The sequence below is a fragment of the Mesoplodon bidens genome, assembly GCF_964165515.1.
Source record: "Mesoplodon bidens genome assembly, chromosome: 2".
Classification (NCBI taxonomy): domain Eukaryota; kingdom Metazoa; phylum Chordata; class Mammalia; order Artiodactyla; family Ziphiidae; genus Mesoplodon; species Mesoplodon bidens.
The window spans coordinates 74,788,109-74,860,197 of NC_138177.1; the positions used below are offsets into that span (position 1 = coordinate 74,788,109).

General features: G+C 42.1%; 2 protein-coding genes and 1 pseudogene across 3 annotated transcripts; all 3 read right to left on the minus strand.

Moving 5' to 3' along the window:
* Positions 1–19,416: 19,416 nt before the first annotated feature.
* Positions 19,417–19,973, minus strand: LOC308612021 (N-alpha-acetyltransferase 50-like; annotated as a pseudogene). Its single transcript has one exon. The product of its transcript is annotated as an N-alpha-acetyltransferase 50-like (transcript).
* Positions 19,974–35,420: 15,447 nt separating this feature from the next.
* PRR9 (proline rich 9) lies at positions 35,421–35,771 on the minus strand (the record flags this gene model as incomplete). The annotated part of the gene is given in 2 exon segments (XM_081225416.1): positions 35,421–35,561; positions 35,565–35,771. Coding segments are annotated over 2 exon segments (348 nt in total).
* A 22,820-nt stretch (positions 35,772–58,591) lies between these two features.
* Positions 58,592–70,468, minus strand: LELP1 (late cornified envelope like proline rich 1; the record flags this gene model as incomplete). The annotated part of the gene is made up of 4 exons (XM_081258258.1): positions 58,592–58,941; positions 61,327–61,427; positions 69,282–69,451; positions 70,387–70,468. The coding sequence occupies 4 exons, from the start codon at positions 70,466–70,468 to the stop codon at positions 58,596–58,598; spliced, it is 699 nt and encodes a 232-aa protein (XP_081114384.1). The 3' UTR covers positions 58,592–58,595.
* Between the last annotated feature and the right edge of the window lie 1,621 nt (positions 70,469–72,089).

The window sequence follows — 72,089 nt, forward strand, 5'->3', positions numbered from 1 at the left end:
ACTACATGACAGACACTGGGCTATGTATGAGAGGTTCAATGATGAGTAAGTTTCAGTTCTACTCTCAAGGAGTTCTTAGTCCAGCAAGGGAGACAGACATTAACACATAATGTAAAACATAATGTGCCCAAGGTCACACACTCAAAAGTAACTGAGCCAGGATTATAGGCAGGTCTGTCTGACTCCAAAGCCCAAGCTTTTCAGGCTCTACCATCCTGTGTGATACAATTCTGTATCAACATCAGCATCAGCTAATATTTTCTGAGAGCTGTCCAGTTGTCACATATTACTCTAAACAGGGACAAAACACACATACACAGATCCCCTTCCAGGCCAAGATCTCCAAGGAACCCACATAATAAGGACCCTTAGAAGCTGGAATTCAAGTTGACTTATTAAGCTTCCATGATAGAATGGGGGACTATTGTGGCTCCCTTCAGCAGGGGATGTCCAGGCTTTGGGACCCCAAGTCATCCTTGCTTTGGGTTGGTTGGAAAAGAGATTCTTAACCAAGTCAGATATTACCCATTCCATGAAGCCTCTTCTAACGCTATGTGCCCCCTTTCTGAACCCCTGAAATATTCTGAGCTTATTATTATTATTTTAAAAATCACTTTCCATATTGTGTTTACATTATGCGTTAATATCTGTCTCCCTTGCTAGACTAAGAACTCCTTGAGGGTAGAACTGAAACTTACTGATCATTGAACCTTTGGTACTTACCCCAGTGTCTGTCACGTAATGGTGCCCTGTAAAGGTGGGTTAAACAAAATAAGGGGAAACATCATAACCAAGGTGATTGTACCTAATAGGGAGCAGATAATCAGACTTTTGAGAGAATAAGAGGAAGAATAAAAAGAAAGAGTAATAATTTTAGGAGCTGCTTGGAATCTGTGGCCCTAGGAGGATGTTATTATTCATTGGAAGATGAGTTTGTCCTGGTGAGTAGGTCATCCAGCTCTGGTTGGGAGCCCTGAATGGCACCACTACCATCAGTATCATTATCATCACCACTTAGGACTTGGCTACAGACAAGAGATATTGATGCCACACTTCATCCCAAGCCTTGCTCAGAAGTGTCAGATCTTGGAAACCCAATTAAATCCAGAGGAAGGCACCAGAAAGAGGCGAGAGCAGGGTGACATGAATTGCTATTCGTTATGCCTAAACCCCCAATGAATCAAATGTGAGACAATTAAGTTGCTTCAGATGGAATTAACCTGGTTCAAGTCCAACTTCTTTGTTGTCTTTGCTGGAATGAGTCTCAGCAATGTCAGTGAGTTCCAGAGATGCCATGGCTGTTGTGGTTGTTCTGTTTGGACAGGCTGTTACAGGCACAGTGATTTGTTTTTCTTTAAAATATATTGTTTCTGATTTCCAAGCCTGATTGGTCACCTTGCTATCTGTGGCAGAACAGGCCGAGTGTCCCTCTGCAGGGCTCAGTGTCTGTGGGGGTGTTGGACAGGTGTGGCTAGTGGGGCCTGGCCACCACCTCTGGAACGTGGCCTCGCACTCCTTCTTGTTGACTTCTCCACATGGGAAATGACAACTAGCAGGACTAGGCTCTCACAGGTCTGGCCAAGGTTTGCCCAGGGTGGGCTAAGAGAGACTCTAAGGGCCTACCTTGGCAGACTTACCTTATTTTCATCCCATTCTTCTTTCTCTCAGAAGCACCCAGGAAATTGCCATAATGGACAAACACAAAATGGAATAGACATGGGAAGCTGAGATCCAGAACAAACTGCTGTGGCTGGGGAGGGGTGAGGAAAGTCCTAGAGACTACCCTGCCTGGGAAGTATCATCCTATTTGCTCCTCTCATTCTGGCTCATGTACCCTTCCCTCTGCTTATGCTGCCCAAAGGCAGCAGCAGAAATGGGGGAGGGACTTTGGTCTTAGTAGACAGGTAATCAGCCCTACATCTAGAGTTGCTTTTTGTAATGTGCCTAGTTTCAGTTCAACACCCCTATTTTCATGATCTCCAGCCCCACTGCCACCATGTCTACATTGCCATTCCTTTCAATACTACATCAAATGCCAAATACTATATGTTATCATCTGCTACAACAGCATCATCATTACCCCACTACTACCACTGCAACCTCTGCTCATTCTCACCATCACCACTACCACCTCCACCAGCTCCATCACTTCTATCATCTTCACCACTACCACGAACACCACCACAATTATAAGCACGACCACTGCCATCTTCACTAATTCTCACCATCACTACCACCTCTGCCACCTCTATCACTTTCATCATCCCCACTGTCACCACCTCCACTGCCACGATCACATCTACCACCTTTAGCACTACTACCACTGTCAACACCACCAGCACCTCCACCACCAACATTATCACCACTACTGCTACCACAATTCATTCTCTTCTTACCACCACTGCCACCACCATCACTACTGCTTCTCATTCTCACCAGCACCACGACTAGCATGGAGAAGAAAAGACTTAGGGCTTGCTGAAGAGCCATCTTCAAAGGATTAAAAGGCTACAGAAGAATAAAGTTCTTAGTAGGGGCAAAGAAGCTAGAGTTGGAGACATGGACAGAATTAAAGGAATTATAGTGACATTTAGGTAAATGTAAGCAATGTTTTTCATGGACCTAGGGGAGACAAGAGGGGTGAGAAGTTTGATGATAAAATCTGGAATTTGATGAGTAATTTGGAGCATGTGAGTTTACTTACCTAAGGTGACAACCAGTCACTTACTGCTATTTGGATCCCTGCTATAGAATCCCTTAAGAGTGGCAATCTAAGGTATATATCTTCAATTGTTTTAGTATTTGGGAGGTCATTTAATCCTTAAGCATCTGGTTTCTTCTGGCTATTTTTATAAGTTTCTGATTATTCCACAATACTGGAATACATTATCTTTAAAAAATTTAAGACATTTTAGATCAGGGTGATATTCTTCCTGGTCATCCTTCCCAATCCTTGTTCCTAAATCCATGTTGCCTTTGCACAGGCAACCAGTGTTATAATTTGGTATGGTTTTTTTTGTAGATAATTTTCTTGCCATCATGTACATATTTAGAAACAATATAATAGTATATGTACATTTTACATGAATACCATGTGTCTTATGTGTCTTTCCGCCCCTTACTTTTTTATTTTCCACTCAACAATAGATTAGTGCAATTGTTAAGAGGATGAACTCTGGAGCCAGACTGCCTGGCTTCAGTTCACAGCTTTGTCACTTGCTATTTGCATGATCTAAATTATTAAACTCCCCTAGTCTCCAGTTTCCCTCTTTGTTAATTAGGACTATAGCATACCTATGCCCATACAGTTCTTGTGAGGATTAAATGAGTTAATTTATGTAAGCACTTAGAACAGTGCCTCAACCATACTGTTGACAGGTATAAAGTCATATTATTGCTTGCCGGTATTCCTTAGTAATTTATAGGTTGGATCTGCCACAGTCTATTTAACCATTCCTAAATGGATGGACATAGAGATTACTCCAATTTTCATGATTGCAAACATGGCTTCCATGCATGTTTTCATATGTGCCTACTTATACACATGAATGATAGTTTCTCAAAGATAGAGAAGAAGTCAAATTCCTGCATTTATCATTTTATTTTATTTTATTTTTAACATCTTTATTGGAGTTTAATTGCTTTACAATGGTGTGTTAGTTTCTGCTTTATAGCAAAGTGAATCAGCTATACATATGCATATATCCCCATATCTCCTCCTGTTGTGTGCATTTGTCATTTTAAAGGCTTTATTAGAAGAAACATGATTATAATGAGTAGATAGCTGCCTCCTGTTCCTCCCACCTGTTGCTTTTAGTTCTCCTCCCTTTGGCAGCCTGAATCACACTGCAGCTCTGAAGTGATAGACCCCAGTGGTTAGGACTAATAACCTTAGGCTCAGATTAACTTTGGGGGTGGGGTGGGGTCACATTTTAGGGAGGCATACTAAATATATACGTATAATAACTCTTTTAATCATTATGATGCAGGTACCCTGACTATCCCCATTTTACCCCTGAGGAAATGGAGGCAAAAAGAAGCAATGCCATTACTCTGGGTTGCACAACTATAAGTGGTAGATCCTTTATACAGGTATGAATGTTGAGTACTTAGTCCATGTAAACGTCTTAGTATTCTGCTCAGCACATAGAAAATATTCAGTAAATGTTAGCATTATTCTAGGGTTGATTGGTGTATTATTAGGGCTCCAGAATTATTATTTACTGTTACCCTTACTGTCCTCAGATTGTGATGGAGCTCCTCTCTGGGGCATTTCTTTCATTTGTCTTAACAAAATGATAGGAAGTTGTGGTTTCAAGTCTTGGCTGACCAATCTCTCTGATTCTACTCTATAACCACAGACTACATACTTACCCTTGGAGGACACCTGCTGAAATTAACACCCTCTGTTCTGTGTTTGCCCACAAAGAAGATAAATGCAAATATAGTTAAATGCAAATGTGGGTACATATAAAATCTCATTGCTGGTGGATAGGGAGTTGACTTATGCTGGATGCCCAGGAAAGAGATGAATGAGGGGAACACTGTACCTGGGACCTGAGGAGAGATCAGTTGGTTTGAGATGTCAGAGTGGAGGTGGACTAGAAAAGGACTTTCCTTCTGACCCAGAAAATTGTGTTGGACCAAGAAGGAAATGGCATTCACTCTCTCATTGAACATTTACTCTGGGGTAGAATACAGAGATACAGAGATGTAGAAGACACAGCCCCTCCAGGAGCTCGCATGGAAGCACGGAAGACAGATGCGTAGATGAATGATTGCAGTACAGGGTGATACACAAGGACACCCTCTAGAGGCTGCACTAGAGGCGCATAGAGTGGTGGGGTGTTCCTAGAACTCGGATTCTTCAGAATATGTCAGAGGGACAAAAGGGTGGAGGAGGAATTCAAGGCAGAGGGAAGGGCATGTGCGAAGGTGTGGGTGTAAGACAGCAGGGCACGTGTAAGTCATCCTGGGTTTGGAAGGACGGCGCGATGGTGCATGTGTGGAGTGGAGGGTGAGACACCGCTGGGTTGCATCATGGAGGGGGCTGAAAGCCATGTCGAGGAGAATTGACTTTTATCTTAATTTTATTAGCGAAGTTATTTCTTCAAATATTGGCATCCAGAGGAAAAGCTGAGTTGCCTGGAGGTGGGAGCGGGCTTGCTGGAGAGAAAGCACAGTGGGAACAGTTCCAGGCAGGGGCTGGCAGTGGCCCCAGAAAACGTTAGAAGGTGGACCTTGCCATGATGACCGCGTTTGACTGGCTCCCTTGTCACGTGGAACAAACAAATAAGTCGTTGAAAACCTTTGCCCTGACCAGTTGTCACAGAGTTCTTTCATTTAATCTTTTTAAAAAAAATAATTTTATTTATTTACTTATTGGGCTGTGTTGGGTCTTCATTACTGTGCGCGGGCTTTCTCCAGTTGCAGCGAGCAGGGGTTACTCTTCATTGTGGTGCGCGGGCTTCTCATTGCAGTGGCTTCTCTTGTTGCGGAACATGGGCCCTAGAATGTGTGGGCTTCAGTAGTTGTGGCTCGTGGGCTCTAGAGCGCAGGCTCAGTAGTTGTGGTGCACAGGCTTAGTTGCTCTGCGGCATGTGGGATCGTCCCAGACCAGGGCTTAGAACCCATGTCCCCTGCACTGGCAGGTGGATTCTTAACCACTGCACCATCAGAGAAGCCCTTATTTAATCTTTAAATTAGCTAGTGATTTTGGCCTTGTTGTTACGACCATGGGGGAGCTGAGTAAATGAAGACTCAGCAAGGCTGAGGAAGTTGCTTCAAATCACACAAGTGTGTGAGTGCTAGAGTGTTCATTTGGAGCCCTGCACCATCCAGGGCTCCCTGGCTGTCCTCAGAGGCCAGGAGAAGTGAGCGCAGAGTCTGTTATATTGCGTTCTCCGATGGAGCATCACTTTATGTAGCTGTGGAGGGCGGTTACGCCTGGGGACAACTAGTTCTGTGGTAAAACCGCCCCATGGGGCCCCATTTGGTGTCTGAGGTGATGACCAGATGTCCTGCTAAGGAGGAGGGGTGTGGGGAGACCCAGAAATCCTGCATAGCCTCTAGGCGGTTCCCCTTCTCCCCAGGGCCGAGGCAGCAGGTGAGACCTCCAGAGTTTGCAGGGGGAAGAGGGGCCTGTGGCTTTCATCACAAGGGAAAGGCTAGATCGGCATAACTCCATCACCCCTTCTGCAAAAACTTCTCCCAGGACATGCTGACTCTGCCAAAAAAGCTCAGCAGGTCAGTTTGGCAACCTGGTCCCTCAGGTGCTGCCTTTCTTCTGCAAAGTTTCCGCAACAAGAAAAAGGGATTTCTTAACTGCCTAGCTGTAATAATGAATGGGTGGAGGGGGCACTGATGAACTGGGGTACAGCCTCACCACCCCTTGCAAGGTTTCCTGCACATCAGGAAACCTTGGGTCTCGGGAACTTGGCAGGCTGCTCCACCTCTGAATTGAGGAAAGGGGGATGCCTTCCACACTTAATTTCTTTGGTTCTTCAGATACTTTCATTTTCCTCATAAAATGTGTCAGCCATCTCAACAAGGGTTTTACAAGCAGGACCTGATTTTATCTCCACAATAACCCAGAGGAGTGGGTACTGATGTCTCCTCCATCTAACAGATAAGAATGTGATGCACATTGCCATTAATATCCTTTTGATGCTGTATCCATTGCCATTCAGTGGACACAGACAGGTGCTGTTCTGGATGCTGGGGAGACAGCAGAGAACATGGCCACAAGGACTTGATTACAGTGGCACGAGGCAGGCTGCTCCCAGGATGGAAACAGATAGTGGACATGAATGTGTTTGATAGACCAAAAAGTGCCACAAGCCTCTAGGAGACATCCTGACAGGAATAAAGGCTCAGCACACTGTGAAAGCTAGATAACACTGTGGGTCGGAAAGCTTAGGAGACCTGTCACTTGTGACTGCCCCACCACACCACTTCAGCTGGGCTGCTCGTGGTCTTGGCCTGCAAGGTTCTAGGGGTCAGGCAGAGCACTGTACTTGTTGCCCAACTTTCACAAGCTATGAGGGGACACCCCCCCCCATTCCAGCTCCTTCCACCGTGCCTGCCTGGGGCCAGGAGGATGCTCAGCAGACAAAGGCCAGGTGCTTGTCCTGGCGTGGGGCCGGGGACTGCTCCCGTCCACTCGGTCCTGAATCCCTGTTCCCTGGACTTGTGCTTGAAGGTCTGAGAAGCACAAGCACATGGAAGAAGCTGGAGAGGCTTCATGAATTAACTCTGAATTCATTAATTTGTGTTTGTGACCTGTCATCTCCTGGTCCTTCAAAGGCCTCAGCCAAGGATCATTTATTGTATTGTATTTTGTTCATTTGTTTCTTAATATACTGTTCTCCAACCCAGGGCAAGGGGTCTTGTGAAATAGAAATCAGAATGAAGGAAGGAAGACACATCAAAGATGGGACTCAAAAGAAACAGTTTTTCTTTATCATTTTAAAGCAAGGAACAAGTATACAACTTGCTATTATTGCTATTACAAAAGCAATGCATGCTTACTCATCTACAGCCTACATTACATTGTCATTACTTTAGAGTATATAACTGCATATTGTTTATTTTAAAGCCTACTTCTTTTCACCTAACAATAATATGTCATTATTTTTCCACAGTGTGTTTTAATGACTAAAAAATAAATATCCTATTGTATAGATAGATGTGAATTTATTTAATCAGTTCTCTACTGCTGATAATTTACATTATTGCCTTTCCCCCTTTTTAAAATAAAATTGTTTCAATAAACATCCTTGTACATATAAGTGTGGAAACATTGCCAGTTGTTTTCTTAGGGTGAATTCCTAGAAGCAGGATCCCTGGGTTACAGCACATCCATCACAGGTGAGGATACAGGCTCGGGAGTCAGACCACTTAGGATTGAGTCTCAGCTCTGCCACTTGCTAGCTGAATGGCCTTAGAGGATCTCACAAGACAGAGTTTCCTTCCTGGTGAATGTGGATAAAAACAGTACCTCCTTTATTGAGTTGCTAGGAGATGCATGTGGTGCAATACATGGTAAGCCCTTAGATCATGACCTGGCCCACAGTGAGCACAGAACTCTTGGCTATTATTACTTTTATTATTGCTGTTATCATTGCCAACTTGTCCTCCTGAAAGTGTCCCAAGTTTAACTCCCACGAGCATTGTATGAAAGTGTTCATATCCACACACCTTTGTCAACACTGGGTGTTATCATTCCTTTCATTGTCTCATTGTTTGTCAGCCTGGTAGGGAAACTTGTTGCTTTAATATTACTTCTTTGTTTACCGGTGTTGAGAATTTTTTTTTGATGGCTTTATTGGCATTAATTTATTCATGAGTGAATTTCCTGTTCATGATTTTATTCCTGTTTTGGGTGATTTACTCATCTTTTTCTTATGGATTTCTTTAATATATTAAGGATATTAATGTTTGGCTGGTCATGTATGTTGTAAATGTATTTCTTCCCAGTTTTTCTTGTGTTATTTAATTTCATTTCTATTTGTGGACACAAAAGTTGTATTTTTCCTTATTGTCCTTGCCTCTACTTTCACACTGAAAAGCTCACCATGAAATATATTACTTATATTTTCCCAATTTTCAAATTTTTAATGATTTTTTACTTTTAACATTTAAAAAATTATTTATTTATTTAACTTCTGAATTCAAATGAAATTAATTTGGAATTTTAATAATTAACTTCACCACTTTTTGTTTAACTATTTATCAATTAATTATTATAGACTAAATTATGTATTCTTTACTGTCTTCTCTGTTTTATTAATCTGTACGTCTTTTCCTATGCTTGAATTTTAATTCTTTATAGCTTTATAAAATAGTTTAATATCTGTTGATACAAATCTACTTTCACTAATTTTTTTTTTTTTTTTTTTTTTTTTTTTTTTGCGGTATGTGGGCCTCTCACTGTTGTGGCCTCTCCCTTTGCGAAGCACAGGCTCCGGACGCGCAGGCTCAGCAGCCATGGCTCACGGGCCCAGCCGCTCCGCGGCATGTGGGATCTTCCCAGACCGGGGCACGAACCCGTGTCCCCTGCATCGGCAGGCGGACTCTCAACCACTGCGCCACCAGGGAAGCCCTACTTTCACTAATTTTTGAGAAATATTTTCTTGCCTATTATCTGATTATTTCTATAAAAAACTCTGGAATATTTTTGTCATTTCTAAGAATATTAGTTTTGATTAGAATTGCATTCATTTTATAAATTTACTTGGAGAGAATTGATATTTTTACTGCTTTTGTACTTTCTTACCTAGAAACATAGAAGTTACTTCTGATTAAACAACATGTTTTAAAACAAACTTTTAATTTTAGAATAGTTTTAGAGTTACAGGAGGTGTAAGACAGGCTACAAGGGTATATTGTACAACACAGGGAATATAGTCAGTATTTTGTAATAACTGTAAATGGAGTGTAACTTTTAAAAATTGTATAAAGAAATGGGTAGGAGGAAGATGGTGGAAGAGTAAGATGCGGAGATCACCTTGCTCGCCACAGATACATGAGAAATACATTTACACGTGGAACTGCTCTTACAGAACACCCACTGAATGCTGGCAGAAGACCTCAGACCTCCCCAAAGGCAAGAAACTCCCCACGTACCTGGGTAGGGCAAAAGAAAAAAGAAAAAACAGAGACAAAAGAATAGGGACTGGACCTGCACCAGTGGGAGGGAGCTGTGAAGGAAGAAAGGTTTCCACTAGGAAGCCCCTTCGTGGGCGGAGACTGCTGGGGGTGCAGGGGGAAGCTTTGGAGCCACGGAGGAGAATGCAGCAACAGGGATGCGGAGGGAAAAGCGGAGAGATTCCTTCACAGAGGATCGGTGCCCACTGGCACTCACCAGCCTGAGAGGCTTGTCTGCTCACTCGTCGGGGAGGGCGAGTTTATCTTCTGGAAATCTGGAGTAGCAATTCTCATATCAGATAAAATAGACTTTAAAATAAAGACTATTAGAAGAGACAAAGAAGGACACTACATAATGATCAAGGGATCGATCCAAGAAGAAGATATAACAATTGTAAATATTTATGCATCCAACATAGGAGCACCACAATATATAAGGCAAATACTAACAGCCATAAAAGGGGAAATTGACAGTAACACATTCATAGTAGGGGACTTTAACACCCCACTTTCACCAATGGACAGATCATCCAAAATGAAAATAAATAAGGAAACACAAGCTTTAAATGATACATTAAACGAGATGGACTTATTTGATATTTATAGGACATTCCATCACAAAACAAGAGAAAACACATTTTTCTCAAGTGCTCATGGAATATTCTCCAGGATGGATCATATCTTGGGTCACAAATCAAGCCTTGGTAAATTTAAGAAAATTGAAATTGTATCAAGTATCTTTTCCGACCACAATGTTATCAGACTAGGTATCAATTACAGGAGAAGATCTGTAAAAAACACAAACACATGGAGGCTAAACAATACACTACTTAATAACAAAGTGATCACTGAAGAAATCAAAGAGGAAATAAAAAAATACCTAGAAACAAATGACAATGGAGACACGATGACCCAAAACCTATGGGATGCAGCAAAAGCAGTTCTAAGAAGGAAGTTTATAGCAATACAATCCTACCTTAAGGAACAGGAAACATCTCAAATAAACAACACAACCTTGCACTTAAAGCAATTGGCAAAAGAATAACAAAAAACCCCCAAAGTTAGCAGAAGGAAAGAAATCATAAAGATCACGTCAGAACTACATGAAAAAGAAGTGAAGGAAACGATTGCAAAGATCAATAAAACGAAAAGCTGGTTCTTTGAGAAGATAAACAAAATTGATAAAACATTAGTCAGACTCATCAAGAAAAAAAGGGAGAAGACTCAAATCAATAGAATTAGAAATGAAAAAGGAGAAGTAACATCTGACACTGCAGAAATACAAAGGATCATGAGAGATTACTACAAGCAACTGTATGCCAATAAAATGGACAACCTGGAAGAAACGGACAAATTCTTAAAAATGCACAACCTGCTGAGACTGAACCAGAAAGAAATAGAAAATATGAAGAGACTAATTACAAGCACTGAAATTGAAACTGTGATTAAAAATCTTCCAACAAACAAAAACCCAGGACCAGATGGCTTCACAGGTGAATTCTATAAAACAGTTAGAGAAGAGCTAACACCTATCTTTCTGAAAGTCTTCCAAAATATAGAAGAGGGAGGAACACTCCCAAACTCATTCTACGAAGCCACCATCACCCTGATACCAAAACCAGACAAAGATGTCACAAAGAAAGAAAACTACAGGCCAATATCACAGATGAACATAGATGTAAAAATCCTCAACAAAATACTAGCAAACAGAATCCAAGAGCACATTAAAAGGATCATACACCATGATCAAGTGGGGTTTATTCCAGGAATGCAAGGATTCTTCAATATATGCAAATCAATCAACGTGATACACCATATTAACAAATTGAAGGAGAGAAACCATATGATCATCTCAATAGATGCAGAGAAAGCTTTTGACAAAATCCAACAACAGTTTATGATAAAAACCCTGCAGAAAGTAGGCATAGAGGGAACATTCCTCAACATAATAAAGTCCATATATGACAAACCCACAGCCAACATCATCCTCATTGGTGAAAGACTGAACACATTTCCACTAAGATCAGGAACAAGACAAGATTGCCCACTCTCACCACTCTTATTCAACATACTTTTGGAAGTTTTAGCCACAGCAATCAGAGAACAAAAAGAAATAAAAGGAATCCAAATCGGAAATGAAGAAGTAAAGCTGTCACTGTTTACAGATGACATGATGCTATAGATAGAGAATCCTGAAGATGCTACCAGAAAACTACTACAGCTAATCAATGAATTTGGTAAAGTAGCAGGATACAAAATTAATGCACAGAAATCTCTGTCATTCCTGTACACTAATGATGAAAAATCTGAAAGTGAAATTAAGAAAACACTCCCATTTACCATTGCAACAATAAGAATAAAATATCTAGGAATAAACCTACCTAAGGAGACAAACGACCTGTATGGAGAAAATTATAAGACACTGATAAAAGAAATTAAAGATACAAATAGATGGAGAGATAGACCATGTTCTTGGATTGGAAGAATCAACATTGTGAAAATGACTGTACTATCCAAAGCAATCTACAGATTCAATGGAATCCCTATCAAACTACCACTGGCATTTTTCACAGAACTAGAACAAAAAATTTCACAATTTGTATGGAAACACAAAATACCCCAAATAGCCAAAGCAATCTTGAGAACGAAAAACGGAGCTGGAGGAATCAGGTTCCCTGACTTCAGACTATACTACAGAGCTGCAGTAATCAAGACAGCATGGTAATGGCACAAAAACAGAAATAAAGATCAATGGAATAGGATAGAAAGCCCAGAGATAAACCCACACACATATGGTCAACTTATCTTTGATAAAGGAGGCAAGAATATACAGTGGAGAAAAGACAGCCTCTTCCATAAGTGGTGCTGGGAAAACTGGACACGTACATGTCAAAGTATGAGATTAGAACACTCCCTAGCACTATACCCAAAATTTAACTCAAAATGAATTAAAGACCTAAATATAAGGCCAGACACTATCAAACTTTTAGAGGAAAACATAGGCAGAACGCTCTAAGACATAAATCACAGCAAGATCCTTTTTGACCCACCTCCTAGAGAAGTGGAAATAAAGCAAAAATAAACAAATGGGACCTAATGAAACTTAAAAGCTGTTGCACAGCAAAGGAAACCATAAACAAGGCCAAAAGACAACCCTCAGAATGGGAGAAAATATTTGCAAATGAAGCAACTGACAAAGGATTAATCTCCAAAATTTACAAGCAGCTCATGCAGCTCAAGAGCAAAAAAGCAAAAAACCCAATCCAAAAATGGGCACAAGACCTAAATAGACATTTCTCCGAAGAAGATATACAGATTGCCAACAAACACATGAAAGAATGCTCAACATCATTAATCATTAGAGAAATGCAAATCAAAACTACAATGAGATATCATCTTATACCGGTCAGAATGGCCACCATGAAAAATTCTACAAACAATAAATGCTGGATAGGGTGTGGAGAAAGGGAACCCTCTTGCACTGTTGGTGGGATACAATTGATACAGCCACTATGCAGAACAGTATGGAGAGTCCTTAAAAAACTACAAATAGAACTACCATATGATCCAGCAATCCCACTCCTGGGCATATACCCTGAGAAAACCATAATTCAAAAAGAGTTATGTAGCAGAATATTCATTGCAGCTCTATTTACAATAGCCAGGACATGGAAGCAACCTAAGTGTCCATCAACAGATGAATGGATAAAGAAGATGTGGCACATATATACAATGGAATACAATGGAATATTACTCAGGCATAAAAAGAAACGAAATTGAGTTATTTGTAGTGAGGTGGATGGACCTAGAGTCTGTCATACAGAGTCAAGTAAGTCAGAAAGAGAAAAACAAATACCATATGGTAAGAGATATATATGGAATCTAAGGAAAAATAAAAGGTCATGAAGAACCTACGAGTAAGATGGGAATAAAGACACAGACCTACTAGAGCATGGACTTGAGGATATGGGGAGGGGGAAGGGTAAGCTGTGACAAAGTGAGAGAGTGGCATGGACATATATACACTACCAAATGTAAAATAGATAGCTAGTGGCAAGCAGCTGCATAGCAGAGGGAGGTCTGCTCGGTGGTTTTTGACCACCTAGAGGGGTGGGATAGGGAGGATGGGAGGGAGGGAGAAGCAAGAGGGAAGAGATATGGGAACATATGTATATGTATAACTGTTTCACTTTGTTATAAAGCAGAAACTAACACACCATTGTAAAGCAATTATACTCCAATAAAGATGTAAAAAAAATATTTATTTGGCTGCATTGGATCCTCGTTGAGGCTCACCGGATCTTCTTTGCAGCATGTGGGCTCTCTAGTTGTGTCTTGTGTGCTCGGACTTAGTTGCTCTGAGACATGTGGGATCTTAGTTCCCTGAGCAGGGATCGAACCTGGCTCTCCTACATTGGAAGGAGGATTCTTAACCACTGGACCACAAGGGAAGTCCTGCCAAGCATTCTTTATACCAGGGATGTACCACTAATCTATAGTGTGGAGCTGGAGATTGGACCCCTCTCTCTTGGGACCTTGTGCTCTTGGGACCTGGGTGCTCTGGCTGGATTTCCCCACCGTTTTGTATATGTATGGCTGAATTCCCACTCCAGGGCCCCTCTGACTCCTGCTAAGAGCCGTAGGATGTCCAGGGTAGAAGGGTCCTGAAAGGGCATCTGGTACAATCCCTTCCTTTCAGAGATAAGGGGGCTGAACAGGCTTTATATCCCTAACTCTTGTAGCAACTTACCCCAGAGTTGGAACCCAGAGGGCAGGCAGAAGAGACAGATGATTTGATTTTAGATGAAGCTGAAATAGAGTGATCCTTTTATATTATTTGAGACTGTGGGTGGAATAGTCAATGAGACCCACCAACTTTGGGCTTTAGCAACATGTGGGGCTGTGGGCACCAAGGTGGCTTTGTCACCTGGAGATTCTAGTAGGAGCAGTGATAATTATCAGCTGATCCTCCTTCTTGCTGCCTCACATCCAGCCCATCCTCACAGCCTGTCAACACACCTTGCACAACTGTCCTCTTCTTTCAACTTCACTTGGGGCAACTCATTCTGTGAGTCAGTTCCACTGAGCGGTGTCATCACTCAAGCAGATGTGGTCTCAGGAGTGTCACCTGGGGGCTGGAGAGCTGAGGGCCAGGGTGGAGAGCGGAAGCATGGTGGCCCTGATGAAGGCTTTGCCAGGGGTGTGTGAACACAGGCAGCTCACATTCCGGGCAGCTTGGCACCATCCCTGGTTCCTGACCACTGCTCCACCTCTGACACAAAAATTCTTACAATTAAAATTGGGTCAGATTTAAAATGTGGGTGATGGTGTTAATGATAGATATATTAAACTGCAGTGATATAAGGACTGGGGGTGTCAGAATCAATGTTGCAACCCCAGTCTGGGCTAGACCTCAGTTGAGTATTGAATATATGGATGGAAAAACATTTGCCATATTTTGAACAGGGCTCTTTAAATGTGATAAAGAAGTTATTCAGTTTTTTTTTGTTTTGTTTTTTAGTTTTTTATACCATATTTTCTTAAAGACCAAAGTTTAGAAAGGGGGAAGATGAAGGTGCATGAGATGGGTCTTCTCAAACTTTGTAGGAACATTAGCATGTGAGTGTCTTCTGAGGCCAGGGTCTTTTCCTTGTCCCTCAAATTGGGGGTGGCCTGAAGGCCAGGACCATGTCTCTCCAATCGCTCTGGAGGGTCCAGAGGGTAGGGCTGGGGTCTCCCCGAGGTTTGCTGTGTCCTATCTTCAAACTGCAGGTCCCTGACAGTCAGGGCTCAGTCATCAGAGGGGATATTTCTCTAACACTAGATGAAATCTATGGCCACTCAGGCCTCAGGTGAAGGACCCTGTTATGGACACAAGTGGCAGAGGTACATTATCAAATGGCAGAACTGTCACTTTTCTTTTGCCCCTGTGGCCAACAGGGTCTGTGCTTCAGGCAGAAGGCAAACGGCCAGGGACAGACATGGTCCCAGCACCCAGAGTCATCTGCACTGGCTCAGGGAGTGGGGAGTCTCTCCGTGTGTGTGTGTGTGTGTATGTGTGTGTATTTTGTATGCATGTATGTGTATGCATGTATGTGTGCGCGCATTTATGTTGTGTGGTGTGGAGGGTGTGTGTGTGTGTGGGGGGGTGCAGGGTGTAAACCTCCTGTGTTTGTGAGGTTCTAGAGGGTAAAGAGGGGGAGGTGCTCCCTCTTCCAGGAGGACACAGTGGTGGCAGAGAGGCGGGTTTGGGCTAGGTGGACTCTATGGTGCAGCCCCACGTGGTACCTGACCATGGCCTGAAGCATGGATGCCATTTGGACCTGCTTCAGCCTCTGTGGTGTTAAAGACCCAGGCGGGGCTGCCTCTGTAACTGGGGTGCAGCGTTCATGCGAGTGCCAAGTCCACCCCTGGAAGCCCTATAAATGGGAATCCAGGCTTAAGTGTTGGTTTGTTCCTTGTTTAGGGAAGAAGCTGACCAGCCCTGCTTCTGCCCACTAGCCTGCTCACACCTGACACCTGCAGCCAGACATCCTTCACTGAGGCCTCTGATGTCCCAGGGGAGCTCTGGTCTGGGGTTTTCTCTGAATTGCAAATCAATCCAATTGAATCCAGAGGCCCTATATTTAGTACCACTGTGAGGGGCTCCATGTTGACCTTTGGGATGCAGGGGAGAAAATAACAGGCCCTGCTCTCTGGAGGCACAGTCTGATGGGGGAGACAACCATACCAAGAAATACATTGCATCCAATGGGATTACCTCCAAGGGATGGCATGTGTGTGAATAGGTGAACTGGGGACACAAAGGGGGTGAGTAGAGCTCAGGCTGTCAGGAGAAGCAGCCCTGTCAGGACAGCCCCACAGAGGATGTGACATTTGGGCTAAGACGTGAAGGCGTTTGCCTGGAAGACAAGCAGAGAAAAGACCAACCCAGCAAAGGGAAGATCATACGCACAGTCTAGTATATTATGAGAACTTCCAGTAGTTTGGAACAGTTAGGGCTGTCAGTCACTGCTTATTGGATGAGTCTTTTTGTTTTTTTGTTTTTACCAGAACATCATGTAAGTTTATTTCAGATGTAATGGCAATGTTAAAATCAAGTTTAAATCTTAACTCACCAAGTAAACTCAGCTATTTAAGTATTTTTAAAGTTATTCCCTCCAAAAAACTGAGGGAGCTTTTCTTTTCCACTCCATATATCATGGTTTCCCAATAGTTCTATTTTTGGAGGACTTTCAATTGATCAGTAAACTGCTTTGGGGATATTTCAGAACTTCTTTCCCCAAGTGAAAAGTAATCTGGACAAATTATATATTGCATAGATTTCTCTGCAGATTCTTTTCTTTAGAACCTAAATGCAATTACCATACAATATAATTTTTACCTATTTACCCCACAGAAAAAAACTATCTGCCCTGAAAAATATGATGGATATATCCTGTGATCTTCCAGTTAATAGAATTGTTTTACCTCAACAACAATTTTTATGAAAATAACCAACTGAACATGGGACATTATTTCGGTCTTTACTGACTCATAGGCACATGATCTGGTGCCCAGCTTCTACCTCTTCTACATCCTCCTCCTCCATAAGTGGATGAAATTATTTCATTTAAGTTTGATGTAGGACAATTCACTCTTTACAAACACTTACAATTTAGGTTAAAGTCAGTGACTAGTGTGGAAAAAGAAACACTAAAATAATAGGGAGCCTACACACTCAATTCAAAATTTAATATATTTTCCTCCATAAATAATATATACTTAATTGTCATGAGGCAGCTATTTGGTTTTCATTAACCACATCCAGGGATACATTCATAGGACTGATTAGATAGTCCAGGTGAAATGGTTATAGAAATACAGGGAGTGTCATCTCACAAAACTCATTTATATATCAAAATCTATTTTGATATGTGAAGTTTACAAAAAGGCTGAATTTTCAAACTAATTATGCTTTCTGTAACTCAAGAACTCTTCTCTTGGCAAGAGCAAGCTGAAGCTTATCCATGAAGGTAAATGTGCTTAATGCTAAACTTTTCTTCTAAGCTTAGATTTGGACTGCTTAAGAAACTGATACCCAAGAAACCAGCATGGTCTTTCTACATTTTTACTATCTTAAGATTATAACCCTATAAACTCATTTATCAACTATCTTCCTTTACTATATTATTCTTGACACTCAACTAAGACTGCTGAAGTCTATTGTACCTTGTATTTTTACATTCTCAAATAAGAATTTAAGATTATAAAATGTGCATAAACATTGTGTAAAATAATTTTATCATTCAACATATTTGAAAAGATGAAACTTTTATGCCAGAGTTTACATAAGAGGATAAATATTATGAATCAACCTTTCTTTTAAAGTCAAATGGCAGAAAATTCAAGCCCTGTACATTGTTTTAAAGTCTAATGAAAACATTTCTTGGGCCACTGGTATTGGCAATGTAGAATATTTTAAATATTGGAGACGGGATTATGGAGGAAAACATGAAAATTTCAGATGTCTTCTATCTTACAAAAAGTTATCGACCCATCAAAGCCACTCCCTATGTGATCTGGCGTAAACTGGTCCTGTCAGTAGAGGAGGTCACAGTGACATTTATGTTATTAACACTTCTAGACTTCCACTTTTTCCAAGAATAGAAGCAATATGTTTAATAATTCCCCCACCCCCAAATCCTTAAACTCAATATCACAGGCACAGAATGTAAGCAAATCTGGGATGTTCTCCAACAGATAAGCAATAGCACAGCTATGTCATTCTCAAAAATACTGTTTAGGTATTCTTTCCTCTAAAATCAAATGCTCAGTGGCCACACTTCTAACAGTCTGCATTAGCTGACATTAAATGCATTTGTTGTGCCACAAGTCCATCTAAGCTTCCTTTTAGGTATTTTTTAATATGTCCAAGAGACAACACCTGCTTCAGGTTTATTTAGGGGCATTGACCTATAAGGACATCAACTCCATTTTTAAGGTTTGACTAACTATTGTGGATTTACCAAAGAAAAAGGACAGGAGAAAAAAAAGAAAATCACAAAAAACCTCTTTAGGTCAGTTAAAGGCCATATCTCTAGCTGGGATATTTAAAAAATATAATCTCACCAGCCCACGCTCTAGAAGTTAATGCCACTTCTAACAATCAACAGCAGGAAAAATAAACCTGCTAACAACCAGCCCACTCATTAGCGAAAAGCAGGTAACTCAAATGCTGAGAACAAAGTATAATACTACCTACTCAGATTGTCCCACCCAACGTCAGCCACCATTGAGGAAGGAAGAAAGAACTGCTTAACAGAACAAAATAAGCTTAGTATTTCTTACAAGGATAACAATGGTCCAACTCCTGAGATAATACTCAAAGGACAAAAGGTGGAGTGAAGGCAATGTACAGGGATTAGTATCCACAAAATTTTGTAGGCCCTGCCCTTCAATGTGGAAGCAGGACATTAAAAAAAAATTGAAATTGACACTCAAGTTTTTGGGACCATATATCTTAACTGTGAAACTAAACAGATCTATACCTTCTCCTTCCTACAATCAAACCACCTCACAAAAATAAGAAAACTAAAACAATCCAAACATGATTAATAAGTCCTTAAAAGTTTAAAACTTTTAGAGGAAAGGGAAGGAAGTTTTGAAGGAGGAAACACAAGAACAAGGAAGGGGGAAAGCTTTAAAAGAAAGGAGGAGGGGGGAAATCAATGGGCCTCTCTTTTATTTGGTGACAAGCAAGTGCAAGAAAGTTCATCTGTAATTTGTTCAGTTGTCTGTCTTTTGCACATCCGTGTTCTGGCCAGAAAGGACTTTGAGGTTTTTCTGCAGCACGTGAGCATCAGTGGGCTCTATCCTCTTACAGTAGTTCTTCTTTGTCTCAATAATCTCAAAGCCAAACTTTCTGTAGAAGTCAATTGCAGACTCATTGCTGATCTGGACATGTAGATAGATGTTGTCAAAGTGCTATCTTTTTAACAGATGTTTAAGACATGATTTAACATTTTAGTTCCTATTCCTAGCCTTCGGCATGGTGCCAGACATCCTAGTGTCACGACGTAAAGTCTCTTCTGATTCTGTGAATGATCCACCCTACAGCATACTGCACCTACTGCAATACCATTGAAATAGGCAAGTTTTGCTGGCTCGCCAACCTCCAGCACATTCTTATAGAACTTGTCATTGGAGCTGACTGGAAAGATGACCTGGTTTAATCTCTTCATCTGTTTAATATCATGTGGTGTCACATCTCCCAGCTCGATCCGGCTCCCTTTCATCTTCCCCGCCTGCTGAGGCCGTTGTTTGTTACCACCGATATCAACGCCGTTGTCTTTGCCGCCCTGAGCTCTTCGTGCCCTCAGCTCGGGCCGCTCCACCCGGCAAGCCGGCTTCCTCGCCTAGGGCAGGGAGCTGAGAGGGTGACGGGGCCTGCGAGAGCCTAGCGCGTCCCTGCGCCTCCAGAGGGGGCGGGGGTGCTTCCCGTCGCCGCGTTGCTGCCGCCGCTTCTCCACACGTGCAGATGGGGCATTCGCCTCCAGCCCGCCGCCGCAGCAGCCGCCAGCCAGATCCGCCGCCACGCTGTGCTGGATGAGTCTTTCATCCGTTCTCTGTCCTCAACTCCCACACTCCCTGCCCCTACCCCCAGCCCAGGACTTTGGACCTCAACTTGCGCTTAAGAAAATAGAAGCTTTCAGCTGAGAGCTTCCTTGTCTCCCCTCCACCAAAGCAACCAGCCTGCCTGCCTTTGCGCCTGGCTTCCTCATCCTCCCTCCTCTCACAGCTGAGCAGGTGCCCCTCCTCCTCCTAAAGAACTGTCCCTCCACGCGGGTCCTTCCATTCACACACGCTTATTAATACACGCTGTGGACCAGCCACTGCTCTGATCGTGGGGATAGAATCGTGAAGAAGATGGAGAAATTCATGCACTCTTGGAGCTCATATTCTAGTGGGAAAAGTCAGATAATAAACATGCAAAAATTAATATTATTTCAGACAAGAGCTAAGAAGAAAATGAACTCAATACATAGAAAAGAGAATGATGATGATCATGGTGATGATGATGATGAGGGTGCATGTGTGTATGTGCTTGGGAGGCCATGAATGACCTTTCTGAAGAATTAGCATGTGAGCTGAGACTTAAAACAGTGCAGCTGCCAGGCCTGTTTTTTAAGTCCTCCAGTCCTCAGTTTCTCCTTCTTTTTCTATCTTCAATCTTCCCCTCTCCACCGGATCATTTCTTAGTGTCCTTTATCCTAAGAAAAAAGAAACATCAAAAGTTTCTTTGGCTCCTTGTTTCCCTCCAGCTATCACCCCATTTCTCTGTTCATGTTCACAGCCAAACATCTTGAAAAACAGTCCACTAAGACCATCCCTGACTCCGAACCACCCTTTGTTCCTCAGTCCCCTCCCCTATTCTATTCTGGCTTCTGTGCCATCACCCAGACTACTCTTCTCAAGGCACCAGCGACCTCTGTGTTTCCTGACCTATTAATGTTGTTTGACCCAACTGATTCGCCTTGCTTTCTTGGGCTCCTCTCTCCTCCAGTCTCTCCAGACCTCGCCTTCCTTCCCTGGATGCTCCTGATCAGCTGGCTGACCAGCTCCTCTCCTCCACTGCCAACCTTGAGACCTTGCAGTGTCCCCTGCTCTGTGGGGCCGCTTCTCTTCCCCTTGGGTGATCGCAGCTATTACCACAACTTTATTCCCACATTACCTTCTATGTGATGATGACTCTCAAATGTGTATTTCTGGCCGAAACATCTCTGAGCTCCAGGCTTAAATATCCAAATACCTATTAGTTTTTATCTCTCTGTAAGGCTCCACCATCCACCAAGCCTGAAACATGGGATTGTTTCTCCATTTTTTTTCTCTCCTTTACTCCATACATAGAATCCACCTGTTAAAATTTCCTACCAAGCACTTTTCAGACACATCCTCTTCTGTCTCCACTGCTGCCATCTATCATCTTTACCCGTAATAACAGTAACAGGGCCTTTCATACTTGCTCTGCCATCCATCCTTTATCAACTTTGCAGATGGTGTCATCTTTTTTTTTTTAAACATCTTTATTGGAGTATAACTGTTTACATTGTTGTGTTAGTTGCTGCTGTATAACAAAATGAATCAGCTATACTTATACATATATCCCCATATTTCCTCCCTCTTGTGTCTCCTTCCCACCCTTCCTATCCCACCCCTCTAGGTGGTCACAAAGCATGAAGCTGATCTCCCTGTGCTATGCGGCTGCTTCCTACTAGCTATCTATTTTACGTTTGGTAGTATATGTAAGGCCATGTCACTCTCTCACTTCATCCCAGCTTACCCTCCCCACTCCCTGTGTCTTCAAGTCCATTCTCTACGTCTGCGTCTTTATTCCTGTCCTGCTCCTAGGCTGTTCAGAACCATTAAAAAAAAGATTAGATTCCATATATATGTGTTAGCCTATGGTATTTGTTTTTCTCCTTCTGACTTACTTCACTCTGTATGACAGACTCTAGGTCCATACACCTCACTACAAATAACTCAATTTCATTTCTTTTTATGGCTGAGTAATATTCCATTGTATATATGTGCGACATCTTCTTTATCCATTCATCTGTCGATGGACACTTAGGATGCTTCCATCTCCTGGTTATTGTAAATAGAGCTGCTGTGAACATTGTGGTACATGACTCTTTTTGAATTATGGTTTTCTCAAGGTATATGTCCAGAAGTGGGATTGCTGGGTCGTATGGTAGTTCTATTTTTAGTTTTTTAAGGAACCTCCATACCATTCTCCAAAGTGGCTGTATCAATTTACATTCCCACCAACAATGCAAGAGGGTTCCCTTTCCCCCACACCCTCTCCAGTATTTATTGCTTCTAGATTTCTTGTTGATGGCCATTCTGACTGGTGTGAGGTGATACCTCATTGTAGTTTTGATTTGCATTTCTCTAATGATTAGTGATGTTGAGCATCCTTTCAAGTGTTTCTTGGCAATCTGTATATCTTCTTTGGAGAAATGTCTATTTAGGTCTTCTGCCCATATTTGGATTGGGTTGTTTGTTTTTTTGATATTGAGCTGCATGAGGTGCTTGTGTATTTTGGATATTAATCCTATGTCCGTCACTTCCTTTGCAAATATTTTCTCCCATTCTGAAGACTGTCTTTTCACCTTGTTCATGGTTTCCTTTGCTGTGCAAAAGCTTTGAAGTTTCATTAGGTCCCATTTGTTTATTTTTGTTTTTATTTCCATTTGTCTAGGAGGTGGGCCAAAAAGGATCTTGCTGTGATTTATGTCATAGAGTGTTCTGCCTATGTTCTCCACTAAGAGTTTTATAGTGTCTGGCCTTACATTTAGGTCTTAATTCATTTTGAACTTATTATTGTGTATGGTGTTATGGAGTGTTTTAATTTCATTCTTTTACATGTAGCTGTCCAGTTTGTGCAGCATCACTTATTGAAGAGGATGTCTTTTCTCCACTGTATATTCTTGCTTCCTTTATCAAAGTTAAGGTGACCATATGTGCGTGGGTTTATCTCTGGGCTTTCTATCCTGTTCTATTGATCTATATTTCTGTTTTTGTGCCAGTACCATACTGTCTTGATTAGTGTAGCTTTGTAGTATAGTCTGAAGGGAGCCTGATTCCTTCGGTTCTGTTTTTCTTTCTCAAGATTGCTTTAGCTATTCGAGGTCTTTTGTGTTTCCATACAAATTGTGAAATTTTTTGCTCTACTTCTGTGAAAAATGCCATTGGTTGTTTGATAGGGATTGCATTGAATCAGTAGATTGCTTTGGGTAGTGTAGTTACTTTCACCATCTTGATTCTTCCAATCTAAGAACATGGTATATCTCTCCATCTGTTTGTATCATCATTAATTTCTTTCATCAGTGTTTTATAGTTTTCTGCATACAGGTCTTTTGTCTCCTTAGGTAGGTTTATTCCTAGGTATTTTATTCTTTTGTTGCAGTGGTAAATGGGAGTGTTGCCTTAATTTCTCTTTCAGATTTTTCATCATTAGTGTATAGGAATGCAAGAGATTTCTGTGCATTAATTTTGTATCCTGATACTTTACCAAATTCATTGATTAGCTCTAGTAGTTTCCTGGTAGCATCTTTAGGATTCTCTATGTATATTATCATGTCATCTGCAAACAGTGAGAGTTTTACTTATTCTTTTCTGAACTGGATTCCTTTTATTTCTTTCTCTTCTCTGATTGTTATGGCTAAAACTTCCAAAACTATGTGAATAAGAGTGGTGAGAGTGGGCAATCTTGTCTTACTCTTGATCTTAGTGGAAATGGCTTCAGTTTTGCACCATTGAGGACGATGTTGGCTGTGGGTTTGTCATATATGGCATTTATTATGTTGAAGTAAGTACCCTCTATGCCTACTTTCTGCAGGGTTTTTATCATAAATGGGTGTTGAATTTTGTCAAAAGTTTTTCTGCATCTATTGAGATGATCATGTGGTTTTCTCCTTCAGTTTGTTAATATGGTTTCTCACATTGAATGATTTGCGTGTATTGAGGAATACTTGTATTCCTGGATTAAATGCTACTTGGTCATGGTGTATGATCCTTTTAATGTGCTGTTGGTTTCTGTTTGCTAGTATTTTGTTGAGGATTTTTGCATCTATGTTCATCAGTGATATTGGCCTGTAGTTGTATTTTTTTGTGACATCTTTGTCTGATTTTGGAATCAGGGTGATGGTGGCCTCATAGAATGAGTTTGGGAGTGTTCCTCCCTCTGCTATATTTTGGAAGAGTTAGAGAAGGATAGGTGTTAGCTCTTCTCTCAATGTTTGATAGAATTCGCCTGTGAATCCACCTGGTCCTGGGCTTCTCTTTGTTGGAAGATTTTAAATCACAGTTTCAATTTCAGTGCTTGTGTTTGGTCTGTTTATATTTTCTTTTCTTAATTTAATTAAATTAATTAATAATTTATTTTTATTAGTTTCTGCTTTATAACAAAGTGAATCAGTTATACATATACATCTGTTCCCATATCCCTTCCCTCTTGCGTCTCCTTCCCTCCCACTCTCCCTATCCCACCCCTCCAGGTGGTCACAAAGCACCAAGATGATCTCCCTGTGCTATGCGGCTGCTTCCCATTAGCTATCTACCTTACGTTTGGTAGAGTATATATGTCCATGCCTCTCTCTCGCTTTGTCACAGCTTCCTCTTCCCCCTTCCCATATCCTCAAGTCCATTCTCAAGTAGGTCTGTGTCTTTATTCCCGTTTTACCCCTAGGTTCTTCATGACATTTAAAAAAAAAATTCCATATATATGTGTTAGCATACGGTATTTGTCTTTCTCTTTCTGACTAATTTCACTCTGTATGACAGACTCTAAGTCTAGCCACCTCATTACAAAGAGCTCAATTTCGTTTCTTTTTATGGCTGAGTAATATTCCATTGTATATATGTGCCACATCTTCTTTATCCATTCATCCGATGATGGACACTTAGGTTGTTTCCATCTCTGGGCTATTGTGAATAGAGCTGCAATGAACATTTTGGTACATGTCTCTTTTTGAATTATGGTTTTCTCAGGGTATATGCCTAGTAGTGGGATTGCTGGGTCATATGGTAGTTCTATTTGTAGTTTTTTAAGGAACCTCCATAGTGGTTGTACCAATTCACATTCCCACCAGCAGTGCAAGAGTGTTCCTTTACCTCCACAGCCTCTCCAGCATTTATTGTTTCTAGATTTTTTGATGAGGGCCATTCTGACTGGTGTGAGATGATATCTCATTGCAGTTTTGATTTGCATTTCTCTAATGATTAATGATGTTGAGCATTCTTTCATGTGTTTTTTGGCAATCTGTATATCTTCTTTGGATAAATGTCCATTTAGGTCTTCTGCCCATTTTTGGATTTTTTTTTTTGTTTGTTTTTGCTTTTGAGCTGCATGAGCTGCTTATAAATTTTGGAGATTAATCCTTTGTCAGTTGCTTCATTTGCAAATATTTTCTCCCATTCTGAGGGTTGTCTTTTGGTCTTGTTTATGGTTTCCTTTGCTGTGCAAAAGCTTTGAAGTTTCATTAGGTCCCATTTGTTTATTTTTGTTTTTATTTCCATTTCTCTAGGAGTTGGGTCCAAAAGGATCTTGCTGTGATTTATGTCATAGAGTGTTCTGCCTATGTATTCCTCTAAGAGTTTGATAGTGTCTGGCCTTACATTTAGGTCTTTAATCCATTTTGAGCTTATTTTTGTGTATGGTGTTAGGGAGTGATCTAATCTCATACTTTTACATGTACCTGTCCAGTTTTCCCAGCACGACTTATTGAAGAGGCTGTCCTTTCTCCACTGTACATTCCTGCCTCCTTTATCAAAGATAAGGTGACCATATGTGCGTGGGTTTATCTCTGGGCTTTCTATCCTGTTCCATTGATCTATCTTTCTGTTTTTGTGCCAGTACCACTGTGTCTTGATTATTGTAGCTTTGTAGTATAGTCTGAAGTCAGGGAGCCTGATTCCTCCAGCTCCATTTTTCGTTCTCAAGATTGCTTTGGCTATTCGGTGTGTTTTGTTTTTCCAAATAAATTTTGAAATTTTTTGTTCTAGCTCTGTGAAAAATGCCAGTGGTTGTTTGATAGGGACTGCATTGAATCTGTAGATTGCTTTGGGTAGTAGAGTCATTTTCACAATATTGATTCTTCCAATCCAGGAACATGGTATATCTCTCCATCTATTAGTATCATCTTTAATTTCTTTCATTAGTGTCTTATACTTTTTTGCATACAGGTCTTTTGTCTCCTTCGGTAGGTTTATTCCTAGATATTTTATTCTTTTTGTTCCAATGGTAAATGGGAGTGTTTTCTTGATTTCACTTTCAGATTTTTCATCATTAGTGTACAGGAATGCCAAAGATTTCTGTGCATTAATTTTGTATCCTGCTACTTTACCAAATTTATTGATTAGCTCTAGTAGTTTTCTGGTAGCATCTTTAGGATTCTCTGTGTATTGTATCATGTCATCTGCAAACAGTGACAGCTTTACTTCTTCATTTCCAATTTGGATTCCTTTTATTTCCTTTTCTTCTCTGATTGCTGCAGCTAAAACTTCCAAACTATGTTGAATAAGAGTGGTGAGAACGGGCAACATTGTCTTTTTCCTGATCTTTGTGGAAATAGTTTCAGCTTTTCACCATTGAGGATGATGTTGGCTGTGGGTTTGTCACATGTGGCCTTTATTATGTTGAGGAAAGTTCCCTCTATGCCTACTTTCTGCAGGGTTTTTATCATAAATGGGTGTTGAATTTTGTCGAAAGCTTTCTCTGCATGTATTGATATGATCATATGGGTTTTCTCCTTCAGTTTTGTAATATGGTGTATCATGTTGATTGATTTGCATATATTGAAGAATCCTTGCATTCCTGGAATAAACCCCACTTGATCATGGTGTATGATCCTTTTAATGTGCTGTTGGTTTCTGTTTGCTAGTATTTTGTTGAGGATTTTTGCATCTATGTTCATCAGTGATATTGGCCTGTAGTTTTCTTTCTTTGTGACATCTTTGTCTGGTTTTGGTATCAAGGTGATGGTGGCCTCGTAGAATGAGTTTGGGAGTGTTCCTCCCTCTGTTATATTTTGGAAGAGTTTGAGAAGGGTACATGTTAGCTCTTCTCTAAATGTTTGATAGAATTCGCCTGTGAAGCCATCTGGTCCTGGGCTTTTGTTTGGTGGAAGATTTTTAATCAGAGTCTCAATATCAGTTTTTGCACATTATGTAAATTATATAAATGGAACCATACAGCATGCCTTATTTTGAGCCATATGAAATTGTCAGTATTCAAGAGTTTTAGATCTTCATAAAGGCAATTTCATGTGGTTCACCTTAATACTCTCTGTGTGTGTTGTGTGTGTGTTTCCTTTCTCCCTCACTTAATTTTTACTTGTGAGAATCATCTATGTTGATGTGTGTAGCTGTACATCATTCGTACACATCACTGTACGTTATCACATTATGTGACTGTACCACAATTAGTTTATTCATTGATTGGCATTTGTGTAGTTTCTGATATTTGGCTATTACGAATAATTCTAGAATGAACATTCTAATATCTGGCTTTTTGTGACCATGTGCTGGATATATGCCTAAGAGAGGAGTTCCTCTGTCATTGGCTCTCCTGATATTCAGGTTCAGTAATTGCTGCCAAAGTGTTTTCCAAAGTGGCTGCACCAATTTGCACTCCCACAACCTCTCCAACACTACACATTCTGTCTTTTTAATTTTAGCTCTTCCAGTGGGTGTGTTGTTGAGGTTTTTATTTGTACTTCTCTGATGAATAATGAGGTGAACATGCCCTTTTCATGTGCTCATTGGTCATGGGCAAATATTTTGTATTAAAAGGTAGTGCACAGTAAAGAGTTTCAAGACTTGGGAAGAGTGGGATATTTTCTCTAATAGCCTGGACTACTTTTTTCTCAGACTGCTGTGCGGGAGGAAGTCCCTGTCTTCTGGTGCTGAGACCAGGGGAAAGGAAGTGAGCAGAAATGGAGAGGGGATATGAAGACTTCCCTTTCTCCTTTCTGTAGGGTTGGCCCTGGGTGTGAGAAACTTGTTCTGCATCCAGCACTCAGTTTTCTGCCCTGATGTGGTGTGTTCCTGGTCCTGGGGTCCTGGGGCAGATGTCTTTTCAGTGACTGGTTGGCAAAGGCTATTTTCACTACATTCAGAGCAACCTGTTAGGAATTTAAGTGCAAGACTAAGTGAGACTGAAAAGACTAATAAAATATCGAGTCCAAACTTCCTATAACCTTCTTGGGTAGTCATTGGCCATTTCTTGCATACTTTCAGTGACGGTGAACTCACTACTGCATGTGAAGTCCTTTTCATTGCTGGGCCATTTAATTCCTGATATGAACAGAAATCTGCCTTTCTGTACCCTGAACTCACGGACCCATGCTCTTTCCTCTGGGATCACATTTGAAAGGTCTGAGGACAGCTGTCGTGTGCCCTCTAAGTCTTGCCATCTTTGTATGAAACTCCCCCATTTCTCACTCACAGCTCACGTGACAAGAGGCCTCGCCCTTCTTCTCACATTCATTTGGATAGAGTAAAAGTTGGTCAGTGTCCGTCTTCAAGGGCCGTGTCCAGGAGGAGACTCCAGAGGCTGCTGACCTGCCCAGCTCCCTTGCAGATGCATCTCTCTCTGTGTTAGCACAGAGAGAGCTGCATCTGCTCCCAGCCTCTACATGGCCAGCCCCTTCAGATCATTCACTTTTCCATTCAGACCTCACGTGCTAAGATAGGCTTTTCCAGACTACCCGACTAAACAGACTTCCTCACCAGACACTGTCTCCTCACCTTGTTTTAGTCTGTACATTTTCTTATTTATGCATTTGCTTAGTTGCTTTTCGTCTGTCTTCCTGCATTCATCTAAGCTCTGGGGGGCAGATCTTTATGTATCTAATTCACTACTGTATCTCCAGTGCTTGGAACAGTGCTGGCCCATACAAGCCTCTCAGATTTTCTTTAAAGGAAAGAAATGGTGGGGTTCAGATTTGAATCCCAGCAGTCTGATTCCTGAGCTTACGTCCTGAACCCCCATGCACGTTGCCTCCACCCCATACGTTATTTAACTCTGTCTTGCACATTTAGCCTTCCTCCCACTCTGTTAGATGCTACCTCTCTGTGCTCTTGCCTTCGCAAGCACCTGGCTTTGGCTGGGCCCCAGTGTGTGCGACCATCTCTGACTCAGGCCCAGCGCTTCCATGGCCAGTAGGTGGTGTTGTTGGGAAGAGAAAAGGGGTCCCCAGAGCTTTTAAAGGCTGGCCAGTGGTTGAGACTGTTGGAGAGGAGGAGAGATGGGGACCTTCAGGTTAGATGGCTCTGCCAGCCCACCTGCCTTTTCTTCTAGCCATTTCCAGGTGTGAGGCCAGTGTCTGTGGGAGAGAAAAGAGAGCAAGAGTGGGTTGAGTCCAGACCTGGTGCCCATTGGCTGAGATGTCCTGGGGCTAATGGTGTTAGTGGGTATGAAGAGGGAAGACGTGGGGATATCCCCCACTATACTACCTCTCTAAGCCAGGACCTGCCAGTTCGAGCTTATACAGGGCTGATCTGGCCACCTGTCAGTTGATCTAATGTCCTCCAGCCAACACACACACACACACACACACACACACACACACACACACATGCAGAATGGGGCTAGGGAGGGAACCAGGCCGCAGGCACTAAGCCTTCTGAGCTTGCGGTTTTATGGAGAGGTCTTCCTATTCCAACCTTGGGCTGCAAATTTCTCCAGTGTGGAGAGTCTCATTTGCTCTCCCTCTGTATTCCCGTACCATCAAGCAACGTGTCTTATACATGCAGGTACCTGGTTAGGGTGATCATATCGTCTTGGTTCTTGGGGGACTATCCCAATGTTAACACCAAAGTCCTGCATCCTGGGAACCCCCTCAGTTCCAGGCCAGCCAGGATGATTTTGGTCACCCTAACAATAAAAGAAGCCTCCTTCATCTCTGCCTCAGAGGACATGCTGGTTGGCTGACTCCGAGAGTGTCTAAAACTTAATGTGGTTGGTCCTATGAAGGCAGCCAAAGAGCACAGCCAGGCCCATGAGCCATCATCTGGGGCTCTCGTGCTGACAGGAGACACAGGCCACTCACACACAAGGCAGCTCTAAGGGACCACAGACCCCTAGGGACCAGTGTGGGTGCATGGCGCCCAGGTTGAAGTGCTGCAGGGGTCTCCCTCTACACGTAGGAAGTGGGCCTGACATCATAGAGGGTTTCCTGGAGGAGGTGAGTTTGAAACACATGGGTCGGCAGACACAAGCAGGAGGAGGATCCTAGGTTGGAGAGGGGCAGGTGCAGGCGGTAAGGAGGCTACGATGGTTGTCAGGTGCACATGCGCGTGGAACAGATGGACCACACTGGCTCAGGAGAGAAAGCAGGTCCAGAAGGCAAGGTAGTAAGGAATAAAGGGGAAAGAGGTGTGCTAAACTCTGGCTGAGAAGATTGGATTTGGAAGTTAGTGAGGAATTACTGTAAGGTGCCACTCAGGGCTGAAGTGTTTGGCCCAAAACACATATTTAGAAAAGTCCTAAATTTGGGGGAGCCACTTCCCATCACTTACCTGTCCTCCTCCTTTCCTTTAGCCTCAAGCCGTGGTCCACTCTCTGCTGGTCGCCAGGAGTTTGGACCCCCGAAGGGCCTCTGGGGAGTATATTAGAGGTCAGAGTAATTTCCTCTGTCTCCTGACCTCAGGGTCAGGTCTTCTGAATCTCCCTGTCCCATTAGGCTCCTCTGCCCCCAGTCCCAACTCTGTCCAAGAGAATTAGATGAGTGAGGTGAGTCTCAGTGCTAGACAAGCAGAGAAAAGCCTAGCTGTCACACTGGTATCATCAGCCCCTAGTTGTACACCTCCAGTTCGTAGAAGCATGACAAGTCCAAAAGCAGCTCCTGTCACCAGCAAACAGATCTCATCATATGAATTTTCTTAAACTGAACCCAAATTTGTATTTCTGCCTATTTCTCTTTCAACTCCATCCTTTGTAAACTCACAGAAATCCATTTCCTCCCTCACAAAATCACTTAAAATACCTGAGCACGGCTATTCTGCTCCTTTGGCTAATTTCTTCTCTAGACTAAATAGATTACAACAGTTGCTACAGTGAAAGTCCTCAGGCCACGGTTCCATCATGCATCCCCCTCCCCTGGGGCCTCTGGAGCCTGTCATGGGGCCTGTGCAGAGCGGTTCTCCACAAACAGCTACCAAAGGAGTGGATGAACCCCACCACCCTCCTTTATGCTCCTGTCAGTTTGCATCTTCTTCTCTTGGCACACAGAGCCCCTGGGTCCCACGCTTGTCAAATATTGAGTTAACTGGGTCAAAAGTTGAAGTCAAATCAAGTTAGAGAAAATTTAAGTTTATGGTATGAACAAAAGGACAGTTTGCAGAACTGGAAGACTTCTAGCAGAAAGTGGCAAGAAGCTGAGAAAAAGAGGGTTGTAGCTTGGTTTCTTTTCTTTCTTTCTGTTTTTGATGTGGACTTTTTTTTTTTTTTTTTTTTTTTTGCGGTATGTGGGCCTCTCCTGTTGCGGAGCACAGGCTTCGGACGCGCAGGCTCAGCAGCCATGGCTCACGGGTCCAGCCACTCCATGGCATGTGGGATCCTCCCGGACCGGGGCACGAACCCGTGTCCCCTGAATCGGCAGGTGGACTCTCAACCACTGCACCACCAGGGAAGCCCAATGTGGACAATTTTTAAAGTCTTTATTGAATTTGTTACAATATTGCTTCTGTTTTATGTTTTGGTTTTTGGCCCTGAAGCATGTGGGATTTTAGCTCCCTGACCAGGGATCAAACCCGCACCCACTGCACTGGGGAGCAAAGTCTTAACCACTGGGCCACCAGGGAAGTCCCTATAGCTCTGTTTCTAAAGTGAGGAAGTACATTGATCTCTACCGTGATTGGCCACTAGAAGCCTGCATCCCTTTTTGGCTAACGGTGCTACACAAAATTACTCTTTTGTAGCTGATTGACTGGGGAGCTATGAAATCATGCTGACACGAGGAAAGCTTAAGTTTGCTTATGGTCAGAAGCCAACATTTTGGGGGAATCAGGACAGTTTTAGTTTTGGTTATGTGGCTGTGGGTGTTTGATGGAGGGATATATGAAAACTATGGCATCTGTTTGTGGTTTTCTTTAACAATTGTCAACCAGGACTCCTAGCATCTGGGACTCTCCCTGGTAATCCCCCTACCCCACTTCTGAAAGGCTTCAGCTCAGATGCAAACAGCTGAGGGAGTCTAGCTGCCATGGGCTTGGTCCTGGCTGTCCCCATGGCCCAGGTCTGTGTCACTAGGGCCCCAGCCTCAGCAGCAGCAGCAGCAGTGCAGGAAGGGCTGGGTCAGAGCTCTGTGAGCACAAGCACGGTGTGGTGGTTCCTATGACAGAGCTTGATGAAGGCCTGCTGGCTCCCTGATGTCTGCTCCCCTATCTGCAATCTGCAGGTTTGTCTCCCTCCCTCTGTTGAGGCCTCCCCTGTAATCAGCGGGTTTTCCTCTCTTGGATATGGCCGGACTCTCCCTGCTTGTCTGCCCCGTGCTTCCGCTCAGCATCTGAGTGTCTGATCTTGGACTCCAATATGTGCACACTTTTAATGCCAGAGATCAAAGACATTCCTTGGGCTTGAGCCAGGCTGGAGAAATGTCCTAGAGCATCCTCAGCCCAGTCAGAAGCTTCCCTGCTGGGAAGGCTCTCTGGAGTCTCTTTTCAGGCTGGGGCCCTGGGGAGCAGCTGGCTTATTCCAAAATTGGAAAATGGAAGAGAAAACTTGTCCCAAGCAGGCAAGAGAACTGATTCAGACCCCTGGAGATGTTCAGGGACTTGATATGTGCAGGAGGATTTGGAAAGTATCCTTTGGCATGTATGGCCTGTGGAAAGACAGCTCTCTAGCTCTGCACAGGGATGCTGCCTGCTTGGATCTTCAGCACCTGGCAGCTGTAGGTGATCAGTGAGTGCTTCTTAGGTTCATGAATGAATGAATGAGAAGAAGACAGCTTCTAGAAACTTCACCTGTGTGCCATGGGCACTTTCCTCATGCAAATAAGAGTCTGTTGTGGAGTCAAGAGAAACTCTGGTTAGAATCTTGACTTCACTACTTACTAGCTTTGTGAGGCCAGACCAGTTCCTTAACAAAGGGGCAATATACACCCCCTGAGGCTACTGTCAGGATTCCTTTAGAGAATGTGCATAGACCTCAGGGCCTGGCACTTGCCACCTGCAGACTCAGTGAGTGCCTGAGGGCTCCATGTTGCCACTTGAAATCTCCCCCAGGTCATCCTCCAGCTCTTTCTTGCCTTAGAAAATCTCCAAGATTGAGACACTGGGGTGGTCCCAGTGCTGGAACGACCTCAGTTCAGCCAAACAGCTGAGACCTTGGGCTCCCCTTTAGGGAGGGGCTCTCCTGGCCATCCATGGGGGCACAGCCATACAGGTTGAGGAGAAAGAGGGACCCGGGGGGATGAAGGAGGAACCTCTTTACCCCTCAGGAGGTTGGCCCTTGACTCAAGCCTCAGGGTCCAGGTCAGACCTCAGGGCACAGCTGAGAAACCGCCATTGGTTCTCTCCTGTAGTTCTGGAGTCTACTCGGACTTTTCATGCAACCTCAGAGCCCACAGTCTTGTGTATCCTCCACAACTGGGCAGTGACAGGGTGCAGGGAAGTGACACAGGCTGCCTGACTTTTCTGAAATCTGGCCAGATGGTAGGGCAGAGTTTGTGTTCATCTCAGAGGCACACCTAGGTCTTCCTTCTGACAGGTAGGCTATGCGTGTGGGTATCATGGCTCTTCCATGTAATTCCCCTCCTACCCATTTTAGCCCTTTTGTCTGGAAAACAAGGATCAGAGAGGAAAGATGCTGTAGTGGAAAGAATCCTGGACCTGAAGTTTTGAGGCCCCAGCCCCAGGTGGATTTTCTCAGATGTAAAATGTGGGCATAGGTGAGCCTATGATATATTGTGGATGGGGGTGGGATGGTCCAGGTGCCCCTTAAGGAAGCTTCTTTGAGCATGGCTGTTCTATGTACCTTAGAAGGCTATTTCTTTTTTTTTTAAATTAATTAATTAATTTATTTTTGGCTGCATTGGGTCTTTGTTGCTGTGCACGGGCTTTCTCTAGTTGCGGCGAGTGGGGGCTACTCTTTGTTCCGGTGGGTGGGCTTCTCATTGTGGTGGCTTCTCTTGTTTCAGAGCACGGCCTCTAAGCACCCGGGCTTCAGGAGTTGTGGCTTACGGGCTCTGGAGTGCAGGCTTAGTAGTTGTGGCGCACAGGCTTAATTGCTCTGCGGCATGTGGGATCTTCCGGGACCAGGGCTTGAACCCGTGTCCCCTGCATTGGCAGGTGGATTCTTAACCACTGTGCCACCAGGGAAGCCCTGGAAGGCTGTTTTTTATTCCTATTCCAGATTCTCAAAAAAGGAAAAAATAGTCATCACAAGCACAGCGGATGGTTGGTTGGTGGAGAGGAATGAGCACACATCAAGTCAGGCATGTTTTAGGATCAGCTTTATTCCGCATTTTACCTTCACCAGGGGGAAGAAAGCAAAGAAGCTGGAGAACAGACCAGCCTGCACCACACAGTCACAAATCACATCTCTAAAGAGTGTACATGGTTGAAATAAAGGGCGTAAAGCAGGTCAGCAATGAAGCACAAAGATCAACCATCAGGACCCCAAACGTTTCATCTCGTCTTTCCTTATTGGCTGTTTGGAATCAATCTTTTACATTTCATTTAGTTTTCTTTTTTTAAAGCACAACCAACATTCCAACATCTAATCATTTTCTGTTCTTTTTTGGGGATGCAGAGACAAAATTACCCAGTTTTTGATTTTTGCAACATCACCAACTTCTTCTCCACAGCCATGGTGTTGGTGATCCACACAAAGACCACCAAAATTCAGTTTGTTTTGAGGCTCAAGTGAGAGGTTGATGCTCTGAAAGAAGGATGGAGGCATCCTTGGCTGTTACACGCCCAGGGCTGGGTGAATTTTTGCCCCAAATGAGCTGAACTAGGCTTCTTTGGTCGCCCCTGATAACCACATCATTCCTACAGCAGAGACATTCTAATAGATTGTTGACAACAACATTTATTCACAGAGGTTGAGGAAATACAGAGAGAACTGTCTTCAGAGACACAAACCAAGTCCTGGAATGCTGAAGAAGCCAGGAGGCAAGAGCAGGGTGCACATAGACGTACCCATAGGAGAAGGTCACCATGACAGGGGTTGGAGTTGGGCTGGGATCATCTTCTTGACCCCCAAATGGCATTACGAGCAGCTACTTTCCCTTGCCAGGGGGTAAGCACTTCTCCTGGACTTTCTGTGGGCAAACCTCCACACGTTTTGTCTGAGATATCTCCTGGCATGTCTCCACACACTGAAGTGGGCTTTGGTCTTGACATAGAGGTAGGCATCGGTCTTAGCCTTGCTGTAAGAAGTTTTCTTGGTTTAACTCCTGGCACTGAGGAAGACACATCTCTTGAGCTTGCACTGGGCACTTCTTTTGGCAAGGGTGCTGGCATGGGGGGATACACAGCTGCTCAGCCTTTGCCTGGCAATGCCCTTGGGCCTTTTGAAGACATGGAGGAGGCATGCATGGCTGTTTGCACTGCTGCTTATTAAAGGACATCCTAGGGTGATTTGCAGGACCTGAAACAAACACAAGCTTTGAAATTATTTGCATTAACAGTAACAGGCTGGGAATTGGCAGGATGAAGGATTGTTAGAGGGGAATGGGGAGCGAATGATTATTAACACTAAGAACTCATTTTTCTGCTGATTTTTATTCCTTTCTCTTTTCTATCCCTAGTTTAGCTCTCTCTGACAACCGTCTCCTAGGTGGGGATATTCTCAGAGCTTTTGTCAATATCTATAGGCCAAAACTGCTAAACCCAATCCTTCCATGGGTCTTTTCCTTCTCTCCTGTTTGACTAATCTTTTTGAAAATTAGATGCAGGAGACTAGGTAGAATACACAGAATGGTTTGAGAAGCCCAAGAAATGGCAAACCACTTCAAAAATCAGTAGAAACTACAGTCCAGTAGAGGAAGAAAATAGTAGCTTCCCCGACACAGAGCAGAAAGGGAGAGAGAGGGCACAGACGTCCCCACTTACCTGATCATCAACAAGCCTCAACAAAGGATGTGGATGGAGAAGACTAGCCTGGTAGGGACTTTTATATAGTGCTTGGTCCAGCCTCCTGCAAGACAGACTGGCCATGTGGGCTGAGGTCTTAATTGTGGAGTCACCATAACGAGCTTCCTCTGAAATTGCCCATGGTTTGAGTCACTGCTTGGGATGCGTGTTAGTCAGCCTCCATTTTGACCTCTGGGTCCTCACCAGACCTCAGCAGGGAGGGGTTCCTGTCAGATCTCTCTTCTTAAGGGCAACCACAAAAGAACATTCATAAAACGTTATCTCTGTCTCAAAACTAGGACTGGGTTCCTTGTCTACTCAAACTGGCTCAGGATGTGGTGAGAGATAAGATCCACCTTGCTCATCTTGTCTTCCCCTGTGGGGAGAATTTATGCCTAAAGCCTGGGGTCTGTCTGGGTCAAGGGCTCATATGGCCATTTTCAGGCATTTCCACTGGGTGCTTCTTCAAAGTCTCACTCATAGGACCCAAGCAAACAAAGGACCTACAGCATCCTGGAGAGAGTGATTTTCCTGAATGGAGGTCTTGAGAGAAATTGGAGTCATTTGTTACTCTTGGGTTGTAAAGTAGTCTGGAGGGGAAGAGAAAGGAGGGAGAAGGCAGATAATCTTCACCTTCTCAACCTTGATTTATGACACTTCTAAGAGTGGAGTTATTCAGCGTTTTCATAGTGACCAAAAAAAACAGGACGGAACAAGGTTAATCTGCCTCCTTGCCTTCTGGAAAAACCTTATTTAGAACTCAGGTCAATAAAAGCCAGGAGGATGAAAGGAAAAGTTTCAAAGAAAACATACCCAGTTTTCTCTGCTTGTAAGTCTGTTTGGGTTGTCACTTCTAACTTGTTTGTCCTCCCTTTCCAGGCCTGTAGAAATCTTAAGCATATGTCAAGGCTCCTTTAAAGTCTGTTATCTTCCAAGGAGACATTCCTGATTACTCTAAACTAGAAACACATTTGTCTCTTTCTGAATTCCCATAGGATCTATTGTTTCTGCTATTTGTTTGACATTTACTATCATTATTGAGAATTCCAGTTATTTATGTACAAGATCTTATTACTGTACTGGGTGGTAGGTTCCTAGATGGTAGGGTCTGTGCCATAGATAGAGTAAGTGGAAGATAAATGATTATTGATGGAGTAAATTCATTAAGTAAAGAATGAAGAAGTTGAAAGTGGGAGACAACGGGGTGTAGAGGAGGATTTCATGTAATGGAAAAATGGGAAAACATTCATTATAAAAGAACTCCTTAGATCATAACGTGGTGAATTGTACTTGTTTGCTAAAGTTGAATAAATTCCAGGGACTTTAAAGCTTGAATAGGTAGGTTTCCTAAAAGAGGTATTTGGCTAAAATCAGGAAATCCTTCAAAGATTTATATAGTTTTTGGATGCTTGGTCCTGAAAATGTTTTCAAAAGGTGAGCTGTGGGAGACCAGGTGATATTTTGTCCTTTAGGAGTGGTGCATGGAGGATTGATGTAGCACCAACGTGGTCCCCCTCAGTGTCCTGGTGAGAGACAAATGCCTGGATGGGGAGGGATCAGAGGCTGGCCAGGGGAGTGGTGATGATGTTCCTGTGAGGGACGTGACCTTTGGGAGGCTGTGGTGGGAGTGGGGATGTGTGGGATGATTTGGAAGATCCATGGGAGTAACTGAAGAGATAGGTCATTTGGGGAATCTGGGAACTGGATGGTCAGGTGTAGAATGGGGACTCTCCTCCTCCTTTTCCTTCTCCTCTTTTTTCATCTCTTCCTTCCATTTCTCCTTTCCCTCTTCATGGCCTTAATCTTTTGTGTGGAATGCTAATAGACAAAGCAACCACACCCCTCCCCCCCACCGAAGTCTTAGGAGGCAAAGAATTCTCTGTCACTGAGTTTATTCATTCATTCTTTCAGTCATTCTAGGCCCTGCTTTCAAGGGGCTCACAGTCTCATGGGAAAGATGGGTGGAGGTAAGTCCCCACATCCCAGAAGATGACCCCTTCATTAACCTTGAGTGGAAGGTCCTGGAAGGCTCTGGGGGAACAGATGTCTGTGCCGTGTTTTACTGGACAGTAGGAATTACTGCCCAGGAGGGTGGACAGGGAACTTCCAGGAAGCCTGCAGGAAGGAATCCTTGTTAGGAGCCTGTTGAGATGAGAAGAGAGGCTGAGAGTGACTCAGAAAAAGGGTGGGTGAGAGATTAGGGGAGGAGACTTGCTTGGTTGAGATTTCCAAGTTTTCTGCAGCAGGATGCCTGAGAAGACTTTGTTCATGCCACATGAATTTCTATGTTTTTGGCTGAGCCTAAGGAGAAGGAGACCAAATACAAGTGCAGAACAATGGAGATACCAGGTCACGGTCTCATGGAGGGTGGTGAAGGCAGTTAAGAAAAGCCCAGAGTTCAACTCCTCTCAAAGGACTTTCTGCCTGACACTGCTGATTACATTGAAGTGGGTCCAGTGCAATCACAAGGGTTTTTCAATGTGAAGAGGCAGAAGGGTCAGTGTCAGAGTGATGTGATGTGATGTGAGAAAGATTGGCCATTGCATGTTTTGAAGATGGAAGGAGACCCCAGGCCAGTAATGTGGACAATCTCTAGAGGCTGGAAAAGGCAAGGAAACAGATCCTCCCCTAGAGCCTCCAGAAAGAAATGTAGCCCTGCTGGCATTTTGATTTTGGCCCAGAGAGGACTGTGTTAGACTTCTGACTTCCAGAACTGGATGATAATAAATTTCTGATGTTAAAAATAAATTTTTTTATTGGGGTATAGCTGTTTTAAAACGTTGGGTTAGTTTTACTGTACAGCGAAGTGAAGTAGAGTTCCCTGTGCTATACAGAAGGCTCTTATTAGTTATCTATTTTATACATATTAGTGTATATGTGTCAATCCCAATCTCCCAATTCATCTGCCCCCCACCAATTTCTGATATTTTAACCCACTAAAGTTGTGATAACCTGTTACAGCAGCAATGGAAAATTAATATACCTTCCCAATGTCTGAATTTCTTGGGGACTCTGGAGGAGGGAGGTTTCAAATGAAGAATTAAATTCCCAGCTTAATCCTCCTTTATTTAAGTGTATCAGCCAAAGAGTAGCTTTCGGTAATGCATGGAGAAATAATGGACTCAGGATCTCACTGACCTAGTGTTGACTCTATTACATAGGGTATGTGTAATATTGGATAAGCTCTTTAGCCTCTCAGAGCCTCAATTTCCTCTTGTGGAAAAGGGATAACACTATTTCATGGACTTCTTGTGAGGAATAAGTTAGAAAACAAAGGCACCAACACTTAGGGCCATCAAGCTACTTACAGAATGTTAGTGCAATCTGAGTCTGTTCAGGACTCATCTCCTTCATGAAGCCTTCCTGATTCCCCTCAGTTCTCCTTGTTCTATTTCCTTTCCTCTGCCCCCCCCAGCACTCAGCCTCTGACTTGTACTTTTCTATGCATTGTGATGCAGTAGACAGAGTACTGCACAGAGACCCAAGAGACCTGGCTCTGTCCCTAACAAGATGTGTGACTTCAGGCAAGTCCCTGGCCCTCTTTGGCCTCACATTCATCATCTTTAAAATGAGAAAGTTAGACTAGGAATCAGTCGAGTCCATTCCAGCTCTGACATTTGGTGATACTATACATGTGATCATGAATGATTAGCCTGGTATCTACATGACTTTGAAGTGTGTGCACACATGTGTGTGTTGTGGGCTTTTCCTCCTTGATTACGTTATAATCCACCCACAGGAAGACCCAGTTTTCTATCTTCTGCATGTGGCAGTGAGCTAGCCAGGTGGCTGAGTGACCTAAGGTGACCTGTCTTTTCTTTGGTGCAGAGATGGAGTACTTGGGGTCTGAGCCCTCAAAAATCAACCAGTATCTGGGCCTGGGCTGGGACAGCTTTGGGGAGATTGTTCCACCCCACAACTTAAGATAAGGTGACTCAATAATTTCTCTAACCATCCCCAGCCCTCCAGTGAGACTGGGGACAATCTGATTGAATACCACCTGAGATTTAAGATTTTAGATTTCTACAGCTGTCATTATTGGGAGCCAGGGTGTAATTACACAGGGTCAGCAGAAGAGAGTGAGGTGTGTGCAGGACATTGCTTTGTCCCCCCCATTCCCATCAAATAACTATATTCAGGGCTTCCCTGGTGACGCAGTGGTTGAGAGTCCGCCTGCCGATGCAGGGGACATGGGTTCATGCCCCGGTCCGGGAAGATCCCACGTGGCACAGAGCATCTGGGCCCATGAGCCATGGCCGCTGAGCCTGAGCGTCCGGAGCCTGTGCTCCACAACGGGGGAGGCCACAACAGTGAGAGGCCCGTGTACCGCAAAAAACTCCACAAAATACAAAACCCCCCCAAAAAACCTATCTCCTTTGTTCAGATCATAAAACTTCCCAGACAGACTCCTCTGATTCACTCAGCTGGCCTCGTCAGCATATTACAGGACAATGGCTCTGATAAAGCTGAATGGTGAAGAATGTGGCCCGTCTCATTTTCTGGGGAGTAGGTACCTCTGGAGAGCTTTCGGAGCTTGTGGGTTCCTGGGGCAGAGCCCACATCTCCTCTTACTTCCTTTCCTCTGGTGTCACCCACGCAGGGAGTTTGAATCAGAGGTTATGGGAATGGCTCTGGATCACAAGCCACAGGCCCAGAGGGGACAAAAGAGGCAGCCAGACTCCACCTGCTTGTTTTAGCCCAGCATGTGCTTTAAACAGGAGGCATGGAATCATTTATTGACTGCATTTTTTAAGATGAAGAAACAGGGGCAAGAGTGCTAAGGGTCTTGTTCAAGGTCACGTGGTGATCTCGTGTCTGGACTAGAGGCTGGTCCATGTAAAAACATTTAGGAAACCACTATATTCAGGATTCTTTATAAACTTCAAGGAGGTAACAAAGATATAGGGTCAGCAGTTCTTAACATTTTTGGGGTGATGAGGAAATATTCATAGGTACATGTCTTCACCTTCAGGCGGTTCATGGCCCCCAGGTTAAAGACCCCTGACACAGAAAATGGGGAGAAACGATGTTCCTCAATTGTTTGGGCTTGATGTTGGTCTTCAATCCTTTTACCTTTTGAGTCTGGGTCCTGGGTCATCTTGGCCTAAATTTGGGTTAGAAATCCTGAACTCTTCTAACAACCAACTCACTGTGCTGTTGTTGCTTAAATGTTAAGTTGTTTCCCTCTCTGGAACTTCCTTTCCTCACCTGCACACTGAGAGCCTATTAAATGCTGCACCCAAAAGTCCACTTCTGGCTCCTACCGTAATTCGTGGTCTCCTGGGGCCTAGCTGGAGAAACGGCCTTCAAAATCTTGCCTTGGAAGATATTTGTCTTCCTTCTCTATAACTCTCCCTTTCTCCCTCAGACCCACTGCCTCACACAGCAGATGGCAAGAAGCTCTTTTCACAGTAGGTGATGGGTGACGACTCCAGGTGCTGGCCTAGGTTCTTGAGTGCTCTTGCATCCTGGCTTTCTAAGTTCAGTTTCCCCTGTGGGGGGGCTTTACATATGTCATGTCACTTAGTCACTGCTCTCCAAACTTTGGAAGGACATTTTTTCTCATTCTTCAGGTGAAGAAACTGTGACCCCTTCTTCCCCTGAGGTGAAACATCTTGTCTGGTCTACACAGCTGGGAGTGTAGAGTTCATTTTGAATCCATGTCTGTAGGATGACAAGCCTTTTCCTTTTACCATTTTGCCTTCCCAGGTGAGGTCAGGGGTAAGGCTGGAAGGGTCTGCATCTTGTGCCTGAGGGAAAGTGACCAAGGCCAGGTGCCTTTCTCTCAGTCCCAGGACACTCACATTCAGCCTCTTCCCCACTCCCCACCTCTGGATTCTGTGAATGACTCCATTGAGTGAGAGTAAGGAGCACAGCGGACAGGGGCTCAGCCCAGAGCAATCCCCTCCTCTTTGGAAAGGTGCCTCCAAAGCCACTGAGGACTCACTCATTTATTATTATTGAATGTCTGCTGTGTGTGCCAGGCCATCTCTGTTCTGAAAGAGCTCGCAGTCCAGTGTAAATGGATAACCAGATCATGGCGTGGTAAGTATCACAGGAGAGGAAGGCTCTAAGACCACAGAAAGGGGCCTTTAACCAGCCTGCGGGTGGAAGGTGGGGGCAGCTTCTTGGAGCAGGTGACCCCTGAGTTGGTCTCAGAGACGACAACTTGTTGAAGTGGATCTGTCAGAGGAGGATTCAGGGGAAGAAGGAAGGATGATGGAGGAGAAACAAATGTAAAGTCACAAAGGCCAGAAGCTCTCTGCTGTGGGCTAGGAAATCTGCACAATTACCTGTTGTTGGACTGCAAAGTTCTAGAAGGAGATAGAGGAGTGGTGAGATAAACCTAGAGAAGGGGGGGGGCCAGATCCTGAGGAATTTTACATGACAGGTTAAGTCATTCTAGATGTTCTTTAGGCAAAGAGGAGCCTTTAAGGGTTTTAGGCAAGAGAGTGACATGCTTAGATTTGAGTTTGGGCAAGACTTCCTTGCTGGCTTCTGCTGGAGGGAGGGCTAGAGGAAGGGGAGCTTGAGGCTTTAGAAGCCAGTGAGGAGGTTCCGAGTGGTGAGGTGAGAGAGGATGAGAGCATGTCTGGTGGAAAAACCCATGAAGCCTCAGTCTGAGCAGAATTTTCTCTGAGCCTGGGAGAGAACATGGAGCTCTCGAGGTGAGATGTGAGGTTTCCTGCACCTGGAAGATGGGTGCAGCTGAAAATACCCCAGTATGTATTTTACCATCAGTTTGTATCTTAGAATCCCTGTGTTTGGCAATTGACTTTCTCTATTTACTGATCTGTTTGCTGAACATCAACAGCTGTGAAGTAGAAGCAGTTATGACTTGTCATCATCAATAAAGCCTTCCAGGATGAGCCTGTGCTCCTGCCCCTGGCTGGAATATTTGGTCATGTGAAAGCAGGATCGGAAAATAACACAGTTTTGGTAACTGGTTACTTCCTGCCATCTCCCCAGTTCCATCTATGTGGTGGCGGGGGATTTGTGAACATGATCTCTAAGGTTCCTTCCAGTTTTAGAACTTCAAAGCTAAACATCCCTGTGTTCTGTGCCCACCCTTTCATAACACTGGTCCAGGTTACCAGTCACGCCCAGCTGGCTTTGTTGGGGAGGACTTAGAAGTGTTTTGAAGGCTGGCTATACGCTCCCTGGTTCTCGGGAATGTGTGATGCGAGGGTCTCCTCTTGCCGCCATCCTAATGGACCCTGAGAACTGCTTTTCCCATAAAAGTGGAAGGCTTGATCCTGACCCCTCACATTATCTGTGAGCCATCAGCCTGGCACTGCACAGATTCTCATGGTGCCACTCTTCAGGTGTTACTCCCAAGCCCCAGCAGCAGTCAACTACCCCAAAAGGAGGTGGGTGGCCACTGATGGGGCTTGGGAGTAATTATGGCATTCTGCAGGGAGCTGGCACACTCATCACATTCTAGCTGTCTTCCCGCAAATTGCCTTTGATCCAGTATTTTTGCTGGGAAAATAGCCATTAAGAGATGTCTATCTTTGGTTTCATTTACATAGGAGAAAAGAGAACTAAACTGGCAAATGGATGGTTTTGTCTTCTCAGAACTGCCCTCCACCCAGTCTGTGCCGAGTCCTCGGAGTCCCCTGGGAGAGCACCAGCCCCTGACCAACACTGCATTGGAGCTGCTTGGCTGTGGGACTGTGATCCTATCCCTTGGTGGCAGACACCCAAGAGGGGGTGCCTTCTTTTATACATACACGTGCTCAGGTAGAGGAAGACATTCTTCCTTCTTTTCCTTTTTTTTTTGTTCATTGAGCAAATGAAAGGACTTAGAGGGTCTCGGAAGTATTCATGATTATATCATTTTTTCCCCATTACAAAAGAAATAAAAGCCTACTAGTAAAAATTCAGAAAATAAAAATACTTCACTGGTTACCCATACTCCATTGTCCTAAAATGACTAGAATGTTGAAAATTTTCCTTTATTATTATTATTCATAGAAATTTTTGGTTAAACATAGTTGTCTATGCCATACATTCAATTGGGACCAGGAGGCAGGTCTCTGCAGGGCCTTGCAGTGTGGATGTCAGGCTCCATTTCTTTCCAGAAGACCCTGAGACCCCAAGGCTCACATGTCAGAGAAAGCAACTAGTAGTTTTCACATCTGAAAAATGAGGGGGTTGCACCCTAAAACGCCTTGTCTAGCTCTTGTGTCCTAAAAATTCTTCTGCAACCAGGATATTATATGACCTTGGTTTGGTGGGGGTCCCAGGTGTCTTTTCCTGGGCACAGTTTGAACTATCTGTAGTTATTGTACCTTTTGCTGTCCTGAACAATTTTTCCAGACTCAGAAGGATGGAAAGCTGTTTATGGGCCATGATTCCAAAGGGAGTACCTCAGATATGCCTTCTTTCGTATTTTTTAACATCTTTATTAGAGTATAATTGCTTTAAAATGGTGTGTTAGTTTCTGCTGTAAAACAAAGTGAATCAGTTATACGTATACATATATCCCCATATCCCCTCCCTCTTGTGTCTCCCTCCCACTCTCCCAATCCCACCCCTCTAGGTGGTCACAAAGCACTGTGCTGATCTCCCTGTGTGATGCGGCTGCTTCCCACTAGCTAGCTATTTTACATTTGGTAGTATATATATGTCAATGCTACTCTCTCATTTCATCTCAGCTTACCCTTTGCCCTCCCTGTGTCCTCAAGCCCATTCTCTACATTTGTGTCTTTATTCCTGTCCTGGCCCTAGGGTCTTCAGAACCATTTTTATTCTTAGATTCCATATATATGCATTAGCATACAGTATTTGTTTTTCTCTTTCTGACTTACTTCACTCTGTATGACAGTCTCTAGGTCAATTCACCTCATTACATATGTGACACATCTTCTTTATCCATTCATCTATCGATGGACACTTAGGTTGCTTCCATGTCCTGGCTATTGTAAATAGATCTGCAATGAACATTGTGGTACATGACTCTTTTTGAATTATGGTTTTCTCAGGGTATGTCCAGTAGTGGGATTCCTGGGTCGTATGGTATTTCTATTTTTAGTTTTTTAAGGAACCTCCATACTGTTCTCCATAGTGGCTGTATCAATTCACATTCCCACCAGCAGTGCAAGAGTGTTCCCTTTTCTCCACACCCTCTCCAGCATTTATTGTTTGTAGATTTTTTGATGATGGCCATTCTGGCTGGTATGAGGTGATACATCATTGAAGTTTTGATTTACATTTCTCTAATGATTAGTGATGTTGAGCATTCTTTCATGTGTTTGTTGGCAATCGGTATATTTCCTTTGGAGAAATGTCTATTTAGGTCTTCTGCCCATTTGTGGATTGGGTTGTTTGGCTTTTTGATATTGAGCTGCATGAGCTGCTTGTATGTTTTGGAGATTAATCCTTTGTCCATTGCTTCGTTGGCAAATATTTTCTCCCATTCTGAGGGTTGTCTTTTGGTCTTGTTTATGGTTTCCTTTGTTGTGAAAAAGCTTTGAAGTTTCACTAGGTCCCATTTGTTTATTTTTGTTTTTATTTCCATTTTTCTAGGAGGTGGGTCAAAAAGAATCTTGCTGTGATTTATGTCATAGAGTGTTCTGCCTATGTTTTCCTCTAAGAGTTTGATAGTGTCTGGCTTTACATTTAAGTATTTAATCCATTTTGAGTTTATTTTTATGTATGTTGTTGGGAGTGTTCTAATTTCATTCTTTTACATATAGCTGTCCAGTTTCCCCAGCACCACTTATTGAAGAGGCTGTCATTTCTCCATTGTATATCCTTGCCTCCTTTACCAAAGATAAGGTGACCATATGTGCGTGGGTTTATCTCTGGGCTTTCTATCTTGTTCCATTGATCTATATTTCTGTTCTTGTGCCAGTACCATACTGTCTTGATTACTGTAGCTTTGTAGTATAGTCTGAAGACAGGGAGACTGATTCCTCCAGATCCGTTTTTCTTTCTCAAGATTGCTTTGGCTATTCGGGGTCTTTTGTGTTTCCATACAAATTGTGAAATTTTTTGTCCTATTTCTGTGAAAAATGCCATTGGTAGTTTGATAGGGATTGCATTGAATCTGTAGATTTCTTTAGGTAGTAGCATCATTTTCACAATAGTGATTCTTCCAATCCAAAACACTGTGTATCTCTCCAACTGTTTGTATCATCTTTAATTTCTTTCAGCAGGGTCTTATAGTTTTCTGCACATAGGTCTTCTCTCTCCTTAGGTAGGTTTATTCCTAAGTATTTTATTCTTTTTGTTCCAATGGTAAATGGGAGTGTTTTCTTGATTTCACTTTCAGATTTTTCATCATTAGTGTACAGGAATGCCAAAGATTTCTGTGCATTAATTTTGTATCCTGCTACTTTACCAAATTCATTGATTAGCTCTAGTAGTTTTCTGGTAGCATCTTTAGGATTCTCTATGTATAGTATCATGTCATCTGCAAACAGTGACAGTTTTACTTCTTTTCTGATTTGGATTCCTTTTATTTCTTTTTCTTCTCTGATTGCTGTGGCTAAAACTTCCAAAACTATGTAGAATAATAGTGCTGAGAGTGGGCAACCTTGTCTTGTTCCTTATCTCAGTGGAAATGGCTTCAGTTTTTGGGTTTGTCATATATGGCGTTTATTATGTTGAGGTAAGTTCCCTCTATGCCTACTTTCTGGAGGGATATTTATCAATTTTCTTTTTTAAAATTTTAAAAATATATTTTATTTATTTATTTTTACATCTTTATTGGAGTATAATTGCTTTACAATGGTGTGTTAGTTTCTGCTTTATAACAAAGTGATTCAGTTATACATATACATATGTTCCCATATCTCTTCCCTCTTGTGTCTCCCTCCCTCCCACCCTCTCTATCCCACCCCTCCAGGCGGTCACAAAGCACAGAGCTGATCTCCCTGTGCTATGTGACTCCTTCCACTAGCTATCTACCTTACGTTTGGTAGTGTATATATGTCCATGACTCTCTCTCGCTTTGTCACAGCTTACCCTCCCTCCTCCCCATATCCTCAAGTCCATTCTCTAGTAGGCCTGTGTCTTTATTCCTGTATTACCCCTAAGTTCTTCATGACATTTTTTTTCTTAACTTCCATATATATGTGTTAGTATGCGGTATTTGTCTTTCTCTTTCTAACTTAGTTCACTCTGTATGACAGACTCTAGGTCTATCTACCTCATTACAACTAGCTCATACCCTGAGAAAACCATAATTCAAAAAGTGTCATGTACCAAAATGTTCATTGCAACTCTATTTACAATAGCCCAGAGACGGAAACAACCTAAGTGTCCATCATTGGAAAAATGGATAAAGATGTGGCCCGTATATACAATGGAATATTACTCAGTCATAAAAAGAAACGAAATTGAGCTATCAATTTTCTTTTGAATTTTTTCAAAAGCTTTTTCTGCATCTATTGAGATGATCATATGGCTTTTCTCCTTCAATTTGTTAATATGGTTTCTCACATTGATTGATTTGCAGGTATTGAAGAATCCTTGCATTCCTGGGATAAACCCCACTAGATCATGCTGATCCTTTAATGTGTTGTTGGATTTTGTTTGCTGTTATTTTGTTGCGGATTTTTGCATGTATGTTCATCAGTGATATTGGCCTGTAGTTTCCTTTTTTTGATGACAGCTTTGTCTGGTTTTGGTATCATGGTGATGGTGGGCATGTAGAATGAGTATGGGAGTGTTCCTCCCTCTGCTACATTTTGGAAGAGTTTGAGAAAGATAGGTGTTAGCTCTACTCTAAATGTTTGATAGAATTTGCCTGTGAAGCCATTTGATCCTGGGCTTTTGTTTGTTGGAATGTTTTAATCACAGTTTCAATTTCAGTGCTTGTGATTGGTCTGTGTATATTTTTATTTCCTCTGGGTTCAGTCCCGGAAGGTTGTGCTTTTCTAAGAATGGGTCCATTTCATCCCAGTTGTCCATTTTATTGGCATATAGTTGCTTGTAGTAATCTCTCATGATCCTTTGTATTTCTGTAGTGCCAGTTGTTACTTCTCCTTTTTCATTTCTAATTCTGTTGATCTGGGTCTTCTCCCTTTTTTACTTGATGAGTGTGGCTAATAGTTTATCAATTTTGTTTATCTTCTCAAAGAACCAACTGTTAGTTTTAGTGATCTTTGCTATTGTTTCTTTCATTTCTTTTTCATTTATTTCTGATCTGATCTTTATGATTTCTTTCCTTCAGTTAACTTCGGGTTTTTTTTTTTTTTTGTTCTTCTTTCTCTAATTGCTTTAGGTGTAAGGTTAAGTTGTTTATTTGAGGTGTTTCTTGTTTCTTGAGGTAGGATTGTGTTACTATAAACTTCCCTCTTAGAACTGCTTTTGCTTCCTCCCATAAGTTTTGGGCCATCCTGTTTTCATTGCTATTTGTTTCTAGGTATTTTTTGATTTCCTCTTTGATTTCTTCAGTGATCTGTTGGTTATTTAATAATGTATTGTTTAGCCTATATGTATTTTATATTTTACAGTTTTTTCTTGTAATTGATATCTAGTCTCATAGCATTGTGGTCTGGAAAGGTATTGGATACAGTTTCAATTTTCTTAAATTTACCAAGGCTTGTTTTATGACGCAGAATATGATCTATCCTGGAGAATGTTCCATGAACACTTGAGAAACAAGTGTATTCATTGTTTCTGGATGGAATATCCAATAAATAGCAATTCAGTCCATCATGCTTAATGTATCATTCAAAGCGTGTGTTTCCTTATTTATTTTCATTTTGGTTGATCAGTCCATTAGTGAAAGTGGGGTGTTATCGGTCCCTAGTATGACTGTGTTACTGTCGGTTTCCCCTTTTATGGCTGTTAGCATTTGCCTTATGTATTGAGGTCCTCCTACGTTGGGTGCAGCAATATTTACAATTGTTATATCTTCTTGGATTGATCCCTTGATCATTATGTAGTGTTCTTCTTTGAATCTTGTAATAGTCTTTATTTTAAAGTCTATTTTGTCTGATATGAGAATTGCTACTCCAACTTTATTTTGCTTTCCATTTTCATGGAATATGTTTTTCCACCCCCTTGCTTACAGTGTGTATGTGTCCCTAGGTCTGAAGTGGGTCTCTTGTATACAGCCTATATATGGGACTTGTTTTGGTATCCATTCAGCCACTATATGTCTTTTGGTTGGAGCATTTAATCCATTTACATTTAAGGTAATTATTGATATGTATATTCTTATTACCATTTTCTTAATTGTTTTGTTTTTGTCATTGTAGGTCTTTTCTTTCTCTTGTTTTGCCTGCCTAGAGAAGTTCCTTTATTATTTGTTGTAGAGCTGGTTTGGTGGTCATTAATTCTCTTAGCTTTGCTTGTCTGTAAAGCTTTTATATTTTATTTTTATTTTTTTATTAGTTTCCGCTTTATAACAAAGTGAATCAGTCATACATATACATCTGTTCCCAGATCCCTTCCCTCATGCATCTCCCTCCCTCCCACCCTCCCCATCCCACCCCTCCAGGCGGTCACAAAGCACCGAGCTGATCTCCCTGTGCTCTGCGGGTGCTTCCCACTATCTATCTAACTTACGTTTGGTAGTGTATATGTGTCCATGCCTCTCTTTCGCTTTGTCACAGCTTACCCTTCCCCCTCCCCATATCCTCAAGTCCATTCTCAAGTAGGTCTGTGTCTTTATTCCCATTTTACCCCTAGGTTCTTCATGACATTTTAAAAAAAAATTCCATATATATGTGTTAGCATACGGTATTTGTCTTTCTCTTTCTAACTAATTTCACTCTGTATGACAGACTCTAAGTCTAGCCACCTCATTACAAAGAGCTCAATTTCATTTCTTTTTATGGCTGAGTAATATTCCATTGTATATATGTGCCACATCTTCTTTATCCATTCATCCGATGATGGACACTTAGGTTGTTTCCATCTCCGGGCTATTGTGAATAGAGCTGCAATGAACATTTTGGTACATGTCTCTTTTTGAATTATGGTTTTCTCAGGGTATATGCCTAGTAGTGGGATTGCTGGATCATATGGTAGTTCTATTTTTAGTTTTTTAAGGAACCTCCATACTGTTCTCCATAGTGGCTGTATCAATTCACATTCCCACCAGCAGTGCAAGAGTGTTCCCTTTTCGCCACACCCTCTCCAGCATTTATTGTTTCTAGATTTCTTGATGATGGCCATTCTGACTGGTGTGAGATGATATCTCATTGTAGTTTTGATTTGCATTTCTCTAATGATTAATGATGTTGAGCATTCTTTCATGTGTTTGTTGGCAGTCTGTATATCTTCTTTGGAGAAATGCCTATTTAAGTCTTCTGCCCATTTTTGGATTGGGTTGTTTGTTTTTTTGCTATTGAGCTGCATGAGCTGCTTATAAATTTTGGAGATTAATCCTTTGTCAGTTGCTTCATTTGCAAATATTTTCTCCCATTCTGAGGGTTGTCTTTTGGTCTTGTTTATGGTTTCCTTTGCTGTGCAAAAGCTTTGAAGTTTCATTAGGTCCCATTTGTTTATCTTTGTTTTAATTTCCATTTCTCTAGGAGGTGGGTCCTAAAGGATCTTGCTGTGATTTATGTCATAGAGTGTTCTACCTATGTTTTCCTCTAAGAGTTTGATAGTTTCTGGCCTTACATTTAAGTCTTTAATCCATTTTGAGCTTATTTTTGTGTATGGTGTTAGGGAATGATCTAATCTCAAACTTTTACATATCCCTGTCCAGTTTTCCCAGCACCACTTATTGAAGAGGCTGTCCTTTCTCCACTGTACATTCCTGCCTCCTTTATCAAAGATAAGTTGACCATATGTGCGTGGGTTTATCTGTGAGCTTTCTATCCTGATCCACTGATCTATCTTTCTGTTTTTATGCCAGTACCACACTGTCTTAATTACTGTAGCTTTGTAGTAGAGTCTGAAGTCAGGGAGCCTGATTCCTGCAGCTCCGTTTTTCGTTCTCAAGATTGCTTTGGCTATTCGGGGTCTTTTGTTTTTCCAAACAAATTTTGAAATTTTTTGTTCTAGTTCTGTGAAAAATGCCAGTGGTAGTTTGATAGGGATTGCATTGAATCTGTAGATTGCTTTGGGTAGTAGAGTCATTTTCACAATATTGATTCTTCCAATCCAGGAGCATGGTATATCTCTCCATCTATTTGTATCATCTTTAATTTCTTTCATCAGTGTCTTATAATTTTCTGCATACAGGTCTTTTGTCTCCTTAGGTAGGTTAATTCCTAGATATTTTATTCTTTTTGTTGCACTGGTAAATGGGAGTGTTTTCTTGATTTCATTTTCAGATTTTTCATCATTAGTGTACAGGAATGCCAGAGATTTCTGTACATTAATTTTCTATCCTGCAACTTTACCAAATTCATTGATTAGCTCTAGTAGTTTTTCGGTAGCATCTTTAGGATTCTCTATGTAGAGTATCATGTCATCTGCAAACAGTGACAGCTTTACTTCTTCTTTTCCTAATTGGATTCCTTTTATTTCCTTTTCTTCTCTGATTGCTGTGGCTAAAACTTCCAAAACTATGTTGAATAAGAGTGGTGAGAGTGGGCAGCCTTGTCTTATTCCTGATCTTAGTGGAAATGGTTTAAGTTTTCACCATTGAGGACAATGTTGGCTGTGGGTTTGTCATATATGGCCTTTATTATGTTGAGGAAAGTTCCCTGTATGCCTACCTTCTGCAGGGTTTTTGTCATAAATGGGTGTTGAATTTTGTCGAAAGCTTTCTCTGCATCTATTGAGATGATCATATGGTTTTTCTCCTTCAACTTGTTAATATGGTGTATCACATTGATTGATTTGCATATATTGAATAATTCTTGCATTCCTGGAATAAACCCCACTTGATCATGGTGTATGATCCTTTTAATGTGCTGTTGGATTCTGTTTGCTAGTATTTGGTTGAGGATTTTTGCATCTAAGTTCATCAGTGATATTGGCCTGTAGTTTTCTTTCTTTGTGACATCCTTGCCTGGTTTTGGTATCAAGGTGATGGTGGCCTCGTAGAATGAGTTTGGGAGTGTTCCTTCCTCTGATGTTGTTTGGAAGAGTTTGAGAAGGATGGGTGTTAGCTCTGCTCTAAATATTTGATAGAATTCGCCTGTGAAGCCATCTGGTCCTGGGCTTTTGTTCGATGGAAGATTTTTAATCACAGTTTCAATTTCAGTGCTTGTGATTGGTCTATTCATATTTTCTATTTCTTCCTGAGTCAGTCTTGGCAGGTTGTGCATTTCTAAGAATTTGTCCATTTCTTCCAGGTTGTCCATTTTATTGGCATACAGTTGCTTGTAGTAATCTCTCATGATCTTTTGTATTTCTGCAGTGTCAGTTGTTACTTCTCCTTTTTCATTTCTTATTCTATTGATTTGAGTCTTCTCCCTTCTTTTCTTGATGAGTCTGGCTAATGGTTTGTCAATTTTGTTTATCTTCTGAAAGAACCAGCTTTTAGTTTTATTTATCTTTGCTATCGTTTCCTTCATTTCTTTTTCATTTATTTCTGATCTGATCTTTATGATTTCTTTCCTTCTGCTAACTTTGGGGTTTTTTTGTTCTTCTTTCTCTAATTGCTTTAGGTGCAGGGTCAGGTTGTTTACTTGAAATGTTTCCTGTTTCTTAATGTGGGATTGTATTGCTATAAACTTCCCCCTTAGAACTGCTTTTGCTGTGTCCCATAGGTTTTGCGTCGTCGTGTCTCCATTGTCATTTGTTTCTAGGTATTTTTAAATTTCCTCTTTGATTTCTTCAGTGATCACTTCGTTATTGAGTAGTGTATTGTTTAGCCTCCATGTGTTTGTATTTTTTACAGATCTTTTCCTGTAATTGATGTCGAGTCTCATAGCATTGTGGTCGGAAAAGGTACTTGATACAATTTCAATTTTTTTAAATTTACCAAGGCTTGATTTGGGACCCAAGATATGATCTATCCTGGAGAATGTTCCATGAGCACTTGAGAAAAATGTTTATTCTGTTGTTTTTGGATGGAATGTCCTATAAATATCAACTAAGTCCATCTTGTTTAATGTATCATTTAAAGCTTGTGTTTCCTTATTTATTTTCATTTTGGATGATCTGTCCATTGGTGAAAGTGGGGTGTTAAAGTCCCCTACTATGATTGTGTTACTGTCGATTTCCCCTTTTATGGCGGTTAGTATTTGCCTTATGTATTGAGGTGCTCCTATGTTGGGTGCATAAATATTTACAGTTTTTATATCTTCTTCTTGGATTGATCCCTTTATCATTATGTAGTGTCCTTCTTTGTCTCTTCTAATAGTCTTTATTTTAAAGTCTATTTTGTCTGATATGAGAATTGCTACTCCAGCTTTCTTTTGATTTCCATTTGCATGGAATATCTTTTTCCATCCCCTTACTTTCTATCCCTATGTGTCTCTAGGTCTGAAGTGGGTCTCTTGTAGACAGCATATGTATGGGTCTTGTTTTTGTATCCATTCAGCCACTCTGTGTCTTTTGGTGGGAGCATTTAGTCCATTTACATTTAAGGTAATTATTGATATGTATGTTCCTATTTCCATTTCCTTAATTGCTTTGGGTTCGTTATTGTAGGTATATTCCTTCTGTTGTGTTTCTTGCCTAGAGAAGTTCCTTTAACATTTGTTGTAAAGCTGGTTTGGTGGTGCTGAACTCTCTCAGCTTTTGCTTGTCTGTAAACGTTTTAATTTCTCCATCAAATCTGAATGAGATCCTTGCTGGGTAGAATAATCTTGGTTGCAGGTTTCTCTCCTTCATCACTTTAATTATGTCCTGCCACTCCTTTCTGGCTTGTAGAGTTTCTGCTGAGAGATCAGCTGTTAACCTGATGGGGATTCCCTTGTGTGTTATTTGTTGTTTTTGCCTTGCTGCTTTTAATATGATTTCTTTGTGTTTAATTTTTGACAGTTTGATTAATATGTGTCTTGGCGCATTTCTCCTTGGATTTATTCTGTATGGGACTCTCTGTGCCTCCTGGACTTGATTAACTATTTCCTTTCCCATATTAGGGAAGTTTTCAACTATAATCTCTTCAAATATTTTCTCAGTCCCTTTCTTTTTCTCTTCTTCTTCTGGAACCCCTATAATTCGAATGTTGGTGCGTTTAATGTTGTCCCAGAGGTCTCTGAGACTGTCCTCTGTTCTTTTCATTCTTTTTTCTTTATTTTATCTTCCACCTCACTTATCCGTTCTTCTGCCTCAGTTATTCTGCTATTGATCCCATCTAGAGTATTTTTCATTTCATTTATTGTGTTTTTAATCGATGCTTGATTCATTTTTAGTTCTTTATTTTATCTTCCACCTCACTTATCCGTTCTTCTGCCTCAGTTATTCTGCTATTGATCCCATCTAGAGTATTTTTCATTTCATTTATTGTGTTTTTAATCGATGCTTGATTCATCTTTAGTTCTTCTATGTCCTTGTTAACTGTTTCTTGCATTTTGTCTATTCTATTTTCAAGATTTTGGATCTTGGAAATAGAATCTTGGATCAGCTTTACTATCATTATTCTGAATTCTTTTTCAGGTAGAGTGCCTCTTACCTCTTCATTTGTTAGGTCTGGTAGGTTTTTATCTTGCTCCTTCACCTGCTGTGTGTTTTTCTGTCTTCTCATTTTGCTTATGTTACTGTGTTTGGGGTGTCCTTTTTGCAGGCTGCAGATTCGTAGTTCCCGTTGTTTTTGGTGTCTGTCTCCCGTGGCTAAGGTTGTTTCAGTAGGTTGTGTAGGCTTCCTGGTGGGGGGTACTAATGCCTGTGTTCTGCTGGTTGAGGCTCGATCTTGTCTTTCTGGTGGACAGGTCCACGTCTGGTGTTGTGTTTTGGGGTGCCTATGGCCTTATTATGTTTTTAGGTAGCCTCTCTGCTAATGGGTGTGGTTGTGTTCCTGCCTTGCTAGTTGCTTGGCATAGGGTGACCAACACTGTAGCTTGCTGGTCGTTGACTGAAGTTGGGTGCTGGTTTTGAGATGGAGATCTCTGGGAGATTTTCGCTGCTTGATATTATGTGGAGCTGGGAGGTCTCTTGTTGACCCGTGTCCTGAAGTTGGCTCTCCCACTTCAGAGGCACAGCAGTGACTCCTGGCTGCAGCACCAAGAGCCTTTCATCCACCCGGCTGCTCAAGACATACTCTCTTCCCCACTCTAGATGCGAAGAAACTATAACCAGAAGCAATCTTAGTAACCAAGGGCCATCCACCCTTAGCTAGGCACCATCGCCCTCAGTTTCCCTCTAGCCGAAGACACAGTATTTCCCAGTGAATGAGTGTGCGAATGTGCTGTAAAGCTTTTAATTTCTCTGTCAAATTGGAGTGAGATCTTTGCTGGGTAGCATAATCTTGGTTGTAGGTTTTTCTCCTTCATCACTTTAAATATGTCCTACCACACCCTTCTGGCTTGCTGAGTTTCTGCTGAAAGATCAGCTGTTAACTTTATGGGGATTCCCTTGTATGTTATTTGTTGCTTTTTCTTTGCTGCTTTTAATATTTTTTCTTTGTATTTAATTTTTAATAGTTTGGTAAATATGTGTCTTGGCATGTTTCTCCTTGGATTTATGCAGTATGGGACTCTCTGTGCTTCCTGGACTTGACTGACAATTTCCTTTTCCATATTAGGGATGTTTTCAACTATAATCTGTTTAATATTTTTCAGACCCTTTATTTTTCTCTTCCTCTTCTGGGACCCCTATAATTCGAATATTGGTGTGTTTAGTGTTGTTCCAGAGGTCTCTAAGAATGTCCTCCATTCTTTTCATTATTTTTTCTTTATTCTGCTCTGTGGTAGTTATTTCCACTATTATATTTTCCAGGTTACTTATCCACTCTTCAGCCTCAGTATTCTGCTATTGATTCCTTCCTGAGAATTTTTAATTTCATTTATTGTGTTGTTCTTCATTGTTTCTTTGCTCTTTAATTCTTCTAGGTCCTTGTTAAACATTTCTTGTATTTTCTCTATTCTATTTCCAAGATTTTGGATCATCTTTGCTATCATTACTCTGAATTCTTTTTCAGGTAGACTGCCTATTTCCTCTTCATTTGTTAGTTCTGGTGGGTTTTTACCTTGCTCCTTCGTCTGCTGTGTGTTTCTCTGTATTCTCATTTTGCATAACTTACTGTGTTTCAGGTCTCCTTTTTGCAGGCTGCAGGTTCATCATTCCCATTGTTTTTCGTGTCTTCCCCCAGTGGCTAAGGTTGGTTCAATGGGTTGTGAAGGCTTCCTGGTGGAGGGGACTGGTGCCTCTGTTCAGGTGGATGAGGCTGTTGTCTTTCTGGTGGGCAGTGGTATGTCTGGTGGTGTGTTTTGTGATGTCTGTGAGCTTATTATTATTTTAGGAAGCCTCTCTGCTAATGGATGGGGCTGTGTTCCTCTCTTGCTAGTTGTTTGGCATGACGTTTCCATCACTGGAACTTGCTGGTTGTTGTGTGGAGGTGGGTCTTAGTGTTGAGACAGAGATATCTGGGAGAGCTCTCACAGATTGATATTATGAGGGGCCGGGGGTTCTCTGGTGGACCAACGTCCTGAAGTCGGTCTCCCACCTCAAAAGCTCAGGCCTGACACCCAGCCAGAGCATGAAGACCCCGTCAGCCACACGGCTTTTTGGTATGGATTCATTGGCCAAAGCACAAGGGTACCTTCTGAAGTGATTGTTATTTTTCGTATTCTGATTGGGGTTTAAGATCTGTCCATTTCAGAATAAGTAAATTGTATTTCAATTAAAAGAAACTCAGCTGTGAAAATTTCTGATCCTTTTCAGTCTCTTTCACAGTCCAATCTTAAGGAAATACATAAAATATTACCTGTGAATGAGTGAACAGGATGCAGTTCTGGATGTTTCAAGTTCTAAATCACAGAACATCAGGTAAGGAAGCAGGTTGGTAGAATCACTCCCACTTATAACATGACCTGGCCTCTTTCATTACCTTTGTGACAGCAAAGAATCCTAAACCTACTTCTGCTTGGATGTTGTGAGCTGTGATGATAACCTGCGTTTTTGGAAAGAACCAATCAGGTTTCTTTCCTGAAATAACAGGAATACCTCATACCCAAGCCATCAACAACGTGGGTCCACCTGGCCAAGGACCTTACCACATGGAGAGGTCTAAGAGGTGAGGATACCCATCCTGAAAAGGAGTAGAGACTGGTGGGGATGAAGGAGATTGAAACAGTGGTGGTGAATCCATGCTCCCAGACCCTGAAATCCTCGTTCCTATAGTTCTTTTTTAATTCTACGTGCCCCCACCTCATCCTAATATCCTTCCCAGCAATATGAAATGATAACTTCCCTTTTGTGAATTAAGGCACTTTGATGTGTACTCCCTGTAGCTACTTGTACACTAACATATCAGCTGTGAAAACTTTTCTTGTTCATTCAATTGAGGTCCTCCCAGATTTATCCTTTTCTATTTCTTTTGTACTTAACTATTTCTTTGGAAATTGTATATAGATTCACAGAAAGTTGCAAAAATAGAGATCCCATGTCCCCTTCACTGGAATTCTCTCAAGGGTGACATGGTGACATGCTGCATAACTATACTCCAGGATCAAAGCCAGACAACTGACATTGGTGTAATCCACAAACCCCTCTTTTATTTCTTATTTTTTAGAAGAATGCTTAGCTGTGCTTACTGGTATGAGTTAGAATCTGATTATTGCACTCAGGAGATTTAAAGCCTGACAAGGAAGTGAAGCACAAGGCAGTCAAGTTCAGGTGTGTTGTGTCACACCTGGGCAGGCACAGTGTGCTCCCCTCACTGTGTCTCAGCAAACCAGGCACTTGGCATTTGTTAACTCCTGAAGCCACACAACAAGCAGGTAACACCAGTACTATTAGTACCCTCATTCCTTTTACAGAGAGAAGGAAACTAGGGCTCAGAGAAGGTAACCAACTGGCTTAAGGTCACAAAACTTTGGGGAGCAGAGCTAGAGTTTAAACCCATGAAGCCTGATTTCAGAGTGGTCAGCACAAGCATTATGCAAAAGGACTAATAGCCAAGGGTAGAATTCTTTCCCTGAGTCTTTGTGGAACTTTCCCCAGCGTCATTCCTGTTTCCACTCACACACTCTTCCCCCCTTGTGCTCATTGGTTTCCTGGGGTTAGCCACTTCAATAGCCATGTTTATCACTCTCTCAGGCTGTGCTCTAGCAGGAGTGCATTCCCTGGGTGCACCTCTCAGAAGATGCCACGTCCCTCTATGCAGCAGGTGGGGTTAGAGACCTGGCCATCTTCCAAGGTTGTTGAGTGTGGAGGGCCAGGGTCCTACCCTCAACCTCAGGGTGTTGCTTCTTGGTGGTATAATGCTGGAAAACAAGAAACAAACCAAAAACTACCAAGAAACAAGGAGAAGAAAGTCTTGCACAGCAGAGGAACACATTTACTTGTCAGTTCATGGCTTCAGCTCTCAGCCCCATAGTGGTGAATATGGTGGAGATGGTGGATGTAGTGGCCTGGGTAGTGCCCTTGGTGCCTCGCTCTGGGGGTGGGCAGGGTGGTGGGCATTTAGGAGGACAGGGCTTGGAACATGGCTTGGGAGGGCAAGGAGCTGGGCAGGGGCATGGTGGAGGGCACAGTGAGGGGCATGAGGGACACAGGGGACACTTCGGTGGTGTTGGGCACTTTTCCTGTGGGCACTTTTCAGAGCACCGTTGCAGCAGCTTCTTTAAACATCTGGGCTGGCATTTAGTCTCACACCTGGGATCACATTGCTTGGGCTCATTCTTGGGTTCACTAAGTTTTTTTTGTTTTATTTTATTTTATTTATTTATTCTTTTACAACTTTATTGGAGTATAATTGCTTCACAATGGTGTACTAGTTTCTCCTTTATAACAAAGTGAATCAGTTATACATATACATCTGTTCCCATATCCCTTCCCTCTTTCATCTCCCTCCCTCCCACCCTCCCTATCCTACCCCTCCAGGTGGTCACAAAGCACCGAGCTGATCTCCCTGTGCTATGCGGCTGCTTTCCACTAGCTATCTACCTTACGTTTGGTAGTGTATATATGTCCATGCCTCTCTCTCCCTTTGTCACAGCTTACCCTTCCCCCTCCCCATATCCTCAAGTCCATTCTCAAGTAGGTCTGTGTCTTTATTCCCATTTTACCCCTAGGTTCTTCATGACATTTTTTTTTTAAAATTCCGTATATATGTGTTAGCATACGGTATTTGTCTTTCTCTTTCTGACTTACTTCACTCTGTATGACAGACTCTAGGTCTATCCACCTCATTACAAATAGCTCAATTTCGTTTCTTTTTATGGCTGAGTAATATTCCATTATATATATGTGCCACATCTTCTTTATCCATTCATTGGATGATGGACACTTAGGTTGTTTCCATCTCCGGGCTATTGTAAATAGAGCTGCAATGAACATTTTGGTACATGACTCTTTTTGAATTATGGTTTTCTCAGGGTATATGCCCAGTAGTGGGATTGCTGGGTCATATGGTAGTTCTATTTGTAGTTTTTAAAGGAACGTCCATACTGTTCTCCATAGTGGCTGTACCAATTCACATTCCCACCAGCAGTGCAAGAGTGTTCCATTTTCTCCACACCCTCTCCACCATAAACAAGACCAAAAGGCAACCCTCAGAATGGGAGAAAATATTTGCAAATGAAGCAACTGACAAAGGATTAATCTCCAAAGTTTATAAGCAGCTCAATAGCCAAAAAACAAACAACCCAATCCAAAAATGGGCAGAAGACTTAAATAGGCATTTCTCCAAAGAAGATATACAGACTGCTAACAAACACATGAAAGAATGCTCAACATCATTAATCATTAGAGAAATGCAAATCAAAACTACAATGAGATATCATCTCACACCAGTCAGAATGGCCATCATCAAAAAATCTAGAAACTAGGTTTGTTTTTATCATCACTAGACATTCCTTCTTGATTTTCTGAGCCCTGCAAAGAAATACGTGACAGGTTATGTGTGGGAGACCACATTGCAAGGTGGGAGAGGACCAGTACAGCCTTCTCACACACACCTCCTGCCCTGCCCATTCTTGTTCTTAAGAAAGCCTTTCCTGGGATGTGTTCAGGCTCTAGAATAAATTCTAATCTAAGGGCTGTCCTCTTGTCCTTGAAGTGCATTGATGACAACATTTCTTGATCTCTCCACCATTGCTATGCTTTCTTTTCACTTATTCTTGTCTCCATTCCATAGCCCCTAGCAGGAGTTCTTAACCTTAGTGTCCTTAGGCCCAACCCCCCAACCCAACCACATTTAACCATATATTTATCAATATAATTGGTATCTTCTGTAACCCCATGTATTTTATTTCATTCATTTTAAAACATTATTCTGAAGAGTCCCTAAGCTTGATTGGACTTCTAAATTCATCCATGGCACGACAACACTTTTAAAGAACTCTTGTAAGGGCACCTCCCTATCCCTCTGGAGATGGAATGGGAGGATATATTAGTGGGCTTAGGGGCCTATGACACTTCTTCCAATTCTATGTCTTGCCTAAGCCCTCAAAACCTTGAGAACTGCTTTTGTCACTTGAGGACTGAGCATGGAAAAGAGTTGAATTCCTACCATGGCTGGACTCCCATGGACCACTCTAGGAACTCTTCCCCCTGGTGATTAGGGTAAGGGAAGAAGTTAAGAGAAGAGGAGATAAACTGGGAAATTCTAGTTTCTCTGAAAATATGAATGTTGGAGCCACAAAATATGATTTTAGGGAGTAAATCCTTTTCCCCTCTGTTGAATTTTGCTCTGAGCTAGGTCTTCCTCTATAGACTGTTTGACTTCTGGATATGGACAGGACTTTTCTGTCTCTGACAATACTTGCAAGTTGGATCTAATTGGCACATCTTTGATTTCCTTTAGCAATATAAAAATAAAATTTTAAAATCTAATTTTGTTTTAAAATCAGTATGGCTCTCTGGAGAGACAGATCATTACATTGAACTCCAAAATGGTTAAGAATCACTCTTTCAAATGAGGTGTAGCTAGATCCTGCTACTGAAAATGAGAGGAAACTTTCACCAAAATATAGGCATTATTTCAACACTGCTCAATGCCTGGGATACTGTGGGTCACCCCCAGAAATGAGAGGTAAAAGAGGGGGCATTTCCAGTTGTCCACATGCAACTCACCCCTTTGAGTTGGTATTGAACTTGACAAGTAGTTGAGTGAGGATGATGTTATGGCTGTGCCTGGGAAGGTGGATTTTCCTCTCTGGTTCTTCTGCCCAGCTCTGAGGAAGACAGAGTGGGGGGAAGGGGGAGCCCCACTTGTGACCTCATCACTGCATCATCAAGTCGCGATTGTTGTGTGACTCCAGAGCTCCCATCTCAACTGAAGCCCTTGAATAGGAGAATAGGCTATGATTAATACCTCCTTTGCTGTGCTGTCCTCTCCCAGGGCCCTCAAAATTCATGCTGGTGAAATCAGGCTACCATGAAGGGAAGTAAACTCTAAGGATAGGGAGACTCATTGTTGCTAGGAGCAGAAAAGCTCTGTTTACACCTGATCTCTATTCCCTCACCCAGTCTCCCAAATTTTAACTCCTTTGAACTTGCCCGTTTTTCACCTTTCTAGGAGAGCTCCCCTGATTGATCACAGCCATTTTGACGCTCCTGTCCCCACTATATTTTTTTAAAATTAATCAATTAATTAATTAATTTTTGGCTGTGTTGGGCCTTCGTTGCTATGTGCAGGTTTTCTCTAGTTGCGGTGAGCGGGGGTTACTGTTTGTAACAGTGCGCGGGTTTCTCATTTCAGTGGCTTCTCTTGTTGCAGGGCATGAGCTCTAGGCACACAGGCTCCGCAGCTACTGTTGTGGCACACAAGCTTATTTGCTCCGTGACATGTGGGATCTCCCTGGACCGGGCTCGAACCCATGTTCCCTGCGTTGGCAGGCGGATTCTTAACCACTGTGCCACCAGGGATGTCACCCCACTATGTTTTTAACATGAAATTCTGAAACCTCTTTTTACCACTCCACACTCCCTGGCTCAAATCCAAGGATCATCTTAGCTTTTTTTCCTCAATGTCTCTGCCTAAAATTCACTGTTTGTTGGATTCTGTGATTGTTTTTTTCAATCAGGGTGTGGCCACCCCTTGATATCTAAGGTAGATGCTGCCTATTCTTAAGAAATTGAGTTTGATGCTCCTGACCAGTCCTGACCTGTTGGGCTAACCTCAGATCCTGTCTTAGAGTAGAAAGGTCTGCCTCTGTGAAAGTTCCTTCCTTGTTTTTTCAAAGGCCTAGCCAGTGGGTCTTTGTGGTTTCAATAGGGGTGTGTCTGGGGTGGTAATAGGAGTGGAAAGTCAATTTGGTCTCAGAGACACATGGTGCCTTGAACTCTGGTCCAAGACATTCATCTTGGCAGTCATTCACTGAGGAATCATGAGTGACTTTTGGTTAAAATTGTGATATGATCATGTCTAAGGTGTTGTAAGAGCTGTGACAAAGTGAGAGAGTGGCATGGACATAAATACACTACTAACTATAAAATAGATAGCTAGTGGGAAGCAGCTGCATAGCACAGGGAGATCAGCTCGGTGGTTTGTGACCACCTAGACGGGTGAAATAGGGAGGGTGGGAGGGAGGGAGACGCAAGAGGGAAGAGATATGGGAATATATATATATATATATATATATATATATATATATATATATATGTATAACTGATTCACTTTGTTATAAAGCAGAAACTAACACACCATTGTAAAGCAATTATACTCCAATAAAGATGTTAAAAAAAAGTGCAGGATGGTTTGGAGTATGGAGTTGTGGAGTGTAAGTTGAACTAAGCTGTTCAAAGAAATTATAAAAATATCCATGTCTGAAGAAGGCAGTGGTGGTGGGAGAAAGAGGGTACCAATGAAAGAAACGTCACCAGAGAGGCAAATTTATGGGGTCTGGTTAGTGGAAAGTTAAGAAGAAAATTAAGAACTCAGAGGACTCCCAGGTGCTATTGTTCATGGGCACTGAGGAAACAGAACAGGTTGTGTTTGAAGAAGATGAGTTTGAGTCTGAGAATTTTGTGTTTTCAGTGAAGCATGTTGAATGGTTATTGGAAAGATGGATCCTTGTGCTGCTGGGCAGACCTGAGATCCTGAGTTCACTTCAGCCCAACACATGTTTATGAGTGGATGAGAGTGAGCTGGTCCAGAGAGAGAGGACTGGGGGAGAGAAGAGAAAAGGTAATGGGGAGGATGGGGTATCCCAATGCAGGGTTTATTTGTTATTCACAGTGGATAAAGAATGTCATAAAACCCAAATGAACCTAAATGAAACGTGACGGTAACCAGAACTGAACCCCCTGTCCCTGGGATAATTGGTGTTATATCCATTGTCTTGGTGCAGCCCAATCCTCTCATTTTCTTCCTTCTGTCATTTTATTTAAGAGCACTATCTCTTCAAAGCTGTTGAAAAGCAGTTCTTACACTCATTTCAGGAGTCCCAGCTCCACCTACTGTTCTGCTCTGGACCGAAGTTAGCAATCTGGTTATGGAGAAGTTAGTCATTTGTGACAGTGGTGTCAAAGGATGTAGTGATTTCTACTGGCCGTTGTCTGGCTATTGTCATCTTCCTCTCTCCCCTTTCTCCCCTCTCCTATTTCTTGCTTAAGAAATTCACACTAAGTGAAAGTCTATCACTCATTGGACTGTCAACAGGACAGCATCTTAAAAACCCTTCTTTAAAGGGTTTCATTTAGTAATGGCTATCCACTTATGTTTGGCTTAGGATTTGGTTGGCAGCTAGCTGGCAGCAAGGCACGACTGAGATGAAACACAGAACAGGCTGCTTGAGTGGCTGGGTCTCAGAAGGAGAGAGACTGGAAGGGGAGAGGAGTGGGTGTCAAGGCTCTCAGGTTGAGAGTGAGGACTCTAGAGTCAGATCCCCGGGTTCAAGTCCTGCCTTTATCGTTTACTTACCAAATGACCCCTAGTACCTGACTTAAACTTTCTAAGTTTCAATTCCTTCAAGAGTAAAATGTGATAATAATAGCACCCACCTTAAGATAATATGTAATTTATATTGAGTGCTTATAAGATGCCAGGGATTTTTCTAAGTACAAAGCCTACACTTCCATCCATCCGCCCGCCTCACTGTACTTGTAGGTTGTTGTGAAGACTGAATAAGATTCTATGTTTGAACAGCCCCCAATAAATGTTCACTATACATATGAGTTATTATTTTTCATTGCTTTCCTGGCTTTGTCTTCTCTTGGCTTGTAGGATCTCTCTCTGCCTGTCTTTGACCTATCTCTCTTATCTCCTGATATTGGCCCTGAAATCCCACTTCTCCATATCATTTTTGTGTGCCTTCCAGCCAAAGTTCCTGGTGGTCTAATCCAGGAAGATTAGATATTTCAATACTAGCTGTTAATGGATGATTTCATTTTTGAGTAAGGAGAATTGATATAAATGTTATTGAAAAAAGATAGTATTTTAAGCATTCACTAAGGCCCAAAAAGTCAGTGAACCATTCAGTGGTCTCTCCTTGTGAAACTGCAGGCCCTGTAGTTCTGTATATTTTACCAGGCCAGGGAATTCTACATGTCAGAAATTTTAACCTCACTCGCAATCCCCTTCTCTGCTTTTTAGATGAAGTCTTTTTTTTTCCCTGTCTTTTTCTGTCTCTCTGTGTGATTCTTGTTGAATAAGCAGGACTCATAGGATAAAGTCAGAAAAGAACTCTATTCCTTCCATTGGTGCCTCTTCAAACACTCTCTGTGGAGCTGGCTTTTTTCTTCCTCTTGGGATGTAATCTCTAGCAGATGTCAGTGACTTTTAGGATCCTGCTTAGACAATAAGGAGTTCTTCCAAGAAGAAGATATAAAAATTGTAAATATTTATGCACCCAACTTAGGAACACCTCAATACATAAGGCTAATGCTAACAACCTTAAAAGGGGATTCGACACAAACACAATAATAGTAGGGGATTTTAACAACGCACTTTCACCAATGGGCAGAATAACCAAAATGAAAATAAATAAGAAAACACAAGCTTTAAATGACACATTAAACAAGATGGACTTAATTGATATTTATAGGACATTCAATCCAAAAACAACAGAATACACATTTTACTCAAGTGCTCATGGAACATTCTCCAGGATAGATCATATCTTGGGTCCCAAATCAAGCCTTGGTAAATTTAAGAAAATTAAAATCATACAAATATCTATTCTGACCACAACACTATGAGACTAGATATCAATTACAGGAAAAAAAACCCTGTAAAATATACAAACACATGGAGGCTAAACAATACACTACTAAATAACCAAGAGATCACTGAAGAAATCAAAGAGGAAATCAAAAAATACCTAGAAACAAATAACAATGAAAACAGGACGGTCCAAAATGTATGGGATGAAGCAATAGCAGTTCTAAGAGGGAAGTCTATAGCAACACACTCCTACCTCAAGAAACAAGAAAAACCTTAAATAACAACCTAAACTTACACCAAAAGCAATTAGAGAAAGAAGAACAAAAAAACGCTGAAGTTAGCAGAAGGAAAGAAATCATAAAGATCAGATCAGAAATAAATGAAAAAGAAACGAAGGAAACAATAGCAAAGATCAGTAAAACTAAAAGCTGGTTCTTTGAGAAGATAAACAAAATTGATAAACCATTAGCCACACTCATCAATAAAAAAAGGGAGAAGACCTAGATCAACAGAATTAGAAATGAAAAAGGAGAAGTAACAACTGACACTGCAGAAATACAAAGGATCATGAGAAATTACAACAAGCAACTATATGACAATAAAATGGACAACCTGGAAGAAATGGACACATTCTTAGAAAAGCACAGCCTTCTGAGACTGAGCTAGGAAGAAATAGGAAATATAAACAGACCAAACACAAGCACTGAAATTGAAACTGTGACTAAAAGTCTTCCAACAAACAAAAGCCCAGGACCAGATGGCCTCACAGTCGAATTCTATCAAATATTTAGAGAAGAGCTAACACCTATCTTTCTCAAACTCTTCCAAAACATAGCAGAGGAAGGGACACTCCCAAACTCATTCTACGAGGCCACCATCACCCTGACACCAAAACCAGACAAATATGTCACAAAAAAAGAAAACTATAGACCAATATCACTGATGAACATGCAAAAATCCTCAACAAAATACTACCAAACAGAATCCCACAGCACATTAAAAGAATCATACACCATGATCAAGTGGAGTTTATCCCAGGAGTGCAAGGATTCTTCAATACACGCAAATCAATCAATGTGAGAAACCATATTAACAGACTGAAGGAGAAAAACCATATGATCATCTCAATAGATGTAGAAAAAGCTTTTGACAAAATTCAACAGTGATTTATGATAAAGACTCCCCAGAAAGTGGGCACAGATGGAACTTACCTCAACATAATAAACGCCATATATGACAAACCCACAGCCAACATCTTTCTCAATGGTGAAAAACTGAAACCATTTCCACTGAGATAAGGAACAAGACAAGGTTGCCTACTCTCAGCACTATTATTGTACATAGTTTTGGAAGTTTTAGCCAGAGCAATCAGAGAAGAAAAAGAAATAAAAGGAATCCAAATCAGAAAAGAAGAAGTAAAACTGTCACTGTTTGCAGATGACATGGTAGTATACATAGAGAATCCTAAAGATGCTACCAGAAAACTACTAGAGCTAATCAATGAATTTGGTAAAGTAGCAGGATACAAAATTAATGCACAGAAATCTCCTGCATTCCTATACACTAATGCTGAAAAACCTGAAAGAGAAATTAAGGACACATTCCCATTTACCACTGCAACAAAAAGAATAAAATACCTAGGAATAAACCTACCTAAGGAGACAAAAGACCTGTACTCTGAAAATGATAAAACATTGATGAAAATAATCAAAGATGACACCAACAGATAGAGAGAAATACCAGGTTCTTGGATTGGAAGAATCAATATTGTGAAAATGACCCTATTACCCAAAGCGATCTACAGATTCGATGCAATATCTATCAAACTACTAATGGCACTTTTCACAGAAGTAGAACAAAAAATTGCACATTTTTTATGGAAACACAAAAGACCCCGAATAGCCAAAGCAATCTTGAGAAAGAAAAACGGATCTGGAGGAATCAGTCTCCCTGTCCTCAGACTATACTACAAAGCTACAGTAATCAAGACCGTATGGTGCTGGCACAAAAACAGAAATATAGATCAATGGAACAATTGATCTATCAATTTCTATCCTGGAACAATCCTGTTCCAGGATAGAAAGCCCAGAGATAAACCCACGCACACACGGTCACCTTATCTTTGATAAAGGAGGCAAGAATATCCAATGGAGAAAAGACAGTCTCTTCAATAATTGGTGCTGGGCAAAGTGAACAGCTATATGTAAAAAAATGAAATTAGAACACTCCCTAACACCATACACAAAAATAAATTCAAAATGAATTAAGACCTAAATGTAAGGCCAGTCCCAAAAAACTCTTAGAGGGAAACATAGGCAGACACTCTATGACATAAATCACAGCAAGGTCCTATTTGACCCACCTCCTAGAGTAAGGGAAAAAAAAACCAAAAATAAAGAAATGGGACCTAATGAAACTTAAAAGCTTTTGCACAGCAAGGGAGACCATAAGCAAGATGAAAAGGCAACCCTCAGAATGGGGGAAATATTTGCAAATGAAGCAATGGACAAAGGATTAAATTAATCTCCAAAATATACAAGCAGCTCATGCTGGTCAATATCAAAAAAAAAAAAAAAAAACCAAACAACCCAATCCAAAAATGGGCACAAGACCTAAATAGACATTTCTCCAAAGAAGATATACAGATTGCCAGCAAACACATGAAAGGATGCTTAACATCACTAATCATTACAGAAATGCAAAACAAAACTACAATAAGGTATCACCTCACACGGGTCAGGATGGCCATCATCAAAAATCTACCAACAATAAATGCTGGAGAGGGTGTGGAGAAAAGGGAACCCTCTTGCATTGTTGGTGGGAATGTTAATTGATACAGCCACTATGGAGAACAGTATGGAGGTTCCTTAAAAAACAAAAAATAGAACTACCATACAACCCAGCAATCCCACTGCTGGGCATATGCCCTGACAAAACCATAATTCAAAAAGGGTCATGTACCACAATGTTCATTGCAGCACTATTTACAATAGTCAGGACATGGAAGCAACCTAAGTGTCCATTAAGCAATGAATGGATAAAGAAGATGTGAGACATATATACAATGGAATATTACTCAGCCAGAAAAAGAAATGTAATTGAGCTATTTGTAGTGAGGTGGATGGACCTAGAGACTGTCATACAGAGTGAAGTAAGTCAGAAAGAGAAAAACAAATACCGTATGCTAACATATATATATATGGAATATAAAAAAAGAAAAAAAGGCTCTGAAGAACGTAGGGGCAGGACAGGAATAAAGACGCAGGTGTAGAGAATGGACTTGAAGACACGGGAAGGGGAAGGGTAAGCTGGGATGAAGTGAGGGTGTAGCACTGACATATAAACGCAACCAAGTGTAAAATAGGTTGCTAGTGGGAAGCAGCCACATAGCACAGGGAGATCAGCTCAGTGCTTTGTGATCACCTAGAGGGGTGGGATAGGGAGGGTGGGAGGGAGACACAACAGGGAGGGGATATGTTGATATATGTATACATATAGCTGATTCACTTTGTTGTACAGCAGCAACTAACACAACAATGTAAAGCAATTATACTCCAATGAAGATGTTTAAAAAAATAAGGAGTTCTCTGGTTCCTGTTTTCATAAACAATCTTATTTCAATAATCAGAAGGTGTATTTCCTGGAAGATTATATTTCCTTCTGTTTCCCACTTGGGACCAGAAAGGAGAGCATCTTCTCTATGTGCTATTTGGAGTGTCTCCTCTTCCTCACTCACCTGACAGCCTCTGGTTTTGGGGGGAGGGCTTGCAAAGGGAGAAGAGAGGAGGGACAGGAAGGTTCTTACCTGACTGATACTGTTCTGCACTGACATAGGGGCTCTCTGGGTTTGGCAGGTGGTTAAAGCTGACCTTTTCTGTAGTGGGAAACTTGAATATGTTCTTCAGCCCCTTCTGCCCCTCACCTTGTTGGGGTTTTGATTGCAGCATCCTTCAATATTGGCAAACATATCTGCAACCTGCTCCTTCAGCGCCTGGGCATTGGGCAGTTCTCCAGATTCTCTCTGATGGGATTTTACCTGCAGGTAGCCCTCTTGTATAGGATTTTCCACAGCCTGGATATCCAGCTCTTCCTCTGTGGCCCATGTGAAACACTCACAATCCTCCCCTTTCACTGTGCATCAATTATGATTGGTGATTTTCTCCTGATGTTTATGTAGATTTGCTTGTTCATTATGAATTAGGTGAGGGAAGTTCCATGATGTCCTCATGGACACGGTTCGGTATTTATCCAATTTGTCTTTACTGCAGCATTTGATACTGTTGTCGTCTTTTTTACCCCTCTCCCCTTGGGTTCCTCTATTACCTGGATGGTGTCCCATTTCTCTGGCCTCTTCTACCCTCTTCCACAATCTGTTCTTCCTCTGCTGAATCCTTTCAATGTCACCTGGCTCCTTTCACTTTACATATTTGCTGTTGATCTCATTTCCCACCATTGCTATAACTACCACCGCTACCTCAAAGAATTCCAAAGCCTCGGTCTTCCCTCTTCTCCAGGTCCAAATGTTAACATCCATTGGATGTACTCTGGTGCTTCCAACTGCTGTCATAAAATCAGAATTCATCACTTTCTGCCTCTTTTCTAACATGCTCCTCCTGTGTGCTCCAACTCTGTGAATAGCATCCCTATTCACCAAGATCTCTAAGCCAGAAACTTGGGGTCATGCCAGCCTCTTGCCTCCCACTCAACCTTACACAAAATGTGCCACTGGGATCTGCCAGTTCTATTTCCAAAACCACAGGCTACTGACCCAGGCCAGTGTTTGGGAGCCCCAGTGAATACCTCTCTTGAGTCAGTCCCCTATCACCCTCACAGTCACTGCTGTTGCCTTCACTGAGGTTGTCATTGTCACAGGTCTCCCAGAGTGCCCACCTTGAATTCATATTCTACAGCACTGTCACAGTGAATTTTATAAAACCGAAGTCTAATTTTACAACTGAATTTAAGATGAGGTCCCAGATTGTTAGTTGGGTCTGCAAGATTCTTTCAGCTCAGTCTTTTATACTTACCATAGATTCTGGAGCTAAACTGCTTGTGGTTCCCCAAATGTGCTGGACCTTTCTGACTTTGTGCTTTTTCTCTTCCAGTCATCTCCTCCCTCTACGTTCCTCCAACCTTGAACTCACAGAGTGTGATTTACCTGACCCTCCCAGGCTGTTAGTTGCCTGAGCCAAGCTCATGATAAGATTTTATCCCTCTATTTTGTAGTTATTTATTCATTTATTTTTTTGCTGTGCTGCATGGCTTGTGGGATCTTAGTTATGTGACCAGGGATTGAACCTTCCACTTGGCAGTGGAAGTGTGGAGTCCTAACCACTGGACTGCCAGGGAATTCCCTCTGTATTTTGTAATTATTTATTTCCCAATTCCCCTCAAATGATGGGCTAGTCCAGAGTTCAGGAACCACTTATTTTTATATCCGTACCCCTAGTGCAAGGCCCAACAAGTCTTAGTCACTCAATAAACAATGCTTATTGTCGGTGAAGAGATGCAGTTACATTATTTCGATAGTTTTGCCATTGCTCTTCTCTCAAACTGGAATGTCCTCCCCCTTCTTGTCTGGTTAATATTTATTTTTGTCACCTCTGGACTCATCTTGAAAACCTTACCTTCCATGCAGACCTCCCTGTCCTCCCCCACTCCCCACTATAGTCATGAGAGTATAGTGACTTCCCCAGTGCACTCCCAACAGCTTGAGGTCCTCACCTGTTCTGCTGGGAGATAATGGCTGTGTATATTTCTGTCTCCTGACTCACACAATGCCCTGCTTCATGGAAGGGCTGTCTTGTTATTCTTTTCATTTTACTGCTGGCTCATGGCTGGTATATAATAGACACTCAATGAATGTTTGGAGAATAAACGAAAGGACATACAAGACAAAATCTAGCAGGGGAGTTAAGACTGAAGTGAACTCTCTGTCAGAGGAGAAGGATCCAGCTTCACGTGGGTGGAGATTGTAATGAAGAGATCTGTCTCTAAAGGTCAGCTTCCAAGATCAATATAGCTGTATCAGTCCCAGAGACCCCAGGAGGTAGGCACCATAGGGCCTTATGCGCTGGATATCCTAGACCATTCAGATTGGTCCAGGACAAACCCCCATCTGGTTGAGGGGTCCACGTAGAGATGCTCACATATCAGGCTCCAGCCTTAAGTCTCAATCGTCTCTTCCCTGCAGCTGGTGTCTCCCTTGCCCTGAACCTCCCCCCAACCCCCCAATACACACAGAAATCCCTGGCCTGGTGAGGCCTTCTTCAGGAGTAATGGGAGGACATGGGATTGGGTAGAATTGGAAGGCATGTGGGCTGTGAAATAGTGGGTAGGTGGGAGTAATTCTCTTGAGGGAAGCCCCCAGCTCCCTCCACTGTGACCTGAATTCTCCTCAGGGCTCTTCCTAAGGCCCTCAAACCAACTTCTCTTTCCTGTGTGCTCCCGTGGCTCTATCGCCTTCCCAGCTCCCTGCAAGGGGGGATAACTTGGGTCTCACTGGGACAGATGTTTTAATGGAGAGATGAAGAGAAAAATCCTCTGTGTGCTGTGAGTGCCCCCTGCAGGTTCAATCTCTGGGCATGGAATAAAAGACTGAGGACTAGTTTCCTTCACTAAATGTGGGACTGCAAAGTCAGGAAAATCTGGGGGGATTTTCAGATGATTTAAGATAGTTCTTGTCAATTCCTGAACCAGGTTTGATTTAAAAGTTCTTCATATTTTTTAA